Source organism: Mercurialis annua, linkage group LG1-X (assembly GCF_937616625.2).
Source record: "Mercurialis annua linkage group LG1-X, ddMerAnnu1.2, whole genome shotgun sequence".
NCBI classification, from domain to species: Eukaryota; Viridiplantae; Streptophyta; class Magnoliopsida; order Malpighiales; family Euphorbiaceae; genus Mercurialis; species Mercurialis annua.
The window spans coordinates 2,383,342-2,455,430 of NC_065570.1; the positions used below are offsets into that span (position 1 = coordinate 2,383,342).

At 34.3% G+C, this 72,089-nt stretch overlaps 7 protein-coding genes and 1 pseudogene across 7 annotated transcripts; 3 read left to right on the plus strand and 5 right to left on the minus strand.

The window, feature by feature from the left end:
• Window positions 1-3,482: 3,482 nt before the first annotated feature.
• Window positions 3,483-4,500, minus strand: LOC126664503 (uncharacterized). Its single transcript, XM_050356907.1, has one exon. It carries the CDS (start codon window positions 4,407-4,409, stop codon window positions 3,726-3,728), a length of 684 nt encoding a protein of 227 aa, XP_050212864.1. The 5' UTR covers window positions 4,410-4,500; the 3' UTR covers window positions 3,483-3,725.
• Window positions 4,501-8,663: 4,163 nt separating this feature from the next.
• LOC126665588 (uncharacterized) lies at window positions 8,664-11,195 on the minus strand (annotated as a pseudogene).
• A 1,495-nt stretch (window positions 11,196-12,690) lies between these two features.
• On the plus strand, window positions 12,691-15,615 carry LOC130014451 (B3 domain-containing protein Os01g0234100-like). Its single transcript, XM_050358195.2, has 7 exons — window positions 12,691-12,860; window positions 12,965-13,033; window positions 13,207-13,238; window positions 13,340-13,502; window positions 13,580-13,786; window positions 14,412-14,502; window positions 14,612-15,615. Exons 1-7 carry the CDS (start codon window positions 12,831-12,833, stop codon window positions 15,343-15,345), a joined length of 1,326 nt encoding a protein of 441 aa, XP_050214152.1. The 5' UTR covers window positions 12,691-12,830; the 3' UTR covers window positions 15,346-15,615.
• A 2,308-nt stretch (window positions 15,616-17,923) lies between these two features.
• LOC126665405 (B3 domain-containing protein Os01g0234100-like) lies at window positions 17,924-21,326 on the plus strand. Its single transcript, XM_050358194.2, has 7 exons — window positions 17,924-18,130; window positions 18,234-18,302; window positions 18,894-18,925; window positions 19,023-19,185; window positions 19,264-19,470; window positions 20,089-20,179; window positions 20,281-21,326. Exons 1-7 carry the CDS (start codon window positions 18,101-18,103, stop codon window positions 21,012-21,014), a joined length of 1,326 nt encoding a protein of 441 aa, XP_050214151.1. The 5' UTR covers window positions 17,924-18,100; the 3' UTR covers window positions 21,015-21,326.
• Window positions 21,327-22,960: 1,634 nt separating this feature from the next.
• LOC126673844 (F-box protein SKIP27-like) lies at window positions 22,961-24,263 on the minus strand. The gene is made up of 4 exons (XM_050368152.2): window positions 24,151-24,263; window positions 23,777-24,063; window positions 23,611-23,685; window positions 22,961-23,527 (listed from the first exon to the last, which is right to left on the minus strand). Exons 2-4 carry the CDS (start codon window positions 24,017-24,019, stop codon window positions 23,291-23,293), a joined length of 555 nt encoding a protein of 184 aa, XP_050224109.1. The 5' UTR covers window positions 24,020-24,063; window positions 24,151-24,263; the 3' UTR covers window positions 22,961-23,290.
• Window positions 24,264-30,591: 6,328 nt separating this feature from the next.
• On the plus strand, window positions 30,592-32,994 carry LOC126665596 (uncharacterized). The gene is made up of 3 exons (XM_050358430.1): window positions 30,592-31,071; window positions 31,114-32,241; window positions 32,353-32,994. Exons 1-3 carry the CDS (start codon window positions 30,592-30,594, stop codon window positions 32,992-32,994), a joined length of 2,250 nt encoding a protein of 749 aa, XP_050214387.1.
• Window positions 32,995-44,743: 11,749 nt separating this feature from the next.
• On the minus strand, window positions 44,744-46,515 carry LOC126665612 (putative FBD-associated F-box protein At1g61330). The gene is made up of 3 exons (XM_050358447.1): window positions 46,321-46,515; window positions 45,603-45,767; window positions 44,744-45,112 (listed from the first exon to the last, which is right to left on the minus strand). Exons 1-3 carry the CDS (start codon window positions 46,513-46,515, stop codon window positions 44,852-44,854), a joined length of 621 nt encoding a protein of 206 aa, XP_050214404.1. The 3' UTR covers window positions 44,744-44,851.
• A 6,132-nt stretch (window positions 46,516-52,647) lies between these two features.
• On the minus strand, window positions 52,648-53,407 carry LOC126665620 (putative FBD-associated F-box protein At1g61330). Its single transcript, XM_050358460.2, has one exon. It carries the CDS (start codon window positions 53,371-53,373, stop codon window positions 52,672-52,674), a length of 702 nt encoding a protein of 233 aa, XP_050214417.1. The 5' UTR covers window positions 53,374-53,407; the 3' UTR covers window positions 52,648-52,671.
• Window positions 53,408-72,089: the final 18,682 nt, after the last annotated feature.

Here is a 72,089-nt window from a genome sequence, read left to right on the forward strand (position 1 = left end):
AATCGAATTAACAGTTCGATCGAATAGCATTACTCGAATTAACCGAATTAGATAGTTTAACCAAAAATTAAACCGACCGAATAAGATAGGAAAAAAATTTAAAATCAAACCGACCAAATAGATCGGTCAATTTGGTCGGTTCGGTTAAAACCGATTAATTATGAGGAAAAATTAAAAAAATATTCAAAAAATCGGTTAATTCAATTTGTTCAGTTAATTTAAATAATTTAAAATTAAAACCGAACCGATAACCGAATAACCGAAATTTTTTATATACAATCCGAATTACGAATCGACTAAAATTCCAGCTCGGTCGGTCGATTCGGCCAGATGGTTATTTTGCTCACCCCTATTCATTAGTATTGTAAGGTTTAATTCATGTTTGACCAATCATAGACAATTGATTGAGTCATTGGTAGTCTGGTACTGTATTTTGGACTAATTATCTCATACAATAAATATAATATATTTTACAATATTTTTTATAATTGATAATTGATGGATACCGAATTCTACTGTAAGTATAATGGAGCCGAGTTGCAGGAGATCCACTCTCAGGCGACACCGGACTCCCCCTGAAGACCGAAAGAAATGAAGGAGACACCGAATCTCTAAGATTCGGTAATACACTAATAAAGACCGAATCCCACATGATCCGCCAAGAGCGCGTCAGGTCCGGGATTCGGGTAAACGACTAAGTATGGAAATATTGTCCTATTCGGACACAAACACTACATATGGAAGGATAAGCTCTACTTTAGGAAGATAAGACTATTCAGGAAGACGTTCCTAAATAGGACTCTTATCAAATTAAGGTAGATCCCGACAAATCAGGAGAATCTCTACGATACGGCCGAATCCCTACAAAGTAGGATTCACCTGCCTAATACAACTCTACTAGGTATATTCGACTACTATAAAAGGAGCACGAGGTATGCCTAGAATCACAATTACATTCATATACTCAAAACGCTGCTCAAAGCTCTAGACTGACTTTAGCATCGGAGAGTTAATCGGACAACCACCGTCCGGTTAGCTTCTACCCTGTTTTGCAGGTTCACTCACCGGTTCAGAAGGCAGACTCTATCAATAATTATTTTTGAAAAAAATGGTCAATTTGATCTCTAAACATAAGATTCAGAGTCAAATAACTCATTTTTAACTATTTAAATCAATTAAATACAATACTCTCTATTTTTAAGTTAATTAAAAATTAAATTAACCATCATATCTTTGAACTTGTTTTGTATTGTACAGTTTGTCTTTAATTAACTTAAAAGTAAAGTAACTGTTTTTAATTTATTAAAATAGTCGAAAGTAAATTATTTAATCCTGAGTCACAAATTGAGAAACCATATTAACTTTTTGCTCAATTTTTTTACATATATTTAAAACATGATAATTATATGTATAAATAATTAGTTGAATCTTAGCATGTATTTTGAATATTTCATTACTTCATCCAGAAAATTATCTAAATTATATATGTGTTCAAAACACATGTGCTTTCTCTTATTGCCACGTTGAGAATTTCATACATGTTAATTCAGCTACAATTTGAAAATATTCACATCAATTTGTAAAATTTTAAAAATTCTTACGTATATCTAGTTTACGGTATATAATTTTACGGCATGTGATATTATTGAATAATTAACCACTCCATAAATATTAAATAATTTTAATTAATAATAATTTAGGCCGAGATAAGAGAAAAGATTTGTTTACGCCAAAATTAAAAATATATAAAGCTCATTTTCCTCTCAAGAATTAGAAAAAACCATCGTGATTAAGAACCTCAGAAGTAGACTCCAATGGTTTGTTTAGAAGTTAACTCCAAAGATTTGGCGAGAAGCTGACTCCAGAGGTTTGCCAGAAGCTGACTCCAGAGTTTTAGCCAGAAGCTCATAAATGATTCTTCAGAAGGTCTACAAAGCTCAATCATTCTCAGAAGAATAAGCCCGTAATTAGATTGGCCATTAAACCGTGTTTAATTGGCCAGAACCCCAAAAATATTTTTGTCAGAAGTTTAATTGACCAGAAGCCTAGGATCTCATGTGCTGACAGTTTACTTGAAAGCGGTAGTTCAGATGAATAAAGAAAGCCAACAGTTTTTTTAGGAGTGGAGAAGTGGGAGTGAGAACATGGACAGTTAAGAAGGAGTTATCACCTGCCAGTTTCTACAGGTGTTATAAATAGAAGAGAAATCCAATATTTGAACCCCCAGCAAAATCAACCAAAAAACTCAACGACTCTCAAGAGATTATCACTACCAAAAAATTTTATTTTAAGAAATTCTTTGTACACAGTTCATAATTTTCTTATTTTCAATCTTTATTTTTGACATTACTTTCAGCGTAGTTTCATTTACAGTGTTGAATTCTAAATTTTAATTACAAAAGTTTTATGTTTATTTTTAAAGTTCTCCATGAATTTTTCTTACGAACCGTTTAGATTTTTACGTCATTTGAAAATCAGTCACAATCGCTTAATCAGTTTTTAATTTTTAATTTGAAATCTAACCTTAGTCAAGCTCGCACACACTTTAAAGGCACTAACTGTTTTCTTAAAAAAAAAAAAGGGAAACAAGATTTCTTTAATTTGATTAAGTAACCGAAGGATGCATACTCCTAAATATCAAGCCACTCTAAAATAAAATATAAGGTTGCATAATCTATGGTTAACATGAACACAAGTGGATAACCAAACTAGAGGATTTTTCTTCTTTTTTATGAAACATTTCTATCAATCTATTATTAATGTACACCCATCATCGACTTCACTTTTGGACCCATGGCCAAACCATATACATGGGCTGCTACAACTCTTAAATTCATTCAACTTTTATTTAATCTTAATTTTTTTTTTGTACGACTTATTCATTTTCTCTTATAATTGGAAGTTGCTCCCTCTATTTATTAAAAAATAAAAGAAGATCTACACTTATGATGATTGAACCTTTTATAATATGCCAATTTTTATTTAATGAAAAAATATATGCTATTTTTACTTTTATAATAAAATCTACAAATCAGACATCATGTATAAACACAAAATATTAGTTCCATATCATCGAATTTAATGTTTAAACTTTTCTCATTTTTTTTATAAATGTGACCATTTCAAATTTGATTTTCTAAAATTTGATAATTTTTTTAAAAAAAAAAACATAAGGAAGGAGTGATATTTTTTACTATGAAATTTGAAGCTCGAATAATAAAAATAAATGGATCGGGATTCCCTCAAGTTCATTTTCAACTTGAGGGGGTAATGTTCAGATCTACACCGTTCATTATAAAATGAACGGCGTAGATTAATTTAATTAAAATTGTATCTTTTTGATCTACACCGTTCATTTTATAATGAACGTTGTAGATCTGAACATGACCCCCTCAAGTTGAAAATGAACTTGAGGGAATCCCAATCCAAAATAAATAAATAAAAATTTGACAATCAACAAGAATTTAGATGAAAAGATTAGAGACTTCATCAATAATTTATTACCTTTCAGTGTTAGTCAACCCATTTAAATAATCTTTGAATTTTTAGTGATTAATTAATTGTACTGTACTTAATAATCGTATGATACAATGGTCAATCCAAACTTTATAAAATCCAAAAACCCGACGAAATACCCGAAACCCAGAAGCAAAAATAATCCAAGAAAACAGATAATCTACCACTAATCATCTTTAATTAACCCAAATCAACCTAATTAATCTTAATCAGCTGTAATCGTCATACCTCACCGGCGGAGATAAATCAATCTCTATCAAATTATCTTCTTCAACACAAAAACCCGAATCCAAATCCATACCCAAACCCGAATACTTCTTACCATTATTATTATCAAGAGCTATTTCAATCAACCACTCATTCTCCGGCGAGTCCCATTCTCCGGTCACCGAAAACCCACCGTCAGAGGAGGAATCCGAGTCCGTTTCCGGGTAGTACATTGACAAAGACGGGTACCGTTCCAATTCGGATCCATTATCTTCATCTTCTTCACATTCATAAATAATTTCCAACGGCGCTCTCACGTTCCATTCAACAAACGAATCTTCAAAATCGGGTGGGCATTCGACCCGTTTAACAAAATTTATTTCCTGTACGTCAAATTCAACAGATTCCAATTGGGTACCATTTTTTCCATCCGGGTTTTGGCTTTGGAGTCTCTGAACCGAGCCGAGACGGAGGAGGAAGAGGAGGAGGACGGCGGTGATGAGCGGCACCGGAGATAAAAAGAATTTGAAGGGTTGCGGTGAATATAAGAGAATTAGAGTGTAAAGAGTGATAATGCATGAGAATAATGGATTGTTTGAGAGTGTCATGAGATTGAAATTGGAATTGAAATGAAATTGAGATGAAATGTAATTGAGGAATTGGCCTGGAATTTCATTTGGTTTCATGAAGAGGAATGATCTGAAGAAGAGCGTGCATGCAAAAAGGGGTTTAAGAGAGGGATTGGGTCGGGTGGGTTTCTTTTTCAGGGGTGGAGTGCGTAAGAGAGAGGCATGGAATGGAATATTAAAAGAAATATTATATAGTAATATTTTAATTTTTAAGAATATGCAAATAAATATTTTTAGTCATTTTTTGAGTATTAATATAGTAAATAAAAAATAATCTCCATGTTTATTAAAATTTGCTACAATTGTAATAAAAATAATGATATTGTGTATAAATGGCACAATTTTCTATATACAATCGACTTTCTCATATATAATATATTTAACAGATTAATAATTTGATAAAAGTATTAATTATTTTACATATTTATTCATTATTAGTCACTAATTATTTATATAGAAATAACTAAAGTATTGGAGCCAACATTATTTATTGTATTGAGAAGCCAAATCGCAGTATGAATTGTAAGAAGACAATTTTTAAAAGTTGGGAAGATATATCAAAATATATATAAAAAAAATTAGTACTAATACTATAACTTTAAAAATTGGAGGGCTAGGCCACTCGAGTCCCCTAGCTCCGTCGTTGATAGCCGTATTTTACTTTAATAGGATGATAAAATAAAAAACTTTTGTTATATATAAGTTGGTAAAATACAATTCAATTAAATAAATAATTTTTTGTGACGATGAAATAGATTTAGTTAGTTTTTCTTAAGCATAATTTTAATATTACGTTCACAAATGCAAAATACTTGAGATATATTAATTTCATATCTTATAATTTTTTTTCCATAAATTCAAAAGAAAATACTTATTTAAAACACTTATTTAAAAGAAAATAAAAGTTAATGGAGTAAAATTGTAAATTCAGAAGTGCACATATTACAAAAGTAAATTTCCGTAGAAAAAAGAAGGGATTTTTGATTAGTGTTTCCTTTGTACAATTAACGAGATGACCATCTTTTTGAGGTAATCATTGTTTATGATGATAAAATCAACCATTAACAGTCCCAAAACAGAAAGTTTTACTGTTTATTCATGCATTTGGTTTCATTATCAAACTCAGTATGTAAATTCAGAGTGTCATTACGTGCACTTTTAGTTGATTAGTATTCAGGGTTTTCAAATCTCTCCATAGATGGAGCTAATCACCGTATTATTTAGTATATATTTTAGTTGACGATTATGCAAAGTAATTTTTTTTATATAATTGGGGAGGGGGAGCGCTTGTGGGAGTAATCGAACCCACGACGTAGCAGTTTGCTGCTTAGCGCTTATACCATTTGAGCTATAACTCATTGGTAAAAAAGTAATTAAATTCAAACAAATAATTACCATATTTCATAAATTTGTACTTCAAAATCAATCAACTCATATTTATTTATGTCAATCAATTAATTAGAATGAGAAAGGCTACATTTACTTTATTTTTGACTTATTTTGTCCATTTAACTATTGAATAAATGTGATGAAAATTCATTCAACGGTGATAAGTGAACAAAGTAAGATTTATTGTGTAAAAACATAATAACCATAGTACTATCTAATTTTATGTCAATTAACCTTCAAATCATGTAAAATAAATGGGTTAGCAAGCCACATAGACGAAATTTTGAGATAAATTAACTTCAAATTTAGCAATATTATTCATAATTAATGAAAATAAACTAAATGTGAATTAATCAATTTTGGCGACCTTTTATTTAATTAATCTCCATGGACATTTGGGAAATGGATAACCATAGTACAATCATATTTGCTAGATTTTATATCTTTATTTGATTTTTCTCTTTACATTCACTTTTGCAACAAAAATCCTTTTCTTGTTTATCTTTCTTTCTTTTGATGCCCTTGAAGGTATCAAACTTCTTTTTCTCTAAGTGGGCAATTGTCTTGTAATGCTGGGGACATTTTGATAGATTGTTGTGCACTTGTCTCATTTTTAGGTCTTTTTGCCATTCTTCCATGACTTGTCTTAGGTGTTTTTTTATCAACTTTTTCAAGTGATTTTATTGTACATGCCAAAGTTGCCATGAGCAACATAATTTTCAATTTGTTTTAACATAATTTTCTAATTCAAACAAATTTATCGAGTCTATGGTTATTGAAGTACTAAAATTTTGAATACCGTTATAGGAGTTGTTGCTCTTAGAGTACACTAAATTTTCTCCTTAGTGAAGATAGAGATGTTGGACGGTTTTGGACCATATTTTTTGATTAGTTTACTGGATTTTGAAAATTAAATTTCGTTTTTTACACTTTAATTATAATTAAATGACATATAAGGTAACTAAAAAAAATCTTTACAGATGTCTGATTTTCCAACATTATCATTGACTCATTCGTTATTATCGAGAAGTCGTACTTTTTTATACTGTTTTTATTTCATCTAATGAAAGCTCAGCATTTGAAAAAAAAAATTGATTGATTTGTTAAAAGAAAGAATAGCAAAGAAAAAAATTTCAATGAATTTCATCGTTAAACTATCTAACTAGATGAATTTTGCAAATTTTAACATCATCTCCACCATTGTAGAACATCAACAATTCAATTAGGAAAATTGCAGACAAAGCCACATGCAATTCTTAAGAGCTAAAGCTGTATTTCCCAACAAGCAACCTGCTGACAGGTTAACAAGTAATTAATACGTACAAGTAAGTGAGTAACTAGATCGAGTCAATTAACGAGCTACTCAAAAAATACTCGAAATAGCCTCAATATTGAGAGTAGAGCTCGAAATTGAGCTACTCAAATTCATTACCGAGTCGAGGCTCTATAAACTCATTCTTTATAATTATATCTTTGTTTTTATATTAACATTCAATCTTTAAGTACTTTTATAAATAATCGAGTTGAATTGACAAGTCTCAATTATTCTACCGAATTTGAGCTCAAACTTTTAAAATAAAACTCAATCGAGTTCGAACTCGATCTTAACAATGTTTCAACTAGGCTCGATTTCACCTCTACGTACATGTAGCATAGGAGGCTGAATTACTACATTTGGTGGCTGGTCCAATGCAACTAAACAAGCACAATTTTAGTTAAACATAGCTAACGCATTAGCTAATTGTCCATGAACCAACAGGCATGAATGTGAAATAGCAACCTAATTCACGTGCTCAGTAGAAAAGTTGAGATGCCCCTCATAAAAAGCAATAACTTGATCATTGAAAAAGCAATTCAAGAAAAATAAAAATGCTAAAAGAAAATAAAAAAGTTATTAGCTTTTATGCTCTGACTCTAAGGTTATAAAAGTAAGAAATCTCTCTCGACCATTACAAGATGGTGATATGGACCGACACCACTAAATATGATAGCTTGAGTTTCAAGAAAATAATGCAGAAGAATGATTGAATTTGAGCATAAGAGAAGGTTGAATTTCAGGGAATATGGATATGGTCCCAGAAAAAGATTTCATGATGTATGGGTTAAAAGCATAATAATATCTGATATGGATAAGGTAAATGAAGAATTTTATGGAGCAAGGTAAAGATAATAGCTATAAATTAATGTTTTCCATCATATAATATCTGCTTTCTTGGTACCTAGTTCTAGATTTACTTTACAAGTTGAATTTCTTCTTTAGAAAAATAACCTAAAGATATGCCATAGTCGAATGCTCGAATGTGTAACTTTACAAACACTTTCCCCATGGTTGGAGGATGTAGCCCACAAACAATTAGGGGTATGCATTCGGTTCAAGTCAAATTGAATCTAACCGAAACTTCACTTTTTTCAAAAATCAAATCAAACCAAAATTTTCAAAACAAACTGAACTGAACTAGTCGGATCAGTTGTTTATTTTTTCTGTGTTATCAGCTGTTTTGGCTCGGTTCACTAAAACATAACTGAATTCTACTACATCCAAACTGAACCGAACCTAACAAAAAAACGTTTTTATAATATCAAACCGAACCAAATTTACTGGTTCGGTTTGGTTAGCTGGTTTGGTTTTTGCACACTCCTACAGACCTAAATGACTCGTCAAATTTGGTCAAAAGGTAAATGTTTCACATTAATCAACATCATAAATCGCAAACAAGAACATTAAACCAAAAAGATTAACTCATGTTACCTACCATTTTCTAAGTGTTTAAAGGAACAATGCTACGAACCTTAGCATTAAGCTCTGGAAACAATTATTTTATTTCTAAGAACATAAGAATTAGCTGCATTAGATCCTCATCATTCTACATTAGACTAAAGCTACATCTTCTAAGAGATGCACACAGCTATATAGAAAGAAAATGGAAGAACAGCAAAGGAAGATGGATTATATATTTATTCCATATTCTAACAAGTCAAGAACAAAGTAAGACGCTTCTCTGAATGGAACAAAGTTTTAACAATGACGGGATAAACTACCATAAATTTTTAATTATATACACCTTCGACTCCTGGTCATTTAGGTCATATTTGGGGAATCAGCAGTTTCGTCCTTATTTACTCATAAACTTCTTTTAACATACACCTCCAACTCCAGCCATTCATATTTGTAGAATCAGAGGTTCAGCTTACTTGCAAAGGTGAAACAGGTTCATGCTAGACAACTCGCTTTTTGGTCCATTTATTGTATGAATAAAAGAGCAGAAACAGACCATTGAAAATCAGTGTTACCTTGTATGAAGAAGTTTATCCCCCTCGGAACTTTCCAAATGTCCGTTGCCAACTGTTGCAAGGATATTACATTATCACCTTACTGACATGGTATATGGATAAAAAGAGCAGAAACAGACCACTTGATAACCTGATAAAGCTCCTTGATTTTTCTCTGAAGACCCGGTATATGAAGGAAAAATTTCCCCAGAACAAGGGGTAGAGCTGGATCTACGGTTCAGCTCCTCCAAATATTTCCAGGAATCAGCTTCATCCAGTTCAGGAAATATAATCTTGCAAAATGAACCAATGCATCAGCCATCATAATCTGCAGCATACCAAGTTAAAAATAGCATAACTTTCAACAACTAACCTGATCAAATTTTTCATCTGAACCAGGCACAGCAATATTTACTGTCAAAAAATTACAGCGCCATGATAAAACCACAATCTATTAGAATATATATGAATATCACAGATGGAGTTATAAACTCACGACATTAAAAATGTGTATAACAGAATACCAAACATATTTTTTCACCATCGGCTGGAAATACGTAGCCTGTTTTATTTGTACGGAACAACAATTGCATTGAACTTGGAAATATCACGACGGCAATCTGTTTGGTGATAAAGGAGTTAGCAATAAGATATCATATAAACAGGTGAATGTGTTACTACTGAGCAACTATACCTTATGGAATTTTGCAAATGGCTTCAATTTATGTCTGCGTGCACCCTTAAAAAAATTGTTTTGATCAATGATGCAATTGCAAGAAGTCCTAGCCGCCCTGGATATTAGTACATCAGCCATTGCATTCGCTCGACTTATATAACGATCATAGTCTTCACCGCAATTGTAGGTAAAGGGAACCTTCATCTGATACAGAACATGATTGGTTCCAAGCAGCACATAACGCTTTTCAGGATACTCTTGCACCCAGGCCTCCGCCCACATACTCTTACCCGAAGCAGGTAAACCCACCATCATCATTACTTCACAATCTCTTGTATCAGATAAAACAGGCCCCATTATTGCATCTCCATCATCAAGAGCTAAATCCCAAGGTTTATATCCGTATACAGGAACAAGACCATCTACAACACTGAATTGAAACTGAACCACAACATTTTTCAATAGAACATGAGGAAAAAGGGCTGAATTCCATTAAGACCCATTCTTAGGGAAATTTAGCACTCTGAAATCTGTCGGACCAGTTTCAAAAATTCTTGCATATCCCGAACATTTTCCATTTTTGTAGAATCTTACAGTACCTATTCGTTTACGATCAAGATTAACCGCACAAAGAATGGTATCTCCAACCTCAAGCGTAAATCCAAACTTTTGACCACAATCTAAAAAATTGCCATCTTCAGAAAAGTTTCCAATTCCCCCAGCCGCATAGCTGTTATGAGTCTCCCCAAGGTTTTCCACTGGACACTCTCCTCTTGAGATGCCCACAATACAGGCATGTTGCCGATCTGGAGGAGTATCTCCCATATTAACTGGCTAAGTTGAGATGACTTTGCAACTGAAACAATACTTCCCTCCTGTTATTCCAATATGTGCACAAGCGCCAGACCAGCAATAAGCAAATCCCGCCTCATGAAGAGCAGAGCCCTTAAGACCATCATCATCAATATTCAAATCTGGAAAATAATTGCATCCATACAATAAAATGAAAAATTCGACGATCAGACACCTAGAGAAAGGACACATAATTCATCAACTTATAATTCGCATGCATGCATACATAGTCCTTATATAGAATAAACCATTAGCAAAAGCAAGACAATTACTTCTATGAAAATATGTTAGCTCCGGTGTGATAATTTAATATGACTTTAAAATTGAAAGAAGTGAATAAGAACTCAATGAAGAAAGATACATCTACTGTAAGGTCTAAACATCAAAAATTGATTAGTAAAAAATCGAATTTAAGGGAAGTCTTGCATGTGCCTAGACTGATTAGCTTATTGCAAAATGGTAACATTTCTTATTAACTTATCAAGTAAATCTTCTTACACTTCAATACAATAAACAAACTAGCCACCAGTTAAAAAGGTCAAAATCTGCAAGAATTACAATTTTGTTCTCGAAAACCTTATATAATTGCTAGATTTTGGTTCTTCAAGTAAAATCGGGACAAAATGGCATGATTTTGCAACAATCGAACTCCAACTATCTCACGCAACGGTTATTCCACGTCATTTTTACAACAAGATAATCATTTCTTTATTTTCTTATCATTAAATATGTCTAACATGAAAAACGCCTGATTAGTTAATTTGCTGCACCGATAATTTGTTCGGAACAAGAAATATTTTAACAACCTGCACTAAACATATTCATTTCCTCATTTCAATTTATATTCCACTCCATCACAAGAAAATAAACATCTAAAATCAAAGTATAATCACTCTCACACTACATAAAAGCAAGAAAATAAATATATAACCGATCACGTATCAAACATCAATAATTATAAAATGCATAACTTAACAAGCAGGTAATACAAAATGACATAAACTGAAAACAAAAACAAAGAGAAAACCTAAATTGCAATCCGCGGGATTGAGAACGACGCGCTTTTTCGGCGGCTGTGAATTAGGAGAATCAGAGTTGGTAGCATCACTGATTCTTTGTTTTTTGGACTCGGATGACTCAGATTGTTGTTGAGTATAAGGATCGCGATCGCGTCGCGTGGAATTGGAGGCGGAAGCCATTGGTGAAAATGAAGTGGATGCCATTTGTTTGTTCATTCTTCTGTTTTGGTAACAAAAGTGGCGAGGGAGCTGGGAGCGCCAAATTTGCAGGAGTCAGGACAAAAGAAAATAACTGAATGGAAGCGTCGTCGTTTTGTGATCAAGAAGTAAAATAGTTTCTTTAAGCTTATTAAAGTTTTGAATATAAAATAATTTTGAATGTTCTAATAACTTTTTAGCATAATGATAATTAAACTAAATTTACATAATAATTTAATGAGTTAGTGAATTTTTTTGTGTTTTTCTAATTTTATCATATAAAAATTCAGCCTTTCATTTTTGTGAAATTTATAGCCTAAATGCCTTATTCAATATCGTTTTGGATTTAATCGACATCGTTTTTGCAGAAAAATGCCTAACACACTTTTAGGCTATAAAATGAAAAGTTCGCAAAGGTAGAAAAGTATAATGCCGTGTTTGGTAAAGACGCTTAAATCATACAAAAAGTGAAAACATTTTATGGTAATAACCTTAATTTATTTAATAAATTGTTATAAAAAAGTTCATATTGTTCAAAAATATATTTTTATAATTAAATAATCTAAACATAAAATTATATAAAATCTTTGTCGCCTGAGTATGAATTTAAATACGAAGTACAATCACAACACAAATGACACGTCTATGTTTTATATCTCAAACGAGCTCTCCGTCTCCCCGATAATAAAAAAATTCATTTAAATTTAAATTTTTCAAATTTTTAATATTTTAATTTTTACAGTAATTATAAAGATATTAAAAATTACTATTTTTTTTAATCTAAAACACTATTTTAATCTTCATATCAAAATTTGTTGTCTTTATGAAAATATAGGCTTGAATTTTGAAGTATAGAAATAAAAAAATCAAATTCAAAAAAATACAGAATGGGTTAATTCCATATTTAAATTGAACGGTCTTTTCACCTTCTCTTCAATGTCAGGAGAACATTTTGTTCTACACACATATACACTCACTCAACACTTTTTAGTTTAAAAAAAGTTTAAACTTTTGAATTCCACACTCCCTCTAAAATAACTTCACTGTTCTGTTTCTCTTCTGGGTTTTGCTCCTATGACTGTTGTTCATCCAAAAAAACTCCAGGTTTTTTTTTCTTGAAGTTAATTTATGATTCATTGTTCATTTGGTGCATGTTAATGGGCTCCATTTATTTTTTCTAATTTGGGTTTTGTTCATTGTTTTTGCAGGAGCTGACTAAGCGAGCAAGACCTCGGAAAATGGTCAAGGATAAACTTCTTAGTATTACTTACAAACCAGTGAGTTTCATTACTCATTTCTTTATTTTTGTGTTCTGTTTTTGATCATTTTAATTAATTTATTTTTCTTTTTAGGATTATTGTTACGAAATTTCTCCACCTTTTTTTTGCTTTAAAATGATTAAAAACTTGTGAGGTTCAATTGATGTGAATGATGACTAATTAATGACCAGGTATCATGCAAAAATCCTATAAAGTCTGAAAGGTAAGTGAGTTCAGTTAAAAAGTATGCGATTCTCGAGTACATACTATACGAGGAGTTCAGTTAAATATGCTGTAACGATTCTGTTGTTGCTCTTACCTTAGTGACAAATGCAAGCGAGAAACAAATGAAAGCATTTATGATAACGACGAACTCAGGCGTTACGTAATGCAACGAGCAAAAGAAGTTCAAGCTAATCTACCACCTCAATTCCCTAGTATGATAAAATGTATGCTGCCTTCTCATGTTACAGGAGGTTTCTGGCTGGTGAGTGTTTTTTTTCTCCATGTCGAAATGCATGTGTTCTGCGTTTTCACATATTAAGCTAACATTCGGAATGATAGGGTCTTCCTAGAAAATTTTGTGATGAGCATATGCCGATACGAGACACAATGATGGAGTTGGAAGATGAGGATGGAGTATGCTCTGAAGCAAAATATCTTACAGCAAAGGTAGGCCTCAGTGGTGGATGGAGAGGTTTCTCCATAGCTCATAAGTTAGTGCAGGGTGATGTAGTGATTTTTCAACTAGTCAGGCCGGCTAAATTCAAGGTACTAGTTTGATACTTTCTTTGCATGTATAAACATGATCTCTCAATACATTTTTGTTAAATTGATGAATTGTTATAAAATCAGAAGTTAAAAGGGAGTCAAATAAGATGGCATTCTGTAGAATATGGAAAACAATCGTAGTTCAACTGATTTAATTCGGATCCTTATTGTGCGTGAAAAAGACAATATATATGCAATTTAGATAGTTCATTTTGGAGTGAATTGAACGAATGGCATCTAATTTAATGATCAAAATCTATTATGGTTACATTAGTTTATATTTCCTAAACTATAATCAATTCTGTTTATTGACTAAGTAGTTGCTGGAAATCTCACATCGCACACTTGATGACGTTTTGGTTCCCAATATTTAACAAGACAGAGTTATTGTGCCAAAATCCATATAGAGGCTTGAGAATTTGGCTAGCATAGCCGAATTTAACTAGAATTATAGTTCAGTGAGAATGTGTTAACTAGAATCATCTCTCTTGATTTCTTCAAAGGTTCATGATTTAGCATGTTGTATTGCTTATATAATCTTATCACATTTAGACGCGAAGTGTAACTGTAACTTGTTTGTTTGATTGGAAATTCTCTACTTACTTAATATTTTCCCTCTCGTAAGGTTTACATTGTGAGAGTAAAGGGTTCCGAAGAGGTAGATGTTGCTCTTGGTCTGTTACAATTGGAAGGTTGCCTGAAGGAAGCAAGTCCTGGTAAGTTGTTTAAGGCTTTAAGCATTTAGCTGAACTAAGTGGCACCTGTAATTTAAAAATCTGCCAAAATGATTGCAAAACTTATCCACTCCTATGGTTAATTCTAAAGTTCAATCAGAAAATGCGGTTGCGACTATAGAATATCTCAAGGCAGAGCCAGTCTCAACGTGCAGTCTAGAACTCGACTATCAAAATAATGCGATGATGGATGCTGGTACTGACATTGGGTCCACATCGGAATATTATGACGATGAAAGTCATGATCTTGGCTCTGGTTTACTTGATGGAATCAGATTATCTGAATCTGCTATTGATTTTAAGGAGGTGAAAAGTTTCGAGGACTTCAACATTCTGAACAACGGTTTGGTTATAAACCCTGAGTTATCCAAATACTTACAGTACAAGTATTACAACCTTTGCTGCGGCAATAAATCATTTCTTCATGAGCATCTTATCGAGGGCCTTAACTCAAAGTTAGCTGCAGGAGTAATGGCAGAGACTAGTAACATCGCTGATGCAATTCGAGCTTCCAAGCTTACTACACCGCTAGACAGTTTCATTACTTGGAAGAACACATTGGAAGCATTCAAGAAACTAGGAATGAACGTTGATTTCTTGATTGAACGGTTGGATCAGCTAATGAACCTTGCCGATAAGCCAAGGAGATATAAAGTACTAACCGACAGAAAACTTTCTGCAGAAGAAAGGAGGAGAACTCTTGAAACCCAGCTTTTCGAAATAGAAGAGGAAACTAATAGAATCGACATTGAGCTTCAGCAGTTGGGGGAAAACAGGGAGAATCACGAGCTTATGTTCCGGGAGGTGGTTGAAGCCCCATGGTGAGCGTTCGAGCGTAGTGCTTCTGTATAGTTTTGTAGCGGAACGGGAGTTTATGCTTCTGCTTTTTTTTGGAAAGGTCAGGAATTTGTGTTCTAACACATTCTGAAATGTTCATTTGTGCTGGTGTATATGTATAGCACATGAACTGATCATTTTTTGAAAGGAAAATACTAGGCAATAGTCAATGTTCTAACATAGAGGATTTTCTACAGAGAAATCGTAGTATGTTAGCAATATATTTGCTGTCAAGTTTTTTGAGTTGTTTATGGCAGATATTGTAATTGCTGCATATACTAATAGTAATAGAGATCAGTAACCTGTGTTTGAAGTTGTTCATTGTGTTTGCTTTTGAAGGTGAAAAGGAAGTTCAGAACTCAATGAAGAATTCAATGATCAGACACCTAGAGAAAGGACTCATAATTCATCAACTTATAATTCGCATACATAGTCATTATTTAGAATAAACCATTAGCAAAAGCAAGACAATTACTTCTATGAAAAGTATGTTAGCTACGGTGTGATATTTTAATATGACTTTAAAATTGAAAGAACTGAATAAGAACTCAATGAAGGAAGATACATCTACTGTAAGGTCTCTATACATCAAAAATTGATTAGTAAAAAATCGAATTTAACGGAATGTGCCTAGACTGATTAGCTTATTGCAAAATGGTAACATTTCTTATTAACTTATCAAGTAAATCTTCTTACACTTCAATACAATAAACAAACTACCCACCAGTTAAAAAGGTCAAAATCTGCAAGAATTACAATTTTGTTCTTGAAAACCTTATATAATTGCTAGATTTTGATTCTTCAAGTAAAATCGGGACAAAATGGCATGATTTTGCAGCAATCGAACTCCGACTATCTCACGCAACGGTTATGCTATGTCATTTTTACAACAAGACAATTATTTCTTATTTTCTTATCATTAAATATTTCAACATGAAAAACGCCTGATTAGTTTGCTGCAGCGATAATAAACATCTAAAGTCAAAGTATAATCACTCTCACACATAAACGCAATAAAATAAATATACAACCGATCACCTATATCAAATATCAATAATTATGAAATGCATAATTTAACAAGCAGGTAATACAAAATGACATAAACTGAAAACAAAAGCAAAGAGAAAACCTAAATTGCAATCCGCGGGATTGAAGCGCTTCTTCGGCGGCTGTACATTCGGAGAATCGGAGTCGGTAGCATCACCGATTCTTGGGTTTTTGGACTCGGATGACTCAGATTGTTGTTGAGTAATAGAAGTGGGAATTGGGATTCTCTCAAGTTCAAATGAACTTGAGGAGGTCATGTTCACGATCTACACCGTTCATTGTAAAATGAACGGTGCAGATTAATTTGATTAAAATTTTACTTTTTTGATCTACACCGTTCATTTTATATTGAACGGTGTAAATCGTGAACATGACCCTCTCAAGTTCATTTTGAACTTGAGAGAATCCCAATCCTAGAAGTGGCGAGGGAGCTGGGAGCGCCAAATTTGCAGGAGTGGCGAGAAACAGGACAAATGAAAATAACTGAATGGAAGCGGTGTCGTTTTGTGATCACTGGCTTATATGAGTGAAATTGTTAAGAGTTTTAATAACTTTTCAGCATAATTTTATAATTTTAAACTAAAAATCTATTAAATCTGTAAATTTTGATTATATTCTATAAATTTATAATAGAACTTTTATAATATTAAAATTGGACTATTTAAAAATAAACGCACAATTTTTTTAAAGTATGTAATGAGTAATATATTATATAAAATGTGGTATTTTATATTTTATTTTTAAAAAAATTAATATTATATAGTTATTTTCGGCTATTGGAACTTGAAAGTTTTTGTGACTGACGAGATTGAGCTACGAGTTGTCAATACAAGAAATTCTTAGGTAGACTCGGTCTACCACGTCATCCGTAAACCAAACCTATCACATTATGACACATCATTACAATGATGACAATCTTGTAATATTACTATTCAAATGTGTAAATAAGTAAAAAACGAATTTACAAGATTGCCATCATTTTAATAACGTGTCATAATATGATAGGTTAGTCTACGGATGACGTGATAGACCGAGTCTATATAAAAATTTCTCCAATAAAAAGATAGTAATTAAATCACCATAAATGTAAAAGGTCAGATTTTATCATGTAAATAATTTCAAAAAGGTTTGATTAAAACAAATTCAAAAAGGGCAACAAAATATTCTTAAGTAAACATACAATTTTTGCTTCATTTTACACATAGACTTTGAGCATCCGAAAAATTATGAACAATACAACATCAAATTTATAACAATGATATGCAAGATGTTAAGTTTTAATTAATAAGCTTAAATCGCTATAAAAATTAGAAACAAAGAACATTGTCTAATATTTTAATTAATTATATATTGTTTTAATCAACATTTATTTTATGTGAATAAATAAATAAAATCAAATTTTTCCGTCTTTAAAATACATACTCGAAGATTTTATACTTTTTTAAGTATAGCAATAAACAAATTAAATTCAAAGAAAAAAAAAGGAGCGTTAATTCCATATTTAAACTAATCGGGTCTTTTCACCTTCTCTTCAATGTCCGACATTTTCTTCCACTGTTTTTTCTACACTCGCACACACACAAACACACTTTTTAATTAAAAAAAGTTTAAACTTTTGAAATTGCACACTCCCTCCATAATCTGTCATAACCTCAACAAAGTTCACTGTTTTGTTTCTTCTCTGTGTTTTGCTCCTATGACCGTTGTTCAGCCAAAAAAACTCCAGGTTTTTTGTTCTTGGCTCTTATGATTCGTTGTTGTTTGTTTAATGCATGTTAATGGGTTCCATTTGTTTTTACTGATTTGGGTTTTGTTTTATGTTTTTGCAGGAGCTGACTAAGCGAGCAAGACCTCGGAAAATGGTCAAGGATAAACTTCTCAGTATTACTTACAAGCCAGTGAGTTTCATTACTTATTTCTTTATTTGTTTGTTTTAATTTATCTTGTGATTTTTGTGTGTGTTCTGTTTTATTAGTCATTTTAATTAATTTATGCGGTTTTTTCGATTTAAGCATAATCTGCAAAATGTCAAACCTCGCATTCTAAACTTTTCAAACATTTCATTGTATAGTCCACTTTACGTTTTATGCAGAAATTTCCGTAAAAATGATGTCGTGTTTGGCCGTGTGAATGACCGAAACGATGTGGTATAAGGCACTTTGGCTATATATGCCACAAAATGAAAGGTTGTTATATATGGTGCTATGTTTTCTAGATTATGCTTAAATCGAAAAAAAATACGAAAGGTGTTGATATATAGTAACAGTAACCTTTCTTTTTATAGTTGTTGTTTCTGATCCTAGAAAAGGCAAGAAAATGAATTGCCTCCTAACTGTTTGTAAAACTGCTTTAGGTTTTTGAATTTTTTTTTTTGAAAATGCATTGTTCTTGGATATTAGAATTAATTGTTGCTTATGGTTATTTTGCTTTAAAATGATTAAAAACTTGTGAGGTTCAATTGATGTGAATGATGACTAATTCATGATCAGGTATCTTGCAAAAATCCTGTAAAGTCTGAAAGGTAAGTGAATTCAATCGAAGAGTATGCGATTTTCGAGTACATACTAGGAGTTCAATTGGACTATACTATAACAATTCTTTTGCTGCTCTTACCTTAGTGATAAATGCAAGCGAGAAACAAATGAAAGCATTTATGATAACGACGGACTCAGGAATTATGTGATGCAACGAGCAAAAGAAGTTCAAGCTAATCTACCACCTCAATTCCCTAGTTTGATAAAATATATGTTGCCTTCTCATGTCACAGGATGTTTCTGGATGGTGAGTATTCTTTTTCTCCTTGTCTAAATACATTCTTGCATTTTCGCATAATTAATAGGCTAACATTCTGGATGACAGGGTCTTCCTAGAAAATTTTGCGATGAACATATGCCAATACGAGACACAATGATGGAGTTGGAAGATGAGAATGGAGTATGCTCTGAAGCAAAATATCTTACAGCAAAGGTAGGCCTCAGTGGTGGATGGAGAGGTTTCTCCATAGCTCACAAGTTAGTGCAGGGTGATGTAGTGGTTTTTCAGCTAGTGAGACCGGCTAAATTCAAGGTACTAGTTTGATGCTTTTCTTTGTATGTAGACATTTTTGTCATATTGATGAATTGCTATACAATCAGAAATTGAAGGGATATAAATGTGATGGAATTCTGTATAAATTGGAAAACTACAGTAGTTTAACTGAGTTAATATGGTTCCTTATTGTGTGTGAAAAAGACAATAGAGATACAATTTAGATAGTTAATTTTGGAGCTAATTGCACAAATGGCCTTTAATGTATTATGTAATGATTACATCTCTTATGATTACATTAGTATATTTTGTCTAAACTATAATCAATTCAATTTATTGACAATGTTTTTACTGAAAATCTTACATCGCATGCTTGATGACCTTTTGGCACCCAATATTTAACAAGATGCCTTAGTTAGTGTGCCAAAATCCATATAGAGGCTTGAGAATTTGGCCAGCATTGCCAAATTTAACTAGAATTATAGTTTAGTGAGAATGTGTTAACTAGAATTATCTCTCTCTTGATTTCTTCAAAGGTTCATGATTTAGCATGTTGTATGCTTATATAATCTTATCGCGTTTAGATGCGAAGTGTAAATGTAACTTGTTTGTTTTGATTGGAAACTATCTACTTACTGCTATCTTCCCTCTCGTAAGGTTTACATTGTGAGAGTAAAGGGTTCCGAAGAGGTAGATGTTGCTCTTGGTCTCTTACAGTTGGAAGGTTGCTTGAAGGAAGCGAGTCCTGGTAAGTTCTTTAAGCATTTAGCTGAACTAAATGGTAACTGTAATTTAAAAATCTGCCAAAATGATTGCAAAACTTATCTACTCCTATGGTCAATTCCACAGTGCAATCAGAAAATGCGGTTGCGACTATAGAATATCTCAAGGCAGAGCCAGTGTCAACGTGCAGTCTAGAACTCGACAATCAAAAGAATGCGATGATGGATGCTGGTACTGACATTGGGTCCACGTCGGAATATTATGAAGATGAAAGTTATGGTCTTGGCTCTGGTTTACTTGATGGAATCAGATTATCTGAATCTGCTATTGATTTTAAGGAAGTGAAAAGTTTCGAGGACTTCAACATTCTGAACAACGGTTTGGTTATAAACCCTGAGTTATCTAAATACTTACAGTACAAGTATTATAACCTTTGCTGCAGCACAAAATCATTTCTTCATGAGCATCTTCTCGAGGGCCTCAACTTAAAACTAGCTGCAGGAGTAATGGCGGAGACTATTAACATCGCTGATGCGATTAGAGCTTCCAAGCTTACTACACCGCTAGACAGTTTCATTACTTGGAAGAACACATTGGAAGCATTCAAGAAACTAGGAATGAACGTTGATTTCTTGATTGAACGGTTGGATCAGCTAATGAAACTTGCCGATAAGCCAAGGAGATATAAAGTACTAACCGACAGAAAACTTTCTGCAGAAGAAAGGAGGAGAACTCTTGAAACCCAGCTTTTAGAAATAGAAGAGGAAACTAATAGAATCGACATTGAGCTTCAGCAGTTGGGGGAAAACAGGGAGAATCACGAGCTTATGTTCCGGGAGGTGGTTGAAGCCCCATGGTGAGCGTTCGAGCGTAGTGCTTCTGTATAGTTTTTTAGCGGAACGGGAGTTTATGCTTCTGATTTTTTTGGAAAGGTCAGGAATTTGTGTTCTAACACATTCTGAAATGTTCATTTGTGCTGGTGTATATGTATAGCGCATGAACCGATCATTTTTGGAAAAGAAAATACTAGGCAATAGTCAATGTTCTAACATAGAGTATTTTCTATAGAGAAATTGTAGTATGTTAGCAATATATTTGCTGTCAAGTTTTTTGAGTTGTTTATGGCAGACATTGTGATTGCTGCATATACTATTAGTAATAGAGATCAGTAACCTGTGTTTGAAGTGGTTCATTGTGTTTGCTTTTGAAGGTGGCAAGAAAGTTCAGAACTGAATCTATGCATTGCATGGTTCACCAACCGGCCGGTTTGGTTTGGAATCGATGGTTCATAATTCAACATAAAATTGAACCAGCCGGTTCAAAATGTTTTTATCATTTTTTTTGTACTTTAAAATAAGAAAAATTAAAATACATCCTGATAATATGTATAATGCTTTGCAAAGCATTTTGGTTCTAATTTCTAAATTTTGATTTTTCAAAATCAAGTAAAATTAGGACAAAATGGCATGATTTGCAATAAATGATGTGATATGAACTAATATGAAGGTAGAAAGGAAACAGACTTTGTCATTTTATTCTCTGACTAGTTATCCTACTCTTAATTCATTGAACTAAAATTTGTTTGATGGATTTTGTAACATTAAGCAACAGATTTAATAAATTATTAACTTATCTATTCAACATTTATTTTCATTACACATTTGTTATCTTAAAAACCTTTAATAGTTTCAATTTCATTTCATTTTATGCTAAACTAGTTCAAGAGAACTTTAATGGTTATAATTCACATTTCACCCTCTTTCATGATCATATGAAACGCTTGTCACGTTATTCGTAGACAAAACTAATAATATTAAAACATATTATTGAATGCGTACAATTTTTTAATAATTTAATATCAGTTCTATCCACCGACCGACATAGTCTACTTTAAAATTTCTCTGGATTGAAGTAGTTGATCACTTGATCCTCTTTTTTATCATCAGGCTCATATAGCTCTAAATCAAACCAGACAGCTCAGCTACCAATTCCAAATAATTTATGAACTTTCCATATATACTCCTACTATATGATTATTAATGTTCCTAATACTTGTTAAGGTAAAGTATCAAATTTCATTAATGCATAATCGAATCTTTAATCCCCTACTTAAGTTGAGTACACCTGGAGCTTAACAATTTCCATTTCTGATAATTTTACTTAAGAATATTAATGAGTTTGCAAGCAAAAATCTTAACTAAGATAGCATATTCTTTTAAATTGGATATTTCTTACTAATGCTTGCCTCCAATATTCTACACAAAATATTTTACTTCCATGTATATTAGTTCTTCTTCCACATCTCATTGCTAAACATACGCTTTAATTGCTCTCTCTTCCCTTAAATTGCTAAAATAATATAGAAAGCTAAAATTTATATTTTAAATTGCACTTTTTTATAATTTTAATTTCATTTAACCAAAAATAAAAACATAAAAATTATGCGTGTTCTAAAGTTATTTAATTTTTCATAAAATATATATTAATTTATTCATTTGTTCAATGGTAAAATGATCTAACATAAAATGTCTAGAAAATAATAGAAATATTTAGACAAGAATTCATAAATAACACCTTTTATAAAAATTGATAAACAAATACACTAACTATTTTTTCGCAAATCGATAAATTGACTGAAATCTGATGATATGAAAACTAAAATTGATCATGTCATTCACAAGTCAATATGAACTAGTTTTACCAAATGTTCGTGAGTTTAATTCTACGAACATTAAAAGAAAAACAATATACTAAAGAGCGATTAAATTAGTAAAAACAAGTCTATCAACTATTTAAACGTTATACGTAAACAAACCGAAACAATATACGAGACATTGTTCTTTATTTTATGCCGAATTTACATAATCAAACTCGTAATTTATCGAACCAAAAGGGCATAGATTGCCCTAAAATAAATATATTGTACACTAACAAAGATACAAACAAGCCAATCTAAATCTTCAATGGAAAGTGTTGAAGAATAAATTAACCTTTAGCCCGTAAAGATTCTTGCCATGTACACAAAACTACCCAAAAACAAAGATCTGATAAAAAGAACTATCAAATCTCCAATTTCCCCCTCTTCTCTATCTACAATTAACTTCAAATTCGTGTTATATACAAAACAAAACAAAACCTACTCTGTTTCTCCTCTGTTTCCATGAAGAACCGTCCCGAAAGAAGCGAATAAATCAACCGATACATCGGATAGATCTTCCCAGTTGAATGGAGACTTAAAATTCCGTTGCTTTGGCGCATTTGGAACTTTTAACTCATCAAAATCGCTCTGATTTTCTAAATCGAACGGACTTAAATATTTTCGAGTCTTTTTCGGTGTATTGTAGGCGAAATGACATTCTTTAGCCACCAAAGTCTGTAAATAAAATCAAAATCAATAACAGTTCAAAAAAATTAACAAACTCTAGGAACTAAAATGAACATTTTAATTAAACTTACAGCTTCTCTAATTGCTGTAGATACATGAAAAAGCTGCTTTAAATCATCATGATCAACTCCACATATAATCCTAATCTGCAAATCAAATAATTAAACATTAGATTCAAAGCATAAAAACAAATTAATTCAAGCTAAATTAATAATTTAACTAAAATTTAAAACTAACCAGAATCTCCTGAGGCAAGCTTTCAATTAAAGATTTCTCATCAGGCTCGAAACAACGAAGCTTCGGAGTTTTAATAGGCGAATCCGGAACTAATAATTCGACATCCTCATTAGAAATGACAATCCTTTTCCTCCCGAAACTACGCGTAAATCTCACGCAACCTAATCGCTTCAAAGCTTCTTCATTTTCGTATCCAGCGCCACGGCTTAACTTCATTGAATTGCATCTCTTTCCCAAAGCCATAGTTCAATAAATAAACTAAAAAATGATGATCTTGTGTTATAAATCTGCATTGAATTCAAAAATATTTCATTAGATTAGAGATAAATATGAAAATATATGAGCAAATCTTGAAGATAAGAGACAATACAAACCTTGAAAATTTTAAAAAATTTGATTTGATTTGATGATATTGTACAGCAGTAGTGTTGGTGTTAAGGTAAATAGTTTTTAAAGACAGAACCGTGTTTCAGTTTTGTTTTGAAATATGTTAAGTGGGCGCTTATATAGCGTGTTCTAATCTCTTAAAATATTTTATTACTTTTTTTACAGTAAAAAAAGGCAAAAATCGACGCGGTTAACGCCAGAAAACACTGGGGGTTTCCATAAAATATTTTTTACCCTCGTGTGGGGATTAAAGTTATCCTTTTGGCGGTTAAAAAAATAAAAAATAATTTAAAGAGGGAAAACTAGCCGTTTGAAATGGAACACGTGGAGGAAGAGGAGAGGGTGTGGGAGTTAGGAAGCAACTGGTGGGCTGCTTTGGGGTGATGACGTGGCGATGGTCGGTCCAAGTCGGCTGCCGTTCGGTGTCGTCTTTGACACGCTTTTGTGTTGATCTTAATGTGCCTTTTGCTTTGGGATTTGTCTATAGTGACAGGTGAAACGTGGCTTTGAACTGTCATTGCAGTGGGTATTACTACACGTGGCAGAGTATTGTTGGTGCGGTGATATAAGAAATGCACTGAGGATATGTGGTTGGAAAGTTGTTAAACTAAATTACATTTATTATTAAACTTAATTAATTTGAATGGAGACTTAAAGTTGTTAAACTAAAATAATTTAAATGAAATTACGAGTTCAAACCGCATCTATACGTGTAATTGTTTAAAATTTAAGATTAAAATTTTATTTTTTATTTTTTAAATAATTGGGGAGGAGGAAGTGCTTTTTGAAGGAATTGAATCCATGACGTTGACAGTTTATTGTTCAGCGTTTATATCATTTGAGTTATAACTCGTTGATAAAATTTTATTATCCGACTCTACTATATATTAGCTTGAACAAAAAATATTTAAAAATGTAATTTCATAGGTAAAATATGTCAAAAACATCTTGTATATAAAAAAAATATAAAACTGGTATCACTTCTCTCATAAACATAATACAAAATTTATGTCATTTTATTATAGATGTGATATAAGAATGTAACAAATGATAGACTTTTTTATGTGTTGGGATTTCACTCAAAATGTATAACTTTTTAACAAATGCATATGGATTAGGTATTGTTTTTTTCCTATTAACGGCGATTAGGTACTGATGGAGTAAGTGGATAAGGTATAGATTCAAGAAGTTTATTTATTTAAAGTAAAAAATTTATGTTTGAATCGGATTGTCGAATTTAGGTTAGAAACCTGCGACTCTAAACCGAGTGTTTATCCCACACAACAGATGTGCCGCGCCATTTTTACAACAAGCTAATAATCATTTGCGGTAGGAAATCTTTATTTATTACTTATTTTTTTTATCATTAAACATTTACACATAACTAACGCCTCATTGGTTTGTTGCACGAATGACGTGGCGCAACCGTTGCGTTGTATAATTATTCCTCTAAACCTGAACAAGAGTATACTGCTTCATAAATATAAAACCGGCGCGAATCCGATTCCCACTCTAAATTAAACCAGTATTAGTTAGATTTAATCGATCAAGTTTTGGTTCGGTTCATGGTTAGAACCGGACCTTTTGCCACCTCTAAGAATGTTTATGAGAATGAGAAAGAAGTGGTTGAACGGTGCCGTATGGTTAGTTTAGTTCACTTTATTGTTTGACTAAAGATCCAAAACGACGGCTGAAGTGATGACCGTTAATCCGGAAGTTGAATGAGTCAACAACACGTCAAAACTTTTTAATTTAGGCTTTTGTAAGATTGATGATGGTAACAAAATTAAGACAAAGTAAAGCAGGCATAAATTTTATTTGTCGATAATTTTGATGTGTAATCAAAATATTCTTATTTAAATTTTCTTATAAAATATATAAAACAATAATATTTTTAATAAAAACGTATATAATTTTTTTATTTATGTATAACTAAAATGATCAAAATTATTGAGTTTATTTGTAATTTTAACATTTTCGTTAAAAAAAACTGCATATTTCACAAGTAAATATAAATAATGCATTATCATTACAATTTTAAATAGTAAAATTTTTAATTACTTTTTAGCATATAATAAGTGAAACATAAATTATGCCTATATATTAAATAATTTTAAATTATTTATTTTTGTAATTTTCAGTAATTTAAATTTTTGTAAATATATTTTTATTTTTTTTTTATTATTGTAGTATATAGCTCTACATTATCTTACTTTTACATTTATGGATGTGACCATTCAATGATACATTTATATTTCATTTAATAAAACAATTCATATGAGTAATATTGATACTTTATAAATCCATTCAAGATATTAATTCTGATATTAATACACTTTCTTTTTTATAAAATAAAAAACAGAGACTTCATTTAACTTTATTGAAGTAAAAAAAAAATACTTTTCAATAGAATAATTTTTTTTATCAAATTAATAGTGTAAGGCTTCAATTTATAGTAATAAATGTAAGTGATTGAAAATCAAAAAATTAAAAGTTTATAAGGTGAAAAATGTATATTTTTTTATCATTTTGACACAATATGATTAATGGATAAATTCCACTAGAAGCTAATGTGTTAGGGATCTATAATTGTAAAGTCACCTCTTTTCACACATTACATGTCATTATCGAATTAAAAAATGCATGCTATGTTCCTTAACATGGAAGCTTAATTGTAAAATTAAAACATTTCTTCCTCTAATTATTAGAACTCAATCATAGAGAATAAAACCACATGCTCAAAAAGTGGTATTCCCAAAAGAAAGAAAGAAAAATAATTGAAAGGATAATGCCAAATGGATTCATAGAAAACTTTATATAATAATTTTATTATTTAATAATAAATTAAATGTCAATATGAAACTAGCATGTGAAAACATAATATTCATACAATTAAAATATTAAGAGTTAAGATATAAATTTTGATACCGCCCTAATAATATTAGAACTCCAAGCATCGCCTAACAAATGCTATGCTCGCCCAACGGGTCTCCAAACCTCCCATCCTCGGGCGAACTCATCCAGGTCTGCCATCTAGGCGACCTCATCCACTCCGTTCCCTGACACCCACTACCCGGGATAATCGGGAACGTGCCTTCACCATTATCACTAATCGTGGGACAAACCCACGATTTACCAGATAACAACCGCCTTAAACTCATTATAAAAGGAAGCCACCGAATGCTGAGAAGGGTAAGCACAAAATCAGAATTAAATACTCTTACACTCATTTACCTTCCAAAAAACCCTCTCTGACTTAAGCATCGGAGTGGCTTTCAGGCTGAGCAAGCCTGAGGTCCTTTGAGCTTATATTTGTTACTTGTGCAGGAAAAACAGTACGGGCGACCCTTTAAGATCGACCTGTATCATTTGGTGCGGTGAACGTGGAACTTATCAGTTTCGTCGTTCCTTTTAGATACTTTTTCAGAATTTGCTTTTTCAAGAATGGATCCCCTACAAGATAACACTCTACCAGCTACCAACAGAGAAGACAGGGAAACAGAACCACCGGCCCTAAATCTGTTCCCCCAACCAGCGAAGAAGGAGAAACCAGCGACCCCCTGGCGATAAGACAGACGGTACCTCCGATAGCCATAGCACCTGATGAAGAGCCAATCAACAACCAAGCAATGTTCAAGGCTTTCCTAGAAATCACCAGTCTACTCAAAGACATCAAACAGAGTATCTCGTTAAAGTCGCCGGAGCAGGGATCAGCGAAATCACCAGTGCAGAAGTCAACGTCAACTATGGACAAGGGAAAAGAACCGATGCGAGAGGAAGGTGCCCCGGAAAACTCCGCAAAGAAACAAAACGCCCCCATAGTAATTCCAGATGAAGAACGTTGGATGGATGAACAACACACCCTCAAAGGCGGAGAAGAGCATCTGGAGGAAAAAGTCCGCCAAGTCATGAGCAGGCTTGGAATAAGATGTGAAGACGTAGACATCTCTCTTCGAAGTGACTCACCACTTGCAGATTTCATCATCTCTCACGAGTTCCCTACAAAGTTCAGATACCCTCCAAATTTGGAATCATACGATGGAACAGGCTGTCCCAAGAGCCACATTCACAAATTCCAAGCGGTGATCAATGTTCAGACAAACTTAGATCACGTACTATGCAAACTTTTTCCTACTACCTTAAAAGGTCTGGCGCAGGAATGGTACCAGAGTTTAAAGCCAGGATCAGTGCTGACGTTCAAACAATTCTCAGGACTTTTCCAGGCTAGATTCGTAGCATGCATCCCTCAAAAGAAGCTGTCCACAGACCTGCTGGCCATCATGCAATGGGAAGGAGAGACACTCAGGAAGTATGTAGAAAGATTCAATAAGGAGGCGATGCAGATAGAAGACCTGAGCCAGGAGATCGCCTACACAGCATTACTCAATGGAACTACCAACTCCGACTTACGAAAGGAGTTGTTGGCTAAATCACCAAAATCATTTACCACACTGATGACCATCGCACATACACAGATCAGAGTGGATGATGGCCAGAGGGAGATAGAGAATCGCCTCGGACGGGTAGAAGAACGAACGTTTACAGAAAGAAGAAATGGGGACAGATCGCCCACAGGAAAGAGGTTCGGAGAAAAAGGCAACGACCATTTCAGAAATAAAAGGAAAAAAGACGAAGATAGGCGATATACGCCCCTGAACACAACCAGAACCAACGTACTGTTTTGGGTAAAAGACAGCCGAGAGAAGGTCAGATGGCCGAGGAAGATGAACGCTGCATCAGCCAGCAAAAGAGACAACAGCAAATACTGCGAATTTCACAGAGACAACGGCCACACCACAGATGAATGCTGGCACCTGAAGGAGGAGATAGAGAAGCTGATAGAAAGGGGATCTCTTTCCCAGTTCGTAAAAAGGGACACCGAAGCCAGAGAGACGGAATCAGAAAGAAAGAAAGAGCGGAAAGAAGAAACCGCCAGAAGACCCAGGCCAGAGCCAGCAGGCGTAGTTAACGTAATAATGGGCGGATCAACCGGAGGAGACAGCAATACTACAAGAAAGAAAGCTGCAAGAACAGTCTACTCAGTTAGCCCAGGTGCACCAAATGCTAAGAAATTCAGAAGCGTATCTTTTTCGGAGGGCGATAGTCATGGCTTATCAGTCCCCCATGAGGACGCCCTGGTTGTCAAGGGGCGACTCAACAATTTCGAGGTATCTCAGATGCTTGTAGACACGGGAAGTTCGGTAAACATGATCACAATGGAGGTGTTCGGCAGAATTGGACTCAAGAAAGAAAATTTGACACATGTCTCTACTCCACTGGTGGGACTAGGAGGCAAATCTGTACAGGTGGAAGGATCACTGGAGATAAACATCCAACTGGGGGATGGAGAGATCTACAAAGAGATCCGAGCAGAATTCATGGTGGTCAATATGGACTTTGCATACAACGCAATTCTCGGAAGGCCACTTTTGCACGATACGTGCGCATCCATTTGCATGAGGTACCTACTGATGAAAATCCCAACCAGAGAAGGCGATGCCGAAATCAGAGGATGCCAAAAGTCAGCCAGAGAAGCATACTTTACAGCTCTCAGGAAAGTACATATAACCTTGCCAGTACTAACAATGGAACCTCCAGAGAAGAAGGAAAGGGCGGAGCATTATGGGCGAACCGCGAAAATCGAATTATCCCCAGGAAAGGAGATAGAAGTGGGAGATGAGCTAGAAGAAGAAATCAAACGATCTCTGACAGAAAACCTCAGATCGCTTGGAGACTCCTTTGCCTGGACAACAGACGAACTGATCGGAGTAGACCCGGACGTCATATGTCATCGGTTAAACATAGCGACCGACGCGAAGGCAGTGATACAGAAGAAAAGAAGGCACTCGCCCGAAAAACAACTCGCCATCGCAGAAGAGGTCGCCCGGTTAAAAGCAGCAAACGTGATCAAGGACGCCTATTACCCCAAATGGGTAGCAAATGTGGTGATGGTAAAAAAGTCCAATGGCACTTACCGAATGTGTGTGGACTTCACAGATCTGAATAAAGCATGTCCCAAAGATAGTTTCCCGCTCCCACACATTGATCAGTTAGTAGACTCCACAGCAGGTCACGCCCTCTATACATTCCTAGATGCCAAGGCGGGATATCATCAGATACCCATGGCACCTGAAGACCAGGAGAAGACGGCCTTCATAACGGACCAGGGATTATTTTGTTACAAGATGATGCCCTTCGGTCTGAAGAACGCAGGAGCCACATATCAGCGACTGGTGAACTCAATATTCAGAGATCAGATCGGGAAACACATGGAAGTTTATGTGGACGACATGATCATCAAAAGCATCTGAGCTGAAGACCACCCAACAGATGTGAAGATAGTCCTAGAGACGCTAAAGAGATACCAGCTAAAACTCAATCCGGAAAAGTGCGTATTCGGAGTACCGGCAGGCAAGTTCTTGGGATACATGGTCTCTCAGCGGGGTATTGAGGCTAACCCAGATAAAATCGAAGCGGTCTTAAAAATGATGCCGCCACGGAGCATACATGAAGTCCAGAAGCTCAACGGCCGGATCACGGCTCTAGGTCGGTTCATGTCCTGCTCGGCAAAACGATGTCTACCTTTCTTCAAAACCCTGAAACAGATCAAGAACTTCACATGGACAGCAGAATGCCAGCAGGCGTTTGAGGAATTGAAAAGCTTCCTATCCTCGCCCCCACTTTTGGCGAGACCAGATCCGGGCGACGTGTTATATTTATACATCTCTTGCTCTGACGAAACAATAGCAGGAGTATTGGTATCGGAAAAAGGAGGAGAACAATACCCGATCTACTACATTAGCAAAGTACTCAGAGATGCGGAGCTAAGATACCCGAAGTTGGAAAAGCTGGCGCTGTGCGTATACACCGCCACCATCAAGCTCCGACATTACTTCGAAGGACACCAAGTCATTGTATGAACCGACCAACCATTACGAAAAATCCTCCAGAAGGCGGAGACAAGTGGACGCATAGCAGAATGGGCCGTCAAAATAGGAAGCCTGGGCGTTATCTATGAAGCTCGAAAAGCACTGAAAGCTCAAGCACTAGCCGACTTCTTCGCAGAATTAACATTCAAAGAACCCATGGAGAACAAAACGACTCCCTGGGAGATACACGTCGATGGAGCAGTTTGCGGAGAAGGAGCGGGGATCGGAGTCGTGCTCAAAGGACCAGGAAGAATCCAAATGGAATACTCAGCAAGACTCGAATTTCCAGCTTCCAACAATGTTGCGGAATATGAGGCGCTGATAACAGGGTTGCAATTATGCGAAGAACTCAACATCTCCGAAGTCCAGATCTATAGTGATTCGCAACTGGTCGTGAACCAAGTCTCAGGGAACTTCGAAGTAAAAGAAGCTACATTGAAGAAATACGCCAAGCAAGCCAAAACCTTCTTTGCCGATAATGGGCGATCCTGGTCGTTACAGCAAATACCCAGAGCAATGAATGGAAGATCAGACGAATTGGCAAAGTGGGCAGCAACAAAGAATTACGACTCAATGAGAAACATCCCTCATGAAATCAAACGACAGCCTAGCTTTCAAGAAGAAATTGAAGAAGGCGAAGTACTGATGGTAGAAGGGGAAGAAACCTGGATGACCCCCCTCACAGCATACCTGGCTAATGGAATACTCCCCGAGGATAAGAAGGAAGCCAAAAGAATAATAGTACTATCATCAAAGTTCGGAATATACAACGGCCAGCTGTACAAACGGTCATTCACCCATCCCTGGCTAAGATGTGTGAACAAAGAAGAAGGAGAGTACATCATGAAAGAATTACATGAGGGGACCTGCGGAGCACATGACGGAGCATCAACACTGGTCAGGAAAGCACTGCTACAAGGCTATTATTGGCCCACGATGAAGGAACAAGCTACAACGCTAGTAAGGGGATGCTGGCCTTGCCAGCAACACGCCTTGGTACCGAGAAAGCAAGCTTCAGAAATGAAACCCATCGGCAGTGCATGGCCGTTCGCCCAGTGGGGTATGGACATCCTGGGACCTCTCCCTTTAGCCACAGGACAACGGAAGTTCCTGGTAGTGGCAATCGACCACTTCACCAAGTGGATAGAGGCAGAACCACTGGCAAAAATCACCCAACAACGCATAACTAACTTTTTCTTTAGATCTATCTTGTGCAGGTTTGGAATACCGAAGGTGCTGATCACAGACAACGGAAAGCAGTTCGACTCAGCAAAGTTTAGAAAGTTTTGTGCCGAGTATCAGATCGACCTAAGGTTCACTTCGGTTTACCATCCACAATCAAATGGGCAAACCGAAGTGGCCAACAGAATCCTACTGGCCGGACTAAAAAGAAGACTAGACGAATGCAAAGGAAGATGGGTAGAAGAACTCTACAGCGTCCTATGGAACTACCGTACCGCCCCTAGAGAATCAACGGGCGAAACTCCATTCGCCCTAGCCTATGGAACGGAGGCTGTAATTCCTGTAGAGATCGGCGCACCCACGCCAAGGACAGAAGACAACCAGCTAAACCTAGAAGAAAACGAAGAAGAGCTCATGAACAATCTGGATCTCCTGGTTGAAAAAATCAACAGATCAGACATCAGGATGGAAGCCTACAGACAAAAGACGGCCAAATATTTCAACAGCCATGTAAAGAAAAGAAAATTCAAATTAGGCGACCTCGTCATGCGAAAAACCGAAGTCAAAAAAGGAGAAGCAGGAAGCGGAAAACTGCAGCCAAACTGGGAAGGACCTTACACCATCAGCGAGGTCATTAAAGAAGGAACATTTAAACTCACTAACTCCATGGGAAGAATCATACCAAGGACATGGAACGCCAACAACTTGAGGAAAATTTAGTGACAATGGATCACCATCCGACATGATTAGTTATTCCTTAAGAATTAACATAATTAGTCAAGCGATGTTTAGTTTCAATATTGTATTTCAATTCCTCAAAGTGATGTTTAATCACAGCATTGTGTTTCAATTTCTACAAGTGATATTTCATCACGCTATTGTATTTGAATTTATGCAAGTATTTTAATTTACCCTTGCTCGGACAAGGAATTTCCACAGATATCGTCTCTTTACCGTAATTACTGATTACTTAAAATATTTCCAAAGAGGAGAACTGACGAGTTCACTCCCAAAAAAGGAAAATACACAGTCAAAATATATATATCGCCTAAAATAAAGAGAACATAGAAACTAGCTATCTCAAAAATAAAGAAGGCAAAAAAGATATATATTAAGAAGAGGGCAAATGCCCCACAAAAAAAAATTATTACAAAGGAAAGTAAAATTCCTAACAAAAAAAAATATACAAATGTACAAAGTACATAACAAAAAAAAAAAAAAAGGAAAATTCTTCCTATACAAAAACTAAAAAGAGAAAGAGGAATCTAAAGCTTGATGATCTCTGGCTCAACCTTCTCCGGGGCAGCCTCTTTGTTCCCCTCCAAAATATTTGGGACAGATAGCCCCTCCTGCGAACCCCGCCTGGCTGAAGAAGAAGCATCGACATGAATGTTGCCAGAACGGGTGGGAGAAGGGACATCGGCAAGACTAAGAGGATCGGACCCTGGAAGGATAGACTCCAGATCAGAAGGCCGATCCAATAAGTCCAGAGCAGCAAAAGGCCGCTCCGAAGATATAAGCAAGCTGAAGTCCTTCTCCTCAGGACTACCTCCCAAACCGGGAACAAGAGGCTTCTCGCCAGCCTTGGCAGGCTCCTGGACCCCTTGGGCAGACTGTTCGGCAACCTCAGCAGCACCTCCACCATTTTCAGACTTGATGGAGACAAACAAGTCTTGGGGAGAATCTGGCTCACTCTCACTGTTAACCCCCTCGGGAAAGCCATATAAGAATTCAACGTCCCCATCAGGATGACGCTCCAAGTAGGTACCCACGATGGCTTCAGTGAAGTCAGTCAGATCATTGGCTAGCTGGGCGGTGTTACGGCGACGCCTCTCCTTCTCACGAATCAGCCTGCTGTAATACCCCGTAAGTTCAGGTGCCGTTTAGTGCAACGTGTCCGGCAGAGAAGGACCGGAGTTGCAAAGATAAAGATATGGGATATTAAAGAAAAGGATAATATGGAGTAAGACGTATATGTTTGAGGATTAGAATAAGAAAATAAGGAAAAATATCAAGAAAAGTTACAAACTAGAGTTCAGGGACTAAAGTGGTAATTTAACCAGTTAAGTCCGAAATTGGAATTATTTCGCCAAGGTCCGCGAAATGTTTTATAGTATTGGTGGTAAAAGTTTCAGGTCAATCGGAGACCTTTTAAAATTTGGACGCGGATTCATTTTGGGCTAAATTGTCAATTTTGAAGAATTCAAGGATCAAAGTACAAATTAGCCAATTTAGCCTCGAGAATAGTAATTGGAAGATTATCGACGAGAATAATTATATTTGGAGTAGTATTGTTTATTAGATATAAATAATACGTATACAAATTGGTTAAAAGGTAAATTGATTAAGCGAAGGACTAAATTGAACAAAAGAAAAGTTCAAAGGATAAATTGTAATAAAGGAAGAAAAGAAAGATCAAAGCTAACCTTTAGCCATGTTATATATATATAAGAAAATGATTATGATTAAGGATCAGAAGAAGGATCCAGAAATCATTCGTTCTTACCGATCAAAACATCGTCACTCCGCCGTTTCTCCGTCCGGCGTCCGTTTCGGACGATTTTCGCGTCGATCTCTTCGGAATTCAAGCCTCTACCTATCCCAAGCATCAAAACAAGGTTAGTTACACGTTTTTACCACGAAAAATGAAGAATATGGGGCTGTTTTTCCGTGTATATCGTAATTATATGGAATTCGACGTTTTGAGGCGTTTATGGTTGATTCCGGAGTGATTAAAGTGTTTATAACATGTTTAAATGAATTGGATATGAATTGGTATAAGTTTTGGGGTATTTGGAGCTTCGGAAATGGTCCAGAAGCATAAAAAAACGCTGCCCCCAAAGTGCGCACGACGTGCTGCACTTCAGCACGTCGTGCTGGTGCGCGACGTGCACCAGAAGGGTGCACGACGTGCACCACAAGGGTGCACGACGTGCACCAGTGAAGGGCACGTCGTGCCCTTCATGAAAAATGAAGGGCACGAGGTGCCAAGCTAGCACGACGTGCCCTACTTCGATCGTGACCTCCGGGGGACTTCCGGGAGCGAAAATTGGCCTCTGATGGCATGATATGGGCGTAGAACTCTGACAAATGTCTTAAAATGAATATTAATAAGACATTATAGCAATGAACATTAACATGATGAGTAATAGAGATATGAATAGAGATCTATAGAGAAAGATACGTTTAGAACACGACGATTATATTTCGTGCTTTTGTCGTGTTAGGTACCTAGTGCAGTTTTTAAGAACAAGATTCTCTAAGTATATATTTTAACGATAGAATCCTGTGATAGATGTGACGGACTATCGATCTACGAGTATGACGAACCAAGAAGCTCGACGAGGATTGACGGACCAGTCTCCTGGAGCTTACGTTTGGATATAAGGAATAGCGATCGTTGTGAGTTAAACTTTACTTTGAGTATTATTACGCAATAGATAGTTTTTATATTATAAATATAATATTAAACTACATCGCATGCTATAGTATTTTATCGATAGAAATGAATTTGTGCATCGTATTATCGAATATATATAGATTGTGAAAACTAGTATATGATCCGGGGGAAACAAGCTACCTATTGGGTGTCAATAGGCTGTGTGATCACCAGCGTCCGGGTAAGTCATAGATAGAGATTTCATGGGTCGTCTATCATACTTGTTTGTACATGCGATACAGAGCCTATCTGGTTGAACTATCCCGGGGCCTGTATCTGCGAGTCGGCTGGTTGAACTATCCCGGACTCATATCGATCGATCGTTAGATGTTGTGATAATGTTCAATATGCATACTAAGATATTAGGGTTTCGATCGGATCAAATGCTTGAAGTATAATATGTTTGTATATATGTGTTTTGTTTTAAATGCGATGTTATTTTCTACAATACCCTAGTAATGTGTTTTCTCACTCAGTATTTCCCCAAATACTGACCCCTCACATTGATGTTTTTTTCAGGTGTATAGAGTCGGATCAGACAGACCGTCTTTGGTGTGCTGTGTACAAGTCCCCTTGGTGCTGCAGTAGTATACGTGTGACGAGTCTTAGCCTAGTATAGTTAGGTCTTATAGGTTGTGTACGTGTTTAATGTTTGTTTGATGTGACATCTTTTGGTTGTCAGTCTTTGTATTGATCGATAGATGGGCTAGTACGTACAAGTTACGGAAGTGAAAGGCCCACTGTGATTGTATCGATGATGTGTCTATATATGATGTACGTTGTGATTGTAAACGTGTCTTTCTTATTACATGTTTATAGGATAGGTGTGTTTGCGTTTCCGCGAAAAAGTTAGAGTGGTTTTAGGCTTGCTACGGGTTTCGGAGCTACCACTCCCATTCCCTAGCGCCGGTCTCGGCTCAATAATTTGGGTCGTGACAAAGTTGGTATCAGAGCAGTTGGTCCAGTTACCTCTGCTAATATATGATTTGAGTGCAGTTAGTCCATGATACCACTGCGAGTCTGTGATTGATGTTTGTTTGTTCCTAGGTATTAGGTCATTAGACTAAGCTAGGAACTACTGCAGCTATAGAATTGAGCCATGTCTGATCTAAGTCGTTTGTATTATTTGTTTTAGGATCGAATTGATTGATCGTACATTTTGATTGATTGAGAATTTTTGTAGGTTTCATTATGATAAGTATGATCGATGGATTGTGAAATTCTTGTTTGTTTCATTATGACAAGTATGATCGATGGATTGTGAAACCTTTGTTTGTTTCTTTGCGAAATACGTATATGACGTATAGATGGTATCGAAATCGAATTATCGAAATCGATCGAAGGGTTAAGATGTGCATGAAGAAAAAGTATGAAGTTACAGAGGTGGAAGAACTTATCGTGAACAGAGTTTAAAGGTCTAGAGAACTTACAAAACTCGAAGTTTAAAACTTTTTGAAAGATGTTTGTGTAAACGATTTTGAAAACATAGTTGTGCCTAGACCCGCGATAGTCATCGATAAGTGCCACGACATTGATAGAAGTGCATCACTACATATATCTGTACATACATCAATAGGACATGCATCATATGCATTATGTTCAGACAAAGAGGTGAGATGTGGCAACTCTTTGGGGATGAGAGACGTCATCACCCTAGTGCGCAATTTTGTTAAAATGAAAATGAAGTTTGATTTAAAGTTCAAGATGAATTGTTTTATCGAAAGAGTTTTGAAAGAGTTTTGTTTTCATGTAAGTATACCTAGACCAGAACTCTGTAACGGAAGTGAAGTGCTCGCGAGCAAGCTGCGATCAAGACCAAGAAGCGAATGAATACGTATAGTTGCGAAAACATAGACGTTATGCTTCTAGGATATGAACTTAGTTTCGAAACAACGTGCTAGAATATAGCTAAGACCGTGAATACGTTGGACAGTGATATGTATCCGATTAGTGGTAAGTTAGAAAGTAAGTATCTCTTTGACGGGATGTCAAAGATCTTAAACAAGGATATAAGAGAAGAAGTGGATATGAAAGATGAAGTTTATATACGAGAAGTGAATAATAGATGTGCGTGAATAACGGAATGAAAATGATTGAACGGTGAACTAGGACGTTCATACTGTATGATATAAGTATGAAAATGGGATAGTCGAGTATAGGAATCAACTTATAGTTATGCTTTGAAGATAGAAGATTACCCTTATGATAAGATGATGTGAATATTGCGTGATATTAGAAAATCGTCAATGATGGAATGACGATACGATTATACATTTTGGAGCTAAAGATGTTAACGATTTAAGATAAATTAAAAGGTTGTATGAAAATTCGAGGACGAATTTTTATAAGGGGGGAAGAATGTAATACCCCGTAAGTTCAGGTGCCGTTTAGTGCAACGTGTCCGGCAGAGAAGGACCGGAGTTGCAAAGATAAAGATATGGGATATTAAAGAAAAGGATAATATGGAGTAAGACGTATATGTTTGAGGATTAGAATAAGAAAATAAGGAAAAATATCAAGAAAAGTTACAAACTAGAGTTCAGGGACTAAAGTGGTAATTTAACCAGTTAAGTCCGAAATTGGAATTATTTCGCCAAGGTCCGCGAAATGTTTTATAGTATTGGTGGTAAAAGTTTCAGGTCAATCGGAGACCTTTTAAAATTTGGACGCGGATTCATTTTGGGCTAAATTGTCAATTTTGAAGAATTCAAGGATCAAAGTACAAATTAGCCAATTTAGCCTCGAGAATAGTAATTGGAAGATTATCGACGAGAATAATTATATTTGGAGTAGTATTGTTTATTAGATATAAATAATACGTATACAAATTGGTTAAAAGGTAAATTGATTAAGCGAAGGACTAAATTGAACAAAAGAAAAGTTCAAAGGATAAATTGTAATAAAGGAAGAAAAGAAAGATCAAAGCTAACCTTTAGCCATGTTATATATATATAAGAAAATGATTATGATTAAGGATCAGAAGAAGGATCCAGAAATCATTCGTTCTTACCGATCAAAACATCGTCACTCCGCCGTTTCTCCGTCCGGCGTCCGTTTCGGACGATTTTCGCGTCGATCTCTTCGGAATTCAAGCCTCTACCTATCCCAAGCATCAAAACAAGGTTAGTTACACGTTTTTACCACGAAAAATGAAGAATATGGGGCTGTTTTTCCGTGTATATCGTAATTATATGGAATTCGACGTTTTGAGGCGTTTATGGTTGATTCCGGAGTGATTAAAGTGTTTATAACATGTTTAAATGAATTGGATATGAATTGGTATAAGTTTTGGGGTATTTGGAGCTTCGGAAATGGTCCAGAAGCATCAAAAAACGCTGCCCCCAAAGTGCGCACGACGTGCTGCACTTCAGCACGTCGTGCTGGTGCGCGACGTGCACCAGAAGGGTGCACGACGTGCACCACAAGGGTGCACGACGTGCACCAGTGAAGGGCACGTCGTGCCCTTCATGAAAAATGAAGGGCACGAGGTGCCAAGCTAGCACGACGTGCCCTACTTCGATCGTGACCTCCGGGGGACTTCCGGGAGCGAAAATTGGCCTCTGATGGCATGATATGGGCGTAGAACTCTGACAAATGTCTTAAAATGAATATTAATAAGACATTATAGCAATGAACATTAACATGATGAGTAATAGAGATATGAATAGAGATCTATAGAGAAAGATACGTTTAGAACACGACGATTATATTTCGTGCTTTTGTCGTGTTAGGTACCTAGTGCAGTTTTTAAGAACAAGATTCTCTAAGTATATATTTTAACGATAGAATCCTGTGATAGATGTGACGGACTATCGATCTACGAGTATGACGAACCAAGAAGCTCGACGAGGATTGACGGACCAGTCTCCTGGAGCTTACGTTTGGATATAAGGAATAGCGATCGTTGTGAGTTAAACTTTACTTTGAGTATTATTACGCAATAGATAGTTTTTATATTATAAATATAATATTAAACTACATCGCATGCTATAGTATTTTATCGATAGAAATGAATTTGTGCATCGTATTATCGAATATATATAGATTGTGAAAACTAGTATATGATCCGGGGGAAACAAGCTACCTATTGGGTGTCAATAGGCTGTGTGATCACCAGCGTCCGGGTAAGTCATAGATAGAGATTTCATGGGTCGTCTATCATACTTGTTTGTACATGCGATACAGAGCCTATCTGGTTGAACTATCCCGGGGCCTGTATCTGCGAGTCGGCTGGTTGAACTATCCCGGACTCATATCGATCGATCGTTAGATGTTGTGATAATGTTCAATATGCATACTAAGATATTAGGGTTTCGATCGGATCAAATGCTTGAAGTATAATATGTTTGTATATATGTGTTTTGTTTTAAATGCGATGTTATTTTCTACAATACCCTAGTAATGTGTTTTCTCACTCAGTATTTCCCCAAATACTGACCCCTCACATTGATGTTTTTTTCAGGTGTATAGAGTCGGATCAGACAGACCGTCTTTGGTGTGCTGTGTACAAGTCCCCTTGGTGCTGCAGTAGTATACGTGTGACGAGTCTTAGCCTAGTATAGTTAGGTCTTATAGGTTGTGTACGTGTTTAATGTTTGTTTGATGTGACATCTTTTGGTTGTCAGTCTTTGTATTGATCGATAGATGGGCTAGTACGTACAAGTTACGGAAGTGAAAGGCCCACTGTGATTGTATCGATGATGTGTCTATATATGATGTACGTTGTGATTGTAAACGTGTCTTTCTTATTACATGTTTATAGGATAGGTGTGTTTGCGTTTCCGCGAAAAAGTTAGAGTGGTTTTAGGCTTGCTACGGGTTTCGGAGCTACCACTCCCATTCCCTAGCGCCGGTCTCGGCTCAATAATTTGGGTCGTGACACCTGCCCCGCTTCAAATAAAGCCTCTTCTCAGCAACAGAGACTTTATCATTAAGGGCCGTGACGGTGGTGTTGAACTCCTTCTTGAGATCGTCATAATCAGTACTTTTCAACACCACCTCTGCCGCCAGATTTTTATTTTCCTTCTTAAGGCGGGCGACCTCCTCAGATAGCACACGCTGCTGCTTCACAGCACTCTCCCTCTCTCTGGATAACCTATCCACATCAGCACGAAGAGAGTCCAGCTTCTGAGTGCACCCGCCATGTTCGCTACGAAGGGAGTCATACTTTCCCTTCAGCAGCTTGTACTCCGTCTTTATCTTCACCTGCATCTCATCGTCGTTAAGACGGTTGGAGCGGTATTGACGGATGGCATAGGCAACCTAAACATAAAATAAAGCTGAGTTAGAAAATAACCATAACAGGAAGAAAAAGGCAAAATGATAAAGTTAGAAAATAATCACCTTTGCCAGGTTGGAAAAACAATCGTCCATCAGTACGTTGTCCGGCCTCTTCAAATAGTAGTCAACTTCCGAAGGGCAACAGGAACCCCGGGAGATGTCGTGGGCAACGGCAGGACAACGCACAGTAGCGTCGGCCCCATACTTTTGAAGGAGCAGGTCGACCTGAGTCACCATCACATCCCTCTTGGGCCTTTTCATAGAGGGTCCCTCCCCCTCAGTATCTTCGCCCCCTGAAGAAGGAGCTCGCCTTTTGCTGCCGGTCGAAGCAGCCGGGGCAGTTTGGGGAGCCGGAGGAAGGGATCTGGGAAGCTTCTCCTTCGCAGGAACCTCCATCTTATCCTTCCCCTTACCGGTGTAAGAGGGAACAGCAGGAGGAGGAGGGCTGGTGACAGGTTCCTTTATCTGGAAGCCTGGCAGCACCACCCTAGGAGTGGGAGCAGATTCATCACCCTTCTGAGAAGAAGGTGGTTTGCCTCCAGCCGAGGAAGGAACATCGCCTCCTTTCTTGGCAGGCGCCTTCTTAGCCTCAGAAATCGGCTTGGGAACAGCTTGGGGAAAGGCCTCCCTCTCTCGAGCCTCTCGGCGAGCTCTCCTATCCTCCATGACCTTCTGCTGAAGTTCCTTGAAGTTCGGCACTGAAAAGTCAAAGTAAACAAAATTCAGAAAACGCTTCACAAAAATTAAAAGGGAATAAAAGCTTCATGGTACAAACAAGGTACCAGAAGGACTAAGAGGCATAGAAGAAATATTAAGAGGGGAAGAAAGAAGTGGTTCGCCCATGTCAGGGAACTCGTCTCCATTATCAGGCGATGTCTCCCTCTTATCCTCACTCTTCTTCCTCTTCCCCCTTTTTCCACCCTGCACTCTCTTATTTCTCTTGGAGGCAACACTTTGGTCCCAGCCAAAGTAGGAATCTATCAGATTCACTACGTGCACCTTAGCGCCACCTCGAAGCAGACGCAGCGTCTCTTTATCAACCTCGCTCAGGTTCGCCTTTTCCAATTTTAGGGGCCCTTCCACAAAAACATTCGGAATGGAACCCCAACCCCCTTCCTTCTTGGCGATAACAAAGGAACCTTTCCACCGCTTCAAAGAGTTGGGAAGGCCAGTGAAGGGAGATCTTCCGGGTTGCAAGTAGAAGAACTCATCGCTTTTCTTCCTCCCCAAAGAATAGATCGCCCTAACAATCTCGTAGCCCACCTGTCTCTTCAGTTGGAGTCCACGAATAAAAACTCCTGTCAAGTGGCGGTGGGCGTTAGGATGGAGTTGACCTAAGGGGATCTTAAAATTATCGAACACTTCTTGGGTGAAGAGATCGAGTGGTAGCCTTAAACCCGCCTCAAAATCTTCAACAAAAAGCAACTGTTCATCATCCTGTAAGACCTGGCTAACAGCCGAACCCTCAGATGGAATCCGAAGGCCAATGAAAGAAGGAATTTCGTACCTCGCCCTAATCCATACAAGGGCTTCTTGACCCAGACTGATGGTCCACTCAGACAAGGGTTTTTTCTTACTAGAAGATGTCCCAGAAGACCCTTTACGTCTCTTAAAAACAAAATCCTCCTCATCTCCTTCGTCATCACCCAGTCCACCATCTCCGGCCTCATCTTCACCAGCATCCTCAAGGGGAGCCTCGCCCTCTGGCTCTCTGTCATCAACACCCTCCTCACTGTCAGGGATCACCTTCTGAGACAACCCTTCCTCGTCAGATGACAACTCAACGAGGGTAGCAAGAGGAACAGGGTAAGTTGGGTCACTGGCAGAACTCTCAGAAGAAGAGGAAGAAGAAGGGGAAGACACAGAAACCCTTAATGTAGACATCCTAAAAATATACTATCTGAAAGCAAACAAGAAGAAGGAAGCAAGAAGACAAACAAAAATAGCTAAGCCACTTACTGATTAAAAGAGAAAGTCTGGTGCTATGTAACTCGAAGAAAGCCTGGCTGGAGAAATAAATCAACAGAAGTAGAGAATTAGATAGAAAAAATCAAGAGTAAAAGATTTTAAATTAAAGAACAAGTACCTCTTTTATACGCCAAGTTAGACACTCGAATGCCTGACAGCAGGAAACTCCTCGAAATAATCAATGAAAAACCAAAAGTCGCGTTCTTTTATAGTCAAAAAACGCTTCAGATTCGTAACCGTTGAAGGAAACGTTTGGAATTCGAATCATTTCGAAAATTTCGGAAATTCAAATTTTGAAAATTGGCGCTTCAAGTCTTTGACTTAGCAAGATTATAGGGCGGGGGGACATCTGATACCGCCTTAATAATATTAGAACTCCAAGCATCGCCTAACAAATGCTATGCTCGCCCAACGGGTCTCCAAACCTCCCATCCTCGGGCGAACTCATCCAGGTCTGCCATCTAGGCGACCTCATCCACTCCGTTCCCTGACACCCACTACCCGGGATAATCGGGAACGTGCCTTCACCATTATCACTAATCGTGGGACAAACCCACGATTTATCAGATAACAACCGCCTTAAACTCATTATAAAAGGAAGCCACCGAATGCTGAGAAGGGTAAGCACAAAATCAGACTTAAATACTCTTACACTCATTTACCTTCCAAAAAACCCTCTCTGACTTAAGCATCGGAGTGGCTTTCAGGCTGAGCAAGCCTGAGGTCCTTTGAGCTTATATTTGTTACTTGTGCAGGAAAAACAGTACGGGCGACCCTTTAAGATCGACCTGTATCAAATTTATATTTACATTTGACGCAAAAGGCATATATACCTTATCTTTTTACCAATTGTCTATTCTAAAAAGTCAATACTAATTGCTTTGGATTCCTTCTATTCATCAAAAACAAACTTGCTTTGGATTCCTTTTTAGTGTCATTTATTTTACATTTCATTCTCATTAAACAATTTATTTTTATTTTAAAGTATTAATATATATTTCACTCGATAGAATAAATCAAAAGTTTTACCAAATACTTGGTGTCAAGGAAGCTGAGTAAAACCCACAAACCAACAAGAAGGAAAAGTGAGAAGACAACTAAAATTACACTAATGTTCATATGCCAAAAAATAAATATATTATATCAATGTGCAAAAAAGATAATTACACATAATTGGAATACATGCTGTAGTTTGCTTTCCAATCTGTCAAGAGAAAATAAATTTAACTAACTACAATTATAACTCATTTTTAAAGATATTAGTATAATTTTTAAATCTTATTAGTTAGGTCTATTTTTTAAAATTATTGCTAAATATATCTATCTATGTCTAATTTGGAACTGATGTTGCGCGAAGTCGTATATATCAAATATAATAAATTCGAAATTGTAGACGTATAATACCGTATCTCGTCAATTCCAGACGAGTTGTGAAAATATTTGATAAAGTTGAGAAAAATAATAGACCAAAAATAATAGACCAAACTGATAATATTAAAAAAATTAAAATATATTGATCATTGATTGTAGATTAATAAATCCATTCTATCATCTCTCGATGCAAAAGTTTTCTCCGTGTCATTAAATTATAAGCTTTTAACATATCAATTATCATAGTTTTACTTTTCATATTTTAATAGCTCAAATTTTATTTTCTCAATCAATTAATTACTTATATAGCAATAAAAATGTTGTTCTTATATAGCAATAAAAATGTTGGATACCACATAATTTTCCATCGACTACATAAGAGATATTAATTCGCCCAAATTCGTCGAATAACTTCATTGTCTCATACAATGAAAAGGATGAAGATCACTAGCATCATTATGATGATCATAAACATATACTTGGGCTCTGATACATGCTTTATAGCAATGAAAATACTTCTTATATAAGTATGTCTGAATATTGCCGTGCAGTATTAAAATCGGTAGCACCACTAGATTTGGCACTAACAAAAATTAATTTCTCCAAGTTAATTGCATTCTCTACGAAAATCTGTGCAAACTTCAGTTCATGTTGTTGAAATCTGAATTTTGATAGCTTGACGAATTTAAGGTTCGGAAAGCCTCCTAGATTGTATTCCTCCACCATTTTCCGGTGATAATCTTGCGGGTATTGTGGACGTCTCACAGAATTTTCATCCAGCTACATAAATTCAACAAGTTTCAAATTTGGTTAATCTAATCAAATGGAGAACAACTAAGTTATTTAAGCATATATTAGGGGAGTAAACGAGGTGAGTCGATTCTGAGTTATGCAAATTTAAATTTGATTGAGTGTGTTATTCCAGTTTGAGCTCGAATGAGCTTAATTCTCAAGTTTTGAGCTCCAACTATAATTGAGCTACTTGCATTCGAGCTCGACTTAAATTTTAATTAAATACATTTAATTAATTTTACTTTAAAATATGAAATTCAACCAATTAATATGATATAAACCTAAAATTAAATTAATTAAAAGTTATGTGTATAAGACTCGGTTAGTCTCACGAGCATCACGAGTCTCTTTAATTGATAACTGAGTTCGACTCGGGATTAAATTTGAAGAGCTCAAGCTCGGTTCAATTTTTTTCTAATTAATCTTGAGTAGTCCATCTCGTTTACATCTAAGTGTTCGTGTTTGCGCGCGTGCTTACCTCTATCAGAAGTTTCTCTAATGATGGGCAGCTCTTGACAAAAACAGCAATGTCAATAGGATTGCAGGAAGATGACTCTGCCATGACTACTTGAAGTTCCTTCAAATTTTGAAATAGGTGATATTTTCCTCTCCATTCACCACTTTGAATTCTTGAAGAAAGACCCTGAAATTTCATGATTTCTTTGTAACATGCAACAATTTTATATAAATTAATTAAATAATGCAACAAACAATTTATTTACTAATACACAATTAAATCAGAATTTATATACATAGTACATGCATATAAATCTGATATCATCCAAAACTTCAATTCCTACCAATGCGGTTAAATTTTGTTTGCTATTTAAATAAATATGCCGACGTGGCAATCAGAGATAGAAATATTTGTTCAATTACCATATGCCGAATCTGCATACATCAACCTGAATTTGTCGAAAATCATCATCTTCTTTAATATACGAATTGAAGTTTCAACATCGAATCGATACTAAACTTATGGAGTTTTTTTTTTCTAACTAGATTAATCAAATAAATTATCATAAACCACATCAGCATATATAAACCTGAATTTGCAGAGAATCATCATCCACTTTAATATAAAAATTGAAGTTTCAATATCAAATTGATATAAACTTATGAAATTTCTCTTTTCTATATGGATTAATAATCAAGTAAAATAACGTAAGACGTTGACTATATACGTAAAGACATACCTCAAGAAACACACTAGTAATGGTCAGAACTCGAACAAGGGAGACATTTTTCACAATATAAAAAACTTTCATAGATGCAGTGGAATCAGATGAACGTCTGAAATAGAATAATACATCACTCAACTGTAAGGTAGGAGCATCAATTGTTAGAAAATAATTAAGTGTTAGTGTGATTAAGTTAACACAAATATACATATTAATTAAGGTGTTAAAACATCATTATATAACTTGACACATCATTGATTAAGTGTCAAGTATATAATGTATTATTGACACATTATGATCAAGGTGTCAAATATACAATGTATATTTGACACATAATGTATATAGATGTTATATAATTAACCCACATCTTGACACATAATTGTGGTCCAATTAAATTAATAAAAATTAATATTATGTGGATTAATCTCATCCGTTGATTTGGTTATGTGATGGACGTACCGGATTGAATTAAAATGTCTATAAATAGAATGGAAATTGGTCCTCTCTCTACCACACCAAAACACATCTCTAACTCCATCTAAAGAGTGTGATTAAAAAATTAAAGGGTTAAGGGAGAGAAATCAATTTCTCGTTAATGGCTTCAAGCGGAATTTCTCTTGGAAATTCAAGTAAGTTTTCTATCAATATTTATTTACAGTATTATGAAATTATTTAGTTTTAAAGATCCTTAGAGTTTACGTTAATGATGTCTTGTTAATGCAAAATATAGCAAGTCGTATTATGCGATTAATTACATATAGTTAAAATTCTGTGTAAGGAGGTTGGTATTTAAGTGGTCCGCTCGTGACCCTCCAATCTTTCCTGGGAATTTTTCTACTGTAATAATATTTGGCATAATTCGTGACTCGTATAATTGTTTGCATTATCTAACAAGTGTAATCAGAGCGCATGGTTGAAAAAACTAAATAATTTCTGTACATAATAGATTTACATATAATTGATAGGTTTATGAATTTATGGTTGAATTTACATATAAAACATAAAGTTCATGATAGTAATTTAATTTAATTTTTGGTTTATGATGAGAATAATGAAATTATAATTTACATGTGTTCTATATGTAAATAAATGCATCAATTGTTATAGTTTAAAGTTACCAAAGTAACTTAAACTAGAATGAATTTTACGTATATAGTTTAAAGTTATCAAAATAACTTAAACTAGAATGAATTTTACGTATATAGTTTAAAGTTACCAAAGTAACTTAAACTAAAATGAATTTTACGTATATAGTTTAAAGTTACCAAAGTAACTTAAACTAAAATGAACTTTACATGTATAGTTTAAAGTTACCAAAGTAACTTAAACTATAATGTATTATAATGATGAAAATACCATAATAATATATAATGTTTGATAATCGATAAAAGTTAAGAATTTATCCAAAGATAAATTATTATTTTATGATTGTTGAACAATATTGGGATATATTATTATTGCGGTTAAATATATTTAATTATCCAAAGATGGTAAATATATTTAATTAAAATGTGATAAATATCCATTATGTTTATATATATGGTATTTAATGTATGTTGTAGTGTCTACCCAAAGGAGACCTATTTTATGAATATATATAATTTAAATTATGTTGTAGTATCTACCCAAAGAAGAACTACTTTATGAATTTTTTTTTCTGAATCTATATTAATTGTGAGCTTTATGTTAGAAATTCGATTGTTGCAATTCATTCACATGCATCATCTATTATTGTCATTAATGGTACAAACTTCTCTGGATAATTACTTAAGCAAGTTGATTTCCATTTAAACTCCATGGATCTCAACTTAGCATTATTGGAAGTTAAACCCGCTACTATTATTGATTTAAGTAGTAAGGTTAAGAAGTTATACCTTAAGGCATGAGAACGCAGTAATAGATTATGCTTAAAGTTTTTTTTTGAATGACAATTGCCAACAACGTTAAGTCTACTATTCCACAAACAAAAATTGCTAAAGAATTTTTAGCATTAGTGCAAGAATGTTTTCGTTCTGCTTTTAAGTCTCTCGATGGTACATTAATAGAAAAGTTTATGATCATAAAGTATGATGGGTCAAAGAGTATGAAAGATCACACCATCGAGATAATTAGTATTGCTGTAACACTTAAGTCCTTGAGATTGACCGTGAAAATTCCTTTTTAAATGACAATTTATGTTAAACTCACTTTCTCCTGAATATGGGCCATTTCAAATTAATTATAACACTATAAAAGATAAGTGGGATATTAATGAATTGGCCGAAAGACTTGTTCAGGAGGAAACGAGATTAAAAACTTAAAGGAATCACATGGTCAATCTTGTGGGTCAAGGAGCTGAAAAAAGAATGAAAGTTAAAGCCAAAGAGTTTAAGAAAATCAAAAGGCCGTCTAATGTTTCTCAGGCCGAAGAAAAGGAACGAAAGAATGATAGATGTCATTTCTGCAAGAAAGAATGACACTATCAGAAAGATTGCTTAAAACGCAAAGCTTGGTTCGAAAAGAAAGGTATCTTTCATTATGCTTCTCCGATTTTCGAATCAAACTTAACTGCAGTTCCTAATAATACTTGCTGGCTTGATTCTGGTGCTACTACTCATGTGGCTAATATGATGTAAGGATTTATTACAATCCAAACTACAAACTCAATTAGTGACTTTCTATTTATAAAAAGTTGCATAAAGACGTCGATTGAATAAATTGGGACTCATTGTCTAATCTTGAATAATGACTATCAATTAGACTTATCGGAGACCAATTATGTACATTCAATCAGTGGAAACCTAATTTTGTTTCTACATTAGACGTTTGTAGTTTTAATGGCAAATTTCGATCTAATAATTTTAGTTTGTTGAAGAATTTTAGATTTATTAAATTCTAATTTTCTTATTAATGATCTATACAAACTAAAATTTGATGGTATTGTTGATGAATCCTTGCTCATTATAAACAACAGTATTGGACTTACAAGTAGCATAATGAATGAAGAATTATGCTTATTTGTGACATAAACGTTTGGATCATATATTCAAATTTGAATTTTATTGATCTTGAAATATGTGTGGGTTGCATTAAAGTTAAGCAAACCAAATATTTCAATAAAAGAGTCACAAGAAGCACTCAGCTTCTTAAAATTATACACGCACTAATACTGACACTCCGACTATTAATGAAGAAATATATTTTATCACTTTTATTGATGTACATTATGGTAAATTTGTTTGCTTCATGAAAAATCTCAATCAGTAATGCTATTTAGGCATACATAAAGAAAGATTGAGAGACAATTAGATAAAAAGATGAAAAATATAAGATATAAAAGAAGTGGTGAATATTATAGAAAATAAAATGAGTCTGGAAAGTGTCTTGGTCCATTTTTAAAATTCCTCGAAAGTTATTACATATGTGCATAATACACTATGTTAGGCACACCTCAACAAAATGGTGTTGCAGAAAGGCAATAATCAGATTTTAAATGGATATGGTTAGGAGTATGATGAGTAATTCCTCTTTACCCAAATTATTGTGGATGTATGCACTTAAAACCGCAACATATTTATTAAATAGGATTCCTAGTAAGGCAGTTCAAAAGACTTCTTTTGAATTGTGGACTGAAAGGAAACCTAGTTTGCAACACCTGCATGTTTGGGGTTGTCCAGCGGAAGCAAGAATTTATAATCCACATGAAAGAAAGTTAGATTCTCGAATTGTTAGAGGTTGCTTTATTAGTTACCTAGAGAAATCTAAAGGGTACATATTTTACTATTTAAAATATAATATGAGAATTATTGAAACCGAAAATGAAATTTTTTGAGAATGGTGATGTTAGTGGGAGTAATGAAAAACAAAGTATGGAGATAAAGGAAATTAAGGTAAATGTTTCATTACATATGAATATTCCTTGATCCATTACTTTGTTGAATGTTGTTCCTAAATGTCAAAAGATATGATAATAACATTGAACAACATTCTCGGATGAAGAACCATCCCATCAAACAACTAACTCACGTATGATTAATGTAAATGAACCACAAGACATAGCAGTAAGAAGATTTCAAAGGGAAAGGAGATCAGCTATTTCAAATGATTACGTGGTATATTTGCAAGAGTCAGATGTGGAAATTAATGATGATCCGGTTTCATACTCACAAGCCATTAATAGTGTTAAATATGATTAATGAATCAATGCTATGAAAGATGGGTTGAAATCTATGAAGCAAATATTGTTTGGGATCTTTTAAAATTGCCACCAAATTGTAAAAGAGTCGGATATAAATGTGTCTTTAAGACAAAGCACGACACGAAGGCAATAATAAAAGATATAAAGTCAAACTTGTTGCTAAAGATTATACTTAAAAATTAGCATTGATTATAAAGAGAATTATCTTCCGTCACAAAGAAAGATTATTCCACTAGTAGCTCCTTATGACTTGGAGTTTACATCATGAATGTGAAAATAATCTTTATAAATGGCCATTTAGAGGAGGAAGTTTACATTGATCAACCCAAAGGTTTTTCCATGGAATGTGAAAGTCAAAAAGTGTGTGGAATGAATCAAATCAATCAAAAAGTTTAAAAATCAATATATAAACTTAAATAAGTTTCACAATAATGGTATATTAAGTTTAATACCATTAGTACATCTTTTGATTTAAAAATAAAATGATCTTAATTGATGCATATATCAAAAGATTAGTGGGAGTAAGTTTATATTTTTGATTTTGTATGTTAATTGATAATGATTTGGGTATATTGTCTAAAACTAAAGAATTATATGCTCACATATAAGAGATCCAATGAACTAAAGCTGATTGGATATTAAGATTCAGATTTTGGTAGATACATTGATAGTAGAAAGTCCACATTTGGTTATGTGTTTCTGTTAACAGAAACATCACTATCGTGGAAAATTGTAAAACAAACTATCATTGCTTCATCCATTGTGAAAGAAAAATTTATAGCATGTTTTGAAGTTACAAATCATGCATTATGGATGTGGAATTTTATTTCAGGACTTGGGGTTGTCGACGCCATTATCAAGCCGCTGAAAATTATTGATTCCACAATAATGTTCTTCTCTAAAAAATGACAAATATATGAAAGGTACCAATCATATGGAATTAAGGTATTTTATTGTTATAGAGAAGATTCAGAAACAAAGAGTGTTTATTCAGTACATTAGTACTGTTCTTATGAATGCGGATCCTTTAAAGGCTTACAACCAGAATTGTTTGAGAAACATATCCTAAGGATAAATTTTGGTTGTAATAATGATGATGATGATGATGATGATGATTGATTATGTGATAACACTCTGAGCTCTATTATGTGTTTCTGATATACATTTACGATTTCCTGTTTCTTATGTTAGTATACGCTTATGATTTAAACGATAAACAGGAAAGTCATTAATTGACATTATCGTGGACCATTATGACATTTTGAATGTATTTAAGTATCGATATGATATGACAAATTATAAGTGTTGTAGTATATGGAAGGAAGTGTTCGACTAAATAGGACATAACCGCCATAACTCACACTGAACGATTTTCATATTATATATTATGATGAAATCATAAAGAGATTAATCATTATGAATACGATAAGATTTTTATTAATTTTAATCGGATCAAGTGGGAGAATGTTAGAAAATAATTAAGTGTTAGTGTGATTAAGTTAACACAAATATACATATTAATTAAGGTGTTAAAACATCATTATATAACTTGACACATCATTGATTAAGTGTCAAGTATATAATGTATTATTGACACATTATGATCAAGGTGTCAAATATACAATGTATATTTGACACATAATGTATATAGGTGTTATATAATTAACCCACATCTTAACACATAATTGTGGTCCAATTAAATTAATAAAAATTAATATTATGTGGATTAATCTCATCCGTTGATTTGGTTATGTGATGGACGTACCGGATTGAATTAAAATGTCTATAAATAGAATGGAAATTGGTCCTCTCTCTACCACACCAAAACACATCTCTAACTCCATCTAAAGAGTGTGATTAAGAAATTAAAGGGTTAAGGGAGAGAAATCAATTTCTCGTTAATGGCTTCAAGCGGAATTTCTCTTGGAAATTCAAGTAAGTTTTCTATCAATATTTATTTACAGTATTATGAAATTATTTAGTTTTAAAGATCCTTAGAGTTTACGTTAATGATGTCTTGTTAATGCAAAATATAGCAAGTCGTATTATGTGATTAATTACATATAGTTAAAATTCTGTCTAAGGAGGTTGGTATTTAAGTGGTCCGCTCGTGACCCTCCAATCTTTCCTGGGAATTTTTCTACTGTAATAATATTTGGCATAATTCGTGACTCGTATAATTGTTTGCATTATCTAACATCAATATGAATCACATCACAATTTATGATGTTTAACTCCTTAAATGTCTTTAAATACCCTGCAGATATCCGCAAATAACCAGTACATTCATCAAACCCTAAATTCTCTAGCAATTTGCAGCTTGAAAACAATGCATCCACCATCTCTAATTTCACATGAACAAGCCTAAGAACAAGAGTTTTCAAGAAATTAAATTTTGACGGAAGCTTGATATTAATACTACAATTAGTAAGCTTTAAAACTCTCAAAGATTCAAAATCAAACAAATCAGCAGAAAAACAATGCTGATCTTTTTCTATAATATGCGGAAAAAAATCTAAATCAAGCTCCTCAACACCTTTCTGCATGGCTTTTTTTACCCATATCTCAACCGATGATTTATCGGCATATTTTTCTTTAATACATAAACTGAAGCTTTTAATTTCTGGACGTAAATGGTAATCAAAAACTTTGTTAACGATCTTTGCTAAATTTTTCCTGTTTTGACCCGTAACGAGAACTCGATCAAAGTTTAGGTTGCGGCTGTAGAGCCAAGATTCTTCGAATCTTTTCGATAAAATTCCGAACTTTATAGCTTCCTTGAGAGGCAAGAATGAGATTATATTTTCAAGAATTTCATTAGGAAGATACAAATTATTGATATCCTGTTGTGTTGCTAATCTCTTGCAAGTAGAATGCTCTTTTGATTCCATCTTTGGGTTTACGAATTGAGGTTTAGGGGTTTGAACATGCTGTCAATGACAATGATACTATATAAGGGTTAATTTTATTTTAACAGGTTTAATTAGGGTTTTGTTGCAGTATGGGTTATGCAGGTAATTGCGATTAGTTCAAACTGAAAAGGTATTTTTTTAACTTCATTAGAAAATATGTGGGTTAATTACAAAGTAAATTTATTGTATTTTATGATTTTTAAATAAATTATCAACTTTCATAATTTAGAATACAAATTATTACTGTTTTTACAATTTGGAAGATGAATAATTTTTGGCATAATCCATAGAAATTGTTAGGTGAACCTAGTTTAACACATAGGATTATAAACCATCTATTTATCGTGTGACATGTGGCCACAATAAATGTACTAACCAATCAATAAATATCACATTAATTCACATTAAAATACAAACAATTAATGTGATATTTATTGATTGGTTGGTACATATATTATTGCCACGTGTCACACGATAAATGGATGGTTCATAATTCTACGTGGCGAACTAGTTTCATGCAAGTATTTCTCATCATCCAACTTTATACTTTTCATTTTTTATTAATTCGGTCCATGGTGTACTTTACTTTTTTAATAAATTTATATACTTTTTACTTTTTATTTACTTAGTTTTTATATTTCTGTTTTTTGTTTAAGTCTTTTATAAATGGCTTAATCGCAAAAAAAAAACTTAAACCTTTATGACTTGTTACAATTTTATCTAAATCTTTTAATTTTTGCAATAATATCCGAATTGCATTATTTTGTTGAAATAATAGCCACATTGCACTTTTTATGTGAACTTTTTGAGTTTTTACCATTTATTGGGACTTTTACTATATTATTATACATAAAAAATAATAATAGCCTAATATTTTAATTGAAAGCAACAAGTTTAGCCATCAATTTGGCTATTATTGCAAAAAAATAATGCAATTTGGATATTATTATAAAAATTAAAAAATTTGGATAAAATTACAATAAGCGGTAAAGATTTTTTTTTTTTTACATTAGGCCTTTATAAATTTATGTTTATTTAATCTTTTTGAAGTTTCATGTTTTATTTATTCCGTTCTAATTCTACTTTTTAAGAACTAATTCATGCAAAATTTGATTGTAAGGATCAAGTAAATAAAAAAAGGCCTAATCACTCAAAAACCCCTCACCTTTGAACTTTTTTCAATTCCACCCCGACGTTGAAAAATTTGTCAATTTTACCCACTTTTGAATTTTCCGTTTTCAATTGTACCCCAATATTTTAATTTTTGTTAATTTTTTTACTTAAATGATGAAATCATTCGATTAATTAAGTCTAAACATGAAATTAAATTCTTTTTTATTCAAAAAAGTACAAATAAGTACTTTATTTTTAAAAACTAACTAAAAACCATATCAAATTAACACTAATTTAAATTCTTAATTAATTTAACTAAATTTAAATAAATTTTATAAATATACAATATGTGAGACATGTAGAATGTTTTAAACAAATTTCCAAACGCAAAAGACGTTAATTTAATTTTTCAGGATACAATTGAAACACAAAAATGCAAAATAGGACAAATTTTCAACGTCAGGGTATGATTGAAAAAGGGGCTAAAAGGTCGGGTTTTTTTTTAAGAAATTAGGCCATAAAAAAAGTACAAAGAAAATTTAAAAAAATAAAAGCAGACCAAAGTCCAACTAAATAAAAAATGAAAAGTATAGATACCAAAAGGATGAATTATAATCATATATATATACGAAACCAAACTTTATTGAATGCTATCTGATATACCACCAAATCCAATAATAATATGAGACAATGATATATTAAGGTACCATAATTCGGTAGATAAAAGCAACTGGTTCATTGTAGATATATTGATCGTTATTATATTAGATCGTTCAGATACATATTTGTCTTCGAGATAATATCTCGACATGTCTGTATATATTCAATCAATAAATACGTTAAAGACGTTACCAGAAAACATGTCCTTAACTCCACAATAACATTCCATAGAAGAGTACATATATGAATAGCAGTTTATAATTGTACGGTATGATTTGATTTTTTTTCTCACATTTTTTTTTTGATGAATAGAAAATATATTAAAAGCCACAAGAAGTGGCAAAACCGCTACACAAAGCTTTCGCACAAGAAATGGCACATGAAAAATGGCACACTAGAGGCTTAGGCAATGGGCAACGGACAAAACAAACAGTCACAAGTTCGGAAAGAGAATACAAAATGGATTTCTAAAGAAATCCAGGCCAGAGTAAGGAAAACGCCTATTACAAAGCTTAAAAAGAAAAGCCGCCTTGTTAAAACTATTGAAAACTACCATATCTTTTTCAATAACTGCATTACTAAAAACTCTTGAGTTTCTGCTTTTCCATATCTCCCAGACGATCATAAACCAAAGAATCTCCCAAAGTTTTCGGTAGGGGCTCCTTGGAACAATGCACTCCCACTGCACCATAAATTCAACAAAAATAGAAGGAAAGACCCAAACGACATCCATCTTTCGAAGAACCTCAACCCAAACACTCTTAGCGAAAGTACAATGGATGAATAAATGGTCTTGCGTTTCCCCAATTGCACAAATCGAACATAAGGAGTTATCAAAGGAAATAATACCACGTCTTGCCAAAAAATCTAGAGTAGGAACTCTATTATGAAGAGCAACCCAGATAAAAAATTTGACACGCGGCGGAGCTTGAGATTTCCATACCCTAGCATAAGGAATTATAGCAGTAGTTACTATATGATGTTCACTGTTTTGAAGAACAGTAGCTTCCATTGCAGATTCCTCTAAAACGACAGCTTCTCCGGTCATCTCATCAACAGCAAAAGAAGTGTCATTTATCATCGGATTACTGAACAATTCAACAGTTCTAGTATTTGCAGCAACACCAACTAAACCCGTTCCCTGCTGTAACCTAACACCCTCAAAAACAGTCCCACTTCTGTCAGAAAAAGAAACAGCAGCTGCCATTTGAGAATCCGACTGTAAAACAGCGTCCCTCTCATAACCATCAGCAACAGCAGCTACCATCTGAGAAACCGAAGGAGAAACAGCAGCGTCTGCAGAACCAGAACCTGAGCTTGAACCTGCCGAACCAGTAGCTGAAGGCACATCAGTTCTGTTTCCCCCAACCAAACCAGCAGCAGTCACCTGAGCAACTAACTGAGAAACACGACGAGAGCCACCAGAACCTGAACTTGCAGCAGCCAGAAACTTACAAAAAGAAGCTGATGAATATACACCCGAAGACGAATTCCATGAAATAACATCACACCTATTATCAATCAAAGTTACTTCATTAAAATATTTTTGAAATTCAACAAGAAGTAATGATTCCGTTCCACGCAAACGACGTCGCCATCTCCAACCTCTATCCAAAACATGAGAAATACAAGCTTCCTTTTGATTAGAAAGGTTAAAAAGTTTTGGAAAAATTTCTCTCGCCATTCCAACACCCATCCAATTATCATGCCACAACAGAGTAGAATTCCCATCACCCACTTTATAACGAACATTCTCAATAAACACTCCCCAAACAAAATTGTCACTACAACACCTTTTCTTAATACCCTTCCACATGCTAGATAACTTTTTTGAATCCCCAAAATTCAAAGAGTTCCAATCAGAAATTGCTGAGCAAGATGAAACTATATTAAACCAAAGGGAGTTTCTATTAAAACGCAATCGCCAAACCCACTTAAAAAGAAGACTTTGGTTTCTAGTTTTGAGACTAGAAATTCCCAAACCTCCCATCACAAAATCTTGACAAATAGTTTTCCACGAGACTTTACACAGGGTTCTAGAAGTAATATCGCCTTTCCAGAGAAAGCGCTTCATATAAGACTCTAACTTACTCTGAACCCCATTTGGCATACAAAAAGAGGACATAAAATAGACCGGAACACTAAAGAGAACTGACTTAATCAGGACTAACCTTCCCGCCGGAGAGAGCAGAGAACCTTTCCATAAAGCCAATTTCGCTTTAAACCGATCTACTACATGATCCCAAAACCCGGAAGCTAACTGCCGCTTAACCAAAGGAAGACCAAGATATTTGATAGGAAAAGATTCAATCTTACATCCCACCAAATTAGCAGCAGATAATAAATCTGTTTCACCAATATTAATTCCCATTATTGAACTTTTATGGAAATTAATTTTCAACCCAGACACAACTTCAAAGCAACGTAGAATCCGAACCAAATTCACAATCTGATCTAGATCATAGGGGAGAAAGATAAGCGTATCATCGGCAAACTGTAAAAGGGATATCGGCTCAAACTCACTCGCATAAGAATAACCACTAGTAAAACCCATTTGGCTAGATTTTTCAAGAATACATTTCAAACCTTCAACCGCTAGAACAAACAGATAAGGAGAAATAGGATCGCCTTGTCGAACACCTCGCTGCAACGTAATAGGATCAACAGGACTACCATTGACTAGAATAGCCGTCGTAGCTGTCGAAAGACAGTAAGACATCCAATCCAACCATTTCTGAGAGAAACCCATACAACGCATGACCATAATCAAATACTCCCAATCAATACTATCAAAAGCTTTGTGGAAATCAAGTTTCAAAACCAACAACTTATGCTTCCGCCTATTTGCTGAGTGAATAAGCTCATTTGCAATCATTGAGCATTCCTGGATGCTTCTACCTTTCAAGAAGGCATGTTGACTCTCCGAAACAACATGTGAAATGAGAGGAGCTAACCTTAACGATAGAGTTTTTGAAAGGAGCTTGTATAATCCATTCACTAAACTGATAGGGCGATAATCTCTAATGTCACAGGATCCAATAACCTTAGGAATCAACACCATAAAAGCAGTGTTAATCCCTTTTGGTAAAAAACCGGATATATGAAAACCCAAAAACATCTCAATAATAGCAACTTTCATTGTACTCCAAGCTCTGCGGTAAAAGAAAAAGTTAAAGCCGTCTGGCCCTGGTGCTTTCCGCTCACTACAAGAAGATAAAGCTGAGAAGATTTCACTTTCATCGAACTCGCGAACTAATGACACAGCTTGTCCCTCAGATAATTTCTTAAACCCCAAACCCGAGAGATTAAATCGAACTCTATGTTTCTGTCTATAAAGAGAACTAAAAAATTCTCGTATATGGAATCGAATGTCTTCCGGCTCCACATAAACAGCTTCTCCTACTTGAATAGATGAAATAAGATTATTCCTGTGGTGTTGAGAAGCAATGCTATGAAAGAACTTCGAGTTCCTATCACCAGACAAGTTCCACTTCAAGCGCGATTTCTGAATCCATAACGATTCAATTCTTTTTTCTGCCACCCATAAATCATTTTTAAGAGATAACAAACTACTCTCATCATCTACTGAGAGCTGCCCATCCTCAGCGGCAAGCTCCTTAATAAGAATAGCATTGTTCAACTCTTTTATGATTTTATTCTGATCACCAAAGACATCACAGTTCCATTTTTTGACTTTTGCACGCAGCTCCCTTAATCTCTTCGTGAGATTATCTGAAGTCTCACAGACCAACCCCCAAGAATCTGACACAAACTCATTAAAATCATTATGCTCCCACCAAGCGTCCATGGAACGAAAAGGTTTAGGCCCCCAATCAACCTTATAAACTGAACGAAATAAGATTGGAACATGATCAGATTTACCTTGGGGTAAGGCAGAAAGAGTCATGTTTGGCCAAAGCACACTAGCAGATGCCGAAACCAAGCATCTATCAATTCTTGATCTCGAATGCGAATTATGCCAAGTAAAACGTCTTCCATGTAAGGGTAAATCCAATAACTCAGCAGAATTTATGAACTCATTAAGCGCGATCATGGAAGGAGAAAAGCCTGCACAGTTCAGTCTCTCCTCTGGCCGGCAAATATCGTTAAAGTCTCCACTAATTAGAACAGTCCCATGAAACTCTAGCAGTGGTCGGATTTCCTGCCAAAAAAGCAATCTCTCTGAAGCAATATTGCTAGCATAAATTAGAATATGGCGAAAAGGAGTAAAATGGTGAACAAAATCCATAATTATCCATCTGGAGCCCTTTAAAATAGAAACAGACTGAAGTAAAGCAGAATTCCAAATCAATAATAAACCACCCGATGCTCCTACAGACGGGACCCAATCATAACCAAAATCAAGATTCGGCCATAAGTTTCTAACTAAAAAATCATTAATAAGCTCCTTTTTTGATTCAATTAAACCAAGAAACAAGAGATTATTAGCAGAAACTAGTGATTTTATGAATTTTTGTTTCCTAAAATTCATTAAACCACCTCTACAATTCCAAGAAGCAAAAATAAGAGGCACGGACATTAAACATAAAAAAAAACCTCGAAAGGAAAAAATTACTTATCTCTATTTAGCATCCAAAGCTTCAGCCAAGTTAAGAGAAAGCTGTTTAATTGTTTGTGCCTCATTCTCCTTTTGAAAAATACCCAACTGATAACCAAGTTTCCAAGACTCCAATGGTTCATTAGGCTGTTCAGGACTGAAGTTAATCAGATTACTTTCCACAACACGGTTCATATTTGCTATATCTGCATCTGATAGCTCATTTTCTTCCTCACGTTGACTGTGCGAGCAAGAATGTAACTGACCCAGAACATCAACTTTCTTTATCGGGCGTTTCTTCCTCACCGTAATGGCTACAGTAGAGGATTGAGACCGGCGTTCTGAACTGCCCGCATCATCCACATCGTTAATCCCATCCGAACCCAAGCTGCCTGCACAATCTTCACCCAAGAAACGTAATCTGTCCATATCTAATACTGAGAGAGAAAACTCTGTTTTCTGAACTGATTCACACACAAAATCTGAATCAAGTACTGAATTTGGGACAACAGTATCATTGCCATTCGAAGACGAAGAATAAGTACTCTCTGAGGACTTTCTGCTGCAACCCGGGCTGAGCTTGTCTGAGTTTGTACTGCTGCTAAGTGTAGGTTCGGATTCAGATAAACCTCCATCATCATCATCACATTCTTCAAAAACCACCGGCCTGTCTGATTCCACCACAAAAACTCTATGTTTCTCATCATTAAACATAACCTCAACGGACTTGTTAATGAAAGAGCAGGTACTAGAAATAAGGACAAACCCTGAGTCAAAACGATCCTTAAGTTGCACTAAGGGGTGCGCCTTAATGGATTCACCAAACAAATTACCCACTTCCATAAAAACAGATGGGGACCAAAGTGCGAACGGCAGCCCTGAAATAGAAATCCAAACTAAACGACAAAACGATTGCTTGAATTCATTCGCCCAAGAAAACGTCTGAAAAAAATCAAGCAACGTTGTAGATAAGACTGTTATGAAGAAATCAGCTTCTGTTTTGGAGTAGAAAGTTATCAGTATCAGATTTCCTCCCATAAGTGAAATTTTACTAAACTCTATTTTCTTCTCCAAAAGGAATGATTTTGCCTTTAGAATGGAAGTAATATCATTAACCCTAACCACCACCGAACGTTCAATCCATTCTGCATTATTTAATCCTACAACATCCATTGGGATAACAATCTTTAAGCCAGAATCACTTTCCATAGGAGTAGTCGTGCGGATTGCCGGTAGAACATTCTCAACTGCATTAGCTTTAACCTCCTGACTAACATAGTGAACCTTACCAATATCCCTGCTCACAGTTGCACCAAGATCATACTGAGTCCCATCCAGACTTGCACCAGGAGATACAACTTGGACATATGAACGATTATCCCTAACAGACGGAATAATCGCCTTCTTTGACTGCTGAATACCAAAATTCTGCTCTTGTATCTTGTTCTTGATCTGCTGTTTAGCCAGAAACCTAGAGATAAAAGCACGAAGCTTGAATCACCCAATATTAATCAAGTTCAATTGAGATAATACCCATGGTAAATTCTTATGATCAGCTGGCCTGAAGAATCCAAAGCAACAATTCTTTTTTGACAGTTTGGACGCCAAAGAAACCCTACCAATAACCCCATATCGAGCAAACACCTTTTCCAAATCAAAAAACCTCCACGTTCGAGGGAAGTTTTCGAAATAAATCATGTTTTCCTGGATTGGTAGAACCGGCAGGTTGGTCGGGCTGATTCGGACAGGTTTGGTGTTGTTGTTGTTGATGATGACAGGGGTACGTGAATGGTTAGGGTTAGGGTTTTTTGGAATAAGTTTTGCATCATTTATATTCATTTCAAATTATAATGCACCAAAGGAACAAAAAGAAAATCAAACATTATTTTGGAGTACAAAACTGTGCATTGTTCTAATTATTGGGATGGTGAAATGAGATTTGTAGTTTATGAGCGCAGTTTAAATCTGCGTCTTTATTTAAATTAAAAAAAGCTTTATCAAATCATGTACACCTTGATAATCATGTTCTTGTATTTTTCATATAAAAGAAAATAGCTAGTTACTTTCAAATATTTGTCATAAAAATGATAAGATCCCATCCAGATGAATATAGCAATATGAAAACTCAAATCCGAGACATAGTAATTCTAAACAGTTCTCTGAAAGCGGTATTCGTCATTGATACAATGAAAAGGATGAATATCACTTGCATCATTGTCCCAATGGTATACATGTATTTCGGCCCTGATACATGCTTTACAACCAATTAGAAAATAGGGTTTATACTGATCGGAATATTCACGAGCAGTACGTTTGTTATTCGGAATAGACTTTGATACAATGAAAAGGATGAATATCACTTGCATCATTGTCCCAATGGTATACATGTATTTCGGCCCTGATACATGCTTTACAACCAATTAGAAAATAGGGTTTATACTGATCGGAATATTCACGAGCAGTACGTTTGTTATTCGGAATAGACTTTGATACAATGAAAAGGATGAATATCACTTGCATCATTGTCCCAATGGTATACATGTATTTCGGCCCTGATACATGCTTTACAACCAATTAGAAAATAGGGTTTATACTGATCGGAATATTCACGAGCAGTACTTTTGTTATTCGGAATAGACTTGGCCGTAACCAAAATTAATTTCTCCAAATTAATTGCTTTCTTTAGAAAAATCTGCGCCAACTTTCGTTCATGTTCTTTGAACCTCAATCTTGATATCTTAACGAATTTAAGGCTCGAAAAACCTTCCTCCCAGTGATCGACTTGCCAGGATTCTCCAACCTTTATAGGTTGTTCATCTAACTGCATAAATTCAACAAATGATTCAAATCGAAGTTTGTAATTTATTCATATTATGGGATAATTGATTATGCGAGTTACCATATTCGTAGTTTGGTTATTGTATTTCACAACGTTACAAATTGGTTATTGTACGATGTATTATGCTTAATGACTCCGGCAAGTTTTAAAATGAAATCATGTAACTTTTATGCATACATGCCAAATTTAGGAGAATGTGGAAGGTGACACGGTAAAGAAGTGTGAGGTGTTTTCTGCTCATGTGGCATGATGTGGAATGGTCAGAGGAAAATAAAGCACAAAACGGCTGCCACGTAAGCATAAATTAATGACCAGATTTCACTAGACACATACATAATCTCTAAAATCATAGTACGGTTACCGATTTGTAATATTTTAAAATTTTATAATCTAAGCGCAAATAGAAGAAAATACGATAACTTCCCAAATTAATTACCCCAAATCAAAACCAATTGGGATGTTAGGTTAATATGTAGCAATTATGTACTTACTTGTATCACAAGTTTCTCCAATGATGTGCACTTCTTGACAAAAAGAGCTATGTCTACATGAGTACAGTAAGAGCAAGATACACCTTTCATGACTACTTGAAGTTCCTTTAAATTCTGAAATAAGTAATTTATTTCTCTGCATTTACCACTTTTTAAATGGCTAATCACCTTAAAAACTACCGACCTTTCATTTTTTTTCAATAACACTCTGACCTTGTAATTTCGTCAATTGCACCCTATTTCGTATTTTTACGTTTCAATAGCACCCTAATTTTAAAAAAATAGATAATTTTACTATTATAAAGATTAAATTTTATAAAACAAACAAATTTAAGGGTCATTTTATACCTTTTTCTACTTGAAAAAATTCTAATAAGTTCCTTAACTTAAAAAACTTTTAAATGAATCCTAAATAAAAAAATTAATTAAATACATATATAATTAATTATTTAATTCAAAATTAAAAAAATATTTAAAACAGAATCTGCCTTCCCCGCCGGCCGCCACCCGCCGCTCTCCGATCTCTACCGGAGACAAGCTGGTCGTCTTCCATGGAAGACCAGATCTGCTGGTCTACAATGAAAGACCAGCAGATGTGGTCTTCCTTGGGGAAGACCAGGAAGACGATCTCCATGAAGAATTTGTTTTGAACTTTATCCAAACGAAAAGAGTTCAATTTAATACTTTAGGGTGCTATTGAAACGTAAAAATACGAAATAGGGTGCAATTGACGAAATTACAAGGTCGGGGTGTTATTGAAAAAAAAATGAAAGGTCGGTAGTTTTTGAGGTGATTGGCCCTTTTTAAAATGTACATTCTGCATAAAATTCATAAAAACTTGTAATACAAGAATGTTTAATGAACAAAGGATCAATTCACCACCACGAAATAACCCTAAATTATTTGTGCATAAAAATTATATATGTTAAGCAGAAAGACATATCTTAATAAATATACCAGTAGTTGTCAGAACTCGAACGTCACTGAAAATTCGAGGAATAATTTTTATAGGTGCAATAGTACCATCTGATGAAAGTGAACCTCTGATATAAAACAATACATCATCCAACCGAGAAACGTCGCGGAATTTTAACAGAAGTGAATCTAATCCACCAAAATAATGGAAAGAAACTAAGGTAGGAGCATCAATATGAATCCTTAAATTACTAAGATCGCAATCTCTAATCTTTAACTCCTTAAATCTCTTTAGATCCCCCTCTGATATGTTTAAATAACCAGTACAATCAGCAAATTCCAAATTCTCGAGTAATTTGCAGCTTGAAAAAAAATGCAGTCACCATCTTTGGTTCCAGATGAACATGCTTAAGAACAAGAGTTCTCAAGAAATCTAAGTATCTAAATCTTGATGGAATATCCATAATATCACAATAACTAAGGTTTAAAACTCTTAAAGATGCAAAATCAAACAAATCAGCAGAAAACTAAGATTTAAAAATCTGCAATTAAAAAAATCTAAATGAAGCTCCTCAAGGCCTTTTTTAATGGCTTTTTGTACCCATATCATAACTAAATCATTATCCTCAGCTTCTGCATAAAAACGTAAACCCAAGCTTTTAATTTCTGGACCTGAATGCAAATCAAAAAATTTCTTAACTATTGCTATTGAATCTTCCCTGCTTCGACGATTACCAAAATGTTGATCAAACTTCATGCGGCGGCAAAAGATCCAAGATTTCTTGAAATTTTTCGATAAAATTCCGAGCTGTATAGCTTGCTTGAGAGGCAAGAATGAGATTATTTCCTCAAGAATGTCATTCGGAATATTCACTGCGGAAGGCTCCATGTTTTGTTTAGATTATGCGGCAAATGATGATCAAATATAAGGGCTTAGGGTTTTGTGGGTTAATATATAGCATTTACAGTACCAATTTTGGTAATTTTTTTATGTCAATATAATTGATAAAATGACCCTTACATTAAAAAAATCAACATTTTCAACATCAATATAACTAATTAATAATTCTTTTATTAAAATGTTACATCATATTTTTAGGATTTTTTTTATAAAATTTATAAGTATATTTTTAATTGAAATTTTACATAATATTTTCATTATTTGTATTGAATTTATTATTAATTTTTAAGAATAATTAATTTATTTTTTTGTTTATAATTTTCGGATAAGACTGGACAAAAAATAAGTTTAAGACTCAAATCTAACCATTTGACCGAGTTGACCAGCGAAAAAGTTATAATTTTCGGTGTTATAACGGATTTACAAAAACCAAAGAATGTGTTAGTGTATTTCACTAAACTACAGAGGTGTCTTAGTAATTTACCCTTTTAGTATATTTCAAATATATTGGTACTAGTTTTGGACATATAGCCAGAAATTTTTTTAGGGGCGGAATTTATATAGTTTTGAATCTTTAGAAATTAGAAGTTGCGTATACATGACCACCCGAGCCAAGATAGCGGCTACCAGGCTCAACATCAAATGATATAGATTGAGAGTAATTTGCTCCTAATAAAATTAGTTTCGCATTACGTGCTATGCACGTGTTTCATAATGTGACTCGTCAATTTATACTAAATTTATTTTTACTATACCGTGTATTTTTATTTATAACCAATATTAAAATAGTTAGAGTAAAAATAAATATAATATTTTAATTTTTAATTTTTAAAATTAATTGATTGACATTGATAATATTTATTGATATTTTATTATGATTAATGCCAATGTATTTTATGTGTAATTAATAATTAAATATTAAATTAGTTATAGTTTTTGTTGAATTAGAAAATATTTCTATGAGTTAGACTAAAACATATCTATTTGAGTTGAATTAAGACTATTACTTATATCAATTGATTATACTAATAATTAAAGTAGTAGTAAGTGTGATATTATATTAATTCGATATAATTAATTTAATTTATTTTAAAATTATAATCAATGTCAAATTAGTTAAGTTTTTGGTAGATTAGAAAATATTTTATGAGTTGGATTAAATTTATTAAATTTATTATATTTAATATCATTATATTATTATATTCTTTTTGTTGGATTAGAAAATATCTTATAAGATAAATTATATTAATTAAAATTATATTATTATATTTTATTAATAATTAATATTAAATTAGTTAGAGATTAGTTCAAATTTTTGTTAAATTAAAAAATATTATATAAATTAAATTAGATTATTTGTGTTATTTTATGGTAGATTAGAATACTAAAAATTATTTTATGTGTTATTTTATGAATCAAACTAAAAATAGCAATTCAGTTCGATTAGAACTTATTGACAAAATGACTTACAATACAACAACTAATATAAGCATTTAAGCACTGCTAAAAAAAAATTAGTTGGTATTTTGTGTGTATATATAAATTTCACTCAGTTTGGTTAAACCGAACTTTCCAATTGCTATAGTGCAAAAGTCAAAACCAAATTCATGTTATATTTGAATAGCTTACTGTATTCATCTAGACATTGCTCCTTTTGTCAAAATTTGTCCCTCACTAGAGAAACTTGTGATACAAGTAAGTACATATATGATATACCTAAACATGTGGTTAAATCTTTTTGCACCTATCAAACTATAGTTTTTTTATGGAAAGGTTAGTGAATTATAAAAAATTATAAAACGGTTAGTTTGGTAATATTTGGAATATACCTGAATATTACCACCATCTTTTTGAATGGCTTTTTTTACTCATATCTCAACCAATGCATTACTGTCATCTTTTACATCAAAACTTAAACGAAAAGTTTTAATTTCTGGACCTGAATGCAAATCAAAAACTTCATTAACTATTTTTATTAAATTAGTGCTGCTGCGACGGTTAGCGGAATTTTGATTAAAATTCAGGTTGCGGCTAAAGATCCAAGATTTCTTGAATCTTATTGGTAGAATTCCAAGATTAATAGCTTCTTTTAAGAGGCAAGAATGATAGTATAATATTTTCAAGAATTTCATCCGGAATTGAATGCTCTTTTGATTTCATCTTTTGTATAGAACATGCAGCTGCGCACGATGATGAATTAATGATACATAAGGTTTTAGGGTTTTGTAGGTTTATGCCCTAGACGGTAAATTATATATTTTGTTTGATTTAGGCTTAATTATATCGATTATGACCCTATCTTTCAAAATCTTCAATTTTAATATATTTTAATTTTTTTTAATATTAGGACTTAACATTTAAGTAAAATTGAAGTTGTTTTGAGTTTAGTACACAGGAGACCAAAAAACAGTAAAAATAATCGCAGATTGAGTGAATGTGATAAAAATTCATACAGCGGCAATAAATAAATAAAAGTAAGGTTCACTATGTAAAAAAACAAAGTAACTATATAGTGGCGGAACCATAAATATTTTTCAGCCCGGACTAAAATATCCTTTTTTATATCTACAAAATTAAACATTACACTCAATTTATTATTTTTATCACAAAAATTGAACTTTATTGCTATTCTAATAACAAATTTATACATAATCTAAATTGATTTATTTTGAATAGGTTTCACCATGTTATTTTTCAAAATATTTACAAAAAATTGATAATAATTATAAACACTTACTTGTCTAGATAATATTCATGGATCAAGTGGAAAATTTGGGGAAAAATAATTAAAAAGATTATTGAGATACTTTGAATTTTTTTGTTTAATGTGTATGATGCAATCAACTGGGATGATGTTGATAGGCTAATGTTTAATGGTGATGATGTATAACAGAGACAAAATAAGACAGTAAGACCACAACATAGAGGTGCTTTTAGTTTTCCTCTTTTGTCTTTGCTTCTGTTATTAGCAGGTTCAGTAATATAACCAGTTTTTAATTTATTACAAAACAAAACAAAACAAAACAAATATTTGTTGGCTAGAAATGGATTGAAACAGCAACAGATACCTAATTATAAGTTCAGAAAAGTTTTAGATGTTAAGTGCAATGCACATAATTTAATTCAAGAAGGAAAAAGATGAAGATCACTTGAATCATTATCATGATCATATACATATATTTCCAGCTAAGAAAATAGCTAGGGTTTATACATGTCCGAGTATTCTCGTGCAGTAAACTTGGTTTTAGTACTGAATTTGGCACTGGCGGTAACCAAAATTAATTTCTCCAAGTTAATTGCTTTCTCTAGAAAAATCTTTGCCAACTCCAATTTATGTTCTTTAAATGATTAGAACTCAACATTTAAGTAAAATTGGAGTTACTGTTGCTTTTAGTGTACCAGTGACAGAAAAACAGCTAAAATCACTCATTTGATACGCTATAGAAAAAAACAAATAAAATTTTAAACGTCGAAATAGAAAAGTTCATACATTGCTGATATACATTTTTCTTAAAATAAAGTATAAATATTTATTACTACCTATATGATATACCCAAGTCTTTAATTAGATTGCAAAAAACCAAACCAACACTTGTATCATTAAGGTACCCAACTTGGACTCTAATGGAAGCTGATTTAAAATCTGTCGTATATATTTTAGAAGTCTACATTTGGTAAGAATAGGTCTGCGGCAGAAGGTCCAGAATTAATTTCTCCAAGTTAATGTTTTTTTTTTGTAGAAAAATTGCTACCATTATGGTCAAGACTAAACCAGACAATTTTATGGATTTTAGGCAAACCAAATCTAGACTGTATTCCCTACAACCATGACTTCATAAAATTGTTTTTAGAAGTATAAAATTTAAATAAAAAAAAACAGAAACATAGATAAAAAAAAAATGAAAGTAGCAGAAATATTAAGATAAATTTTGTCTTTAATAAGTTTAGTGTCACTAGGATTTCTCCCATAACAGAATATTTTTGCAATATTTATGAAATAGTAGTGATTTGCATTAGGTTTGAACTAAACAAAATTGATTTCTTTTTTCAAATCATGTCAAATAAGTTGATTTAGATAATTTTTTTAATTTGATTTAATTTTTACATTTTGATTTATATTAGATTTAACCGAATTTTAAATGGTCAAAACACAACAAAACTGATCGAAACATTACACTTTTTACATTGTCAAACCAAAAGTAGCCGAATTTGTTGGTCTTTTTTATTCTTTTGATTTAGATCAGATTTTATACACTCCTATCGACTCTAATTCATCGCCAACAAATGAACTAATAAGCTTAGGAGGCAAAAATAATCCACTAATGCAACATTGAAAACATATAAGTTTTAGGCCTACCACTCAAAACCCCTCATCTTTAATTCTTTTTGCAATTGTATCATGATGTAAGAATTTTTCAATTTTATTCTGGTTTGTCTTTTTGTGTTTCAATTATACCCTAAAACATTAAATTGACATTTTTATTGACCTTTAATTTCGCCATCATGGATATACCCGTTTTTCATTTCTGGGGGAGCATAGGAGAAATTCCACACATAAATAAGAAAACATAAACTAAAGTTTTAGCTATGTAGTACGAAAACAAAAGGTTAGTTGCAAAATAGTACATGAATTTTATTCTTAATTTGTAATTACAATACAAACTTTAAATACACTAATTTTTATTTTTTGGCAAATTAGTATACCGACCAATCACTATTAGAAATCCTTCAATTTGCGACGGAAAGGCATTCTGTCGCTAATTTCCACATTTAACGACCGACTCGGCAACAGGAATGGCAACCTGTCGCCAATTTGGAGGGAAAACGATTACCGACGGAAATTCCGTCGGGGATTTGGCGGGCTGATGGCGGGAAGAAATGGCGTCTTTTTATTTTGGGGTTAGCGACGGATCTGACTAATCCGTCGGTAATATTACCGACGGATTGTGTGATCCATCGGTAAATCCTTTGGAAACGGTACGCACCGTTTCATTTAAGATTTACCGACGGATTACCGACGGACACAATCCGTCGGTAAATCTTAACCTAATATTACAGCGCCGGTTTCTTTCTTCTTCAGCAGTCAGCAGCAGTTTCCCTCTTAATCTTCCATTTTGGCGATTTCTCCTCCCATCTCCGGCGATTTCTCCTCCCATTCCGGCGCCACTGATACCACTCCTCTCCGGCTGCCCCCACTCCTCTCCGGCGCCAGTACTGCTGCCCCCACTCCTCACCGGCGCCACTGCTCCTCCACCGCCCCCACTTCTCTCCGGTGCTACTGATCTCCGGTAAGTTAGTTTAGGGGGTTTTATTAGTTTTTATTTTGTTTTATTTATGTGTTTTAGTTATTTAATTTTTTTTATTTATTTTAACAAAAAAAATAAAATAGCTGTTGCCGGCCACCCTCCACTGCCGCCGGCGCCGCTGCCTTTCTCCGGTCTCCGGCCACCCTCCACTGCCGCCGGTGCCGCTGCCTTTCTCCGGTCTCAGGTCAGTATAAATCATTCAATTAGTTTTATTTTATTAAATTTAGGTTAAAATTAGATTAGTTAATATTATTAAAAATTAGGTTTAAATTAGATTAGTTTTGTTAATTGATTAGGTGTTTTTTTAAATTAGATTAATTGATATTATTAGATTAGATTAGATTATTGTTTATTAAAATTTATAAGTTTATTTTAATTAGGTTGGTATTATTTAAATGTATATATTTTATTTAAATTTATAACTTTTATAATAATATATATGATAGTTATATAAAATTAGGTTAGTTTTTATATTTGTGCAAATCTATTAAAATTAGGTTAGTCAAGTAGACTAAATTATTAATTGAAAAGATTTGAATTTAATTTTTTTTAATTTGCTTGGTAAAATTAGGCTATTTTATTAATACTATTTTATTAATGAAGTTAGTTAATTAGGTTATGCATGAAAATAGGATAGTTAATTTTTTTAATAGTTAATTAATTTGGTTAAGTTTTATGTGTTTGATTTGAGAATTTAGCGTATGTAGTTAATAATAACCGTAACTAATATAATATTATCTGTCATATAAAACAATATAGATGAATGGTGTTGGTTATGTTCAAATGTGTATTGTTTGATTGCAGGATTTCCCTGGAAAATGGGTGATGCTCATTTTTAGGGGAAATGCTGCCGGATTTTTGTTAAAAATATAATAACACTTAGAATATTGAAAAAACGTATATTGATTAAGTATTAATTTGTAGTGTTATTATAAGCTGATCCAAAACTGTTAATGTAGGTTTGTTTCTGACGGTTGCTGATAGGCGCTGATCATAGTCGTTGTCGTCTGTTTACGTCGCTTCTACCGTATTTATATCTCCTTTTTATTGCGGTTCTGCTCTTCAACAAGTAAGTGTTACTGCATTTTTGTATTTCATTTTAATTAGTTAGAGTAAATTGAATAACTGTTAAATTAAATTAACAAAAATTTATTCACACCGAATAAAATCTTACCTAGCCGTAGAAACCCGTCCCGTGTGTTCAAGAGATTGAACGACACGGGATTGTACGTGTGTACAGTTCGTAAAACTGTTGTCGTCTGCGTAATTTGATCACGAAAAAACATATATGTATGGATATGGTATAAAAATATTTGGTAGTTTTCTGGCGTATGTTCTCCGGGTGGCTATTTAATATAGGCTGTGTAACGCTTATTCCTTACGGAATATATAATTAGCGTTACACACCCTATATTATATAATTCACCTGGGGAACGACGCCGGAAGGCTGCCGAATATTTTTTCCGTATTCATGCATATATCGTGATCAAATTATGGGGCGCCAGTTTTGCGAACGGGATAGGATCCTACCCTTTTAGCAGTCAATTACTTGACTTTGCTACGTTGAGTTTATGAACCAGAACCTAATTGTACGTCCTCCAGAAATGAATGTAGACCGCAGTTGGATGTATACGAGGCATGACAGAGGCTTCCTGCCGCCAGATTTTTTCCCTAATCTTGAAGATTTTGTGAATTTTGCTATACAACATCCAGAGTGTATGAGTGGAGAAGAGATAAAATGCCCATGTTCTAGGACAAAGTGTAGAAATACGAATTTTCGAGATGTAGAAGTTGTGAAACTACATGTCTTGCAGTCTGGGTTTGTCCCAGATTACTATGTCTGGATTCACCACGGTGAGGTGAATGTCCCTCCTGTTGTTCAGCAGCCGGTTAATGAATACGATTACTATAA

Excerpts from the sequence above, each read along its gene's own strand:
- LOC126664503 (XM_050356907.1), bottom strand. The coding sequence starts at position 4,409 with ATGAAACCAAATGAAATTCCAGGCCAATTCCTCAATTACATTTCATCT.
- LOC130014451 (XM_050358195.2), top strand. The coding sequence starts at position 12,831 with ATGACTGTTGTTCATCCAAAAAAACTCCAG. Across the intron at positions 13,034-13,206 it reads TTAGTATTACTTACAAACCA|GTATCATGCAAAAATCCTAT; the intron begins GTGAGTTTCATT and ends ATTAATGACCAG. Across the intron at positions 13,239-13,339 it reads AATCCTATAAAGTCTGAAAG|TGACAAATGCAAGCGAGAAA; the intron begins GTAAGTGAGTTC and ends CTCTTACCTTAG.
- LOC126665405 (XM_050358194.2), top strand. The coding sequence starts at position 18,101 with ATGACCGTTGTTCAGCCAAAAAAACTCCAG. Across the intron at positions 18,131-18,233 it reads TTCAGCCAAAAAAACTCCAG|GAGCTGACTAAGCGAGCAAG; the intron begins GTTTTTTGTTCT and ends ATGTTTTTGCAG. Across the intron at positions 18,926-19,022 it reads AATCCTGTAAAGTCTGAAAG|TGATAAATGCAAGCGAGAAA; the intron begins GTAAGTGAATTC and ends CTCTTACCTTAG.
- LOC126673844 (XM_050368152.2), bottom strand. The coding sequence starts at position 24,019 with ATGGCTTTGGGAAAGAGATGCAATTCAATGAAGTTAAGCCGTGGCGCT. Across the intron at positions 23,686-23,776 it reads GCTTGCCTCAGGAGATTCTG|ATTAGGATTATATGTGGAGT; the intron begins GTTAGTTTTAAA and ends TTTGATTTGCAG. Across the intron at positions 23,528-23,610 it reads CTACAGCAATTAGAGAAGCT|ACTTTGGTGGCTAAAGAATG; the intron begins GTAAGTTTAATT and ends TTTTATTTACAG.
- LOC126665596 (XM_050358430.1), top strand. The coding sequence starts at position 30,592 with ATGGTCTCTCAGCGGGGTATTGAGGCTAACCCAGATAAAATCGAAGCG. Across the intron at positions 31,072-31,113 it reads ATTACTTCGAAGGACACCAA|AAGGCGGAGACAAGTGGACG; the intron begins GTCATTGTATGA and ends AAAATCCTCCAG. Across the intron at positions 32,242-32,352 it reads ACTTCACCAAGTGGATAGAG|TTCGACTCAGCAAAGTTTAG; the intron begins GCAGAACCACTG and ends AACGGAAAGCAG.
- LOC126665612 (XM_050358447.1), bottom strand. The coding sequence starts at position 46,515 with ATGTATATTTGTGTTAACTTAATCACACTAACACTTAATTATTTTCTA. Across the intron at positions 45,768-46,320 it reads TTACTAGTGTGTTTCTTGAG|GGTCTTTCTTCAAGAATTCA; the intron begins GTATGTCTTTAC and ends ATGAAATTTCAG. Across the intron at positions 45,113-45,602 it reads TAGAGAAACTTCTGATAGAG|CTGGATGAAAATTCTGTGAG; the intron begins GTAAGCACGCGC and ends GAATTTATGTAG.
- LOC126665620 (XM_050358460.2), bottom strand. The coding sequence starts at position 53,373 with ATGGAATCAAAAGAGCATTCTACTTGCAAGAGATTAGCAACACAACAG.